The sequence below is a fragment of the Strongylocentrotus purpuratus genome, unplaced genomic scaffold, assembly GCF_000002235.5.
Source record: "Strongylocentrotus purpuratus isolate Spur 01 unplaced genomic scaffold, Spur_5.0 spur5_contig_821, whole genome shotgun sequence".
Taxonomy (NCBI): Eukaryota; Metazoa; Echinodermata; class Echinoidea; order Camarodonta; family Strongylocentrotidae; genus Strongylocentrotus; species Strongylocentrotus purpuratus.
This window is the reverse complement of record NW_022145526.1, coordinates 87,556-159,644: the sequence shown is the minus strand read 5'-3', so window position 1 is coordinate 159,644 and position 72,089 is coordinate 87,556. Positions and strand designations below refer to the sequence as shown.

The following is a 72,089-nucleotide window of genomic DNA, read 5'->3' as shown; positions in this document are numbered from 1 at the left end:
ATTGTCAATTATAAGTTGTTCCTATGTTCATATGTTGAAGCAAGATTGTTAATGTAAATATAAACAATTATCCTATATGGACACAATAAAGAAATGAAATGAAATTACCTCTGTCATTTTTGTGGGATGTGCGCATCTTCGGGTATACTTGTTGTGGTGCATGCATGGACCTACTACTCCATAGGTCCATGCTGTGGTCGATGCATCGTTGGGTAGTGCTTTCTGAGTGTATTTTGTGAATAGCTTTATATATTCCATATATTATTTGTTGTTGTATTCATGAATCAGTTATCTTTGTCACATCATCTGAGGGGCCTTAACTTAACAAGTTGTGCTTCAACCAAAGTCTCCTCATCTTTCTTTATTCTACATTGTACTGTTATGATTATACTCTATTATATTTTGTTACATGTTATTTCTGGAAGACAGAAATAAACGTTATACTTGACACCTGATACTTGATATTGTTTTTTTATTTTTGTCATATCATTTCTAGCACATGTCTTCCTACATCCTCAGAGAAAAATACTTTCATGAAAATGTCAAAATGTTTGATAGTAGCTTGACTAATGTAACTATCTTTGATAGATGTAGGTTCGAAACACTGGCGTGGGACCCCCCCCCCCCCCCCTTATGGCGAAAACACCTTATTTTGTGCATTTTAAATGTTCTAGATATAAGAGAAATTTTCTACCATTTTGCCTGACATAATTTGACACTGGCATAATTCTAGATATTCTCTCTCTCTCTCTCTCTATCTTTTCTTAATTTTGCCTTTTTTTTTCCTGTACCACGACTTCCATCCAGCAGCGTAAGCCTGCATGACCAGACCAGACCAGATTCAATATTTGCTTGCAACATAAGCAAAGAACTGATTCAAAACAGAGTATACAATTATATGATGGAAATAATTCTACTTAGTCACACTCTGTCCCATGCGCAAATGGATTCTATCATTGAAAAGGAATAACAGTTAAAGGGGAAGTCCGCCCTAGCTAGTTGTGATCAATCAAATACAAATTGGCAACTCGGCAAATATTACAGGAGCTCTCCTTCCATTTGCTTTGTGCATAATATTCCATAAATGACGGAATATATCTGTTCCTTGCAGGGGTAGTATATATAGAAACATATTTCCAATCATTATATTTAGGGTGCATGTATAATTATGATTGATAATTTTCTTGAGGGAAAATGAAAAAATCTTATTTTTTTTTGTACTTAAGGTGAGCTCGCATAGTATGTCGCAGAGTTGCAAATTTGTGTTTCATTGAACAAAATTTCAAAACTTAATAACTTCCTTATTTTTAATCGGAAATTACTCTAACTTCACTGACCTATTTCTCTCATTGTTCTGCTTCTATTAAAACCAACTTAATTTCAGGGTGGACTTTCCCTTTAACTGAGGCAGAGGATTTAAATATCTTGATATATATACGTGGAATATAATCAAGTCATTGCAGATTCTACCTATGAACAAGCTCTTAACACATGCATGAATAAAGCATAGAGACTATGGATCTATGACAATTTTGAATTTGTATAAACAATCCGCCAGTGACGGATCGGGGGGGGGGAGGGGGCACGGGCCCTCCTCCCCCCACCACCACCACTCCAGGAGAAGAAAATATCGGGTAATTTACTCATGAACTTGGGTTTCCTTTTGCGGATCCATATTTCAATCATTTTACTCTTTTTACGACAAAAAAAAAAACCCATCAAAATGTATTTCTATAGGCCTATAAGGTCTATACAAAAAATGTTCATGGATCGGTCGGTCGAATTTTTTTCTTTTTTTAGACTTGTTTTCCTCCCTCTTTGGGCCGATATTTCTCATTTTTGAATGCTTTAATACTTTCTCATTCATTACATTTTTTTTTCTTCTAAAAGGCGGTAAACAAAAAATATGATTCTGGGGGTCGGTCGCAACTTTTTAAACGCGTAATGTGGATATAATCATACAGAAAAGGGCGTAGTGGGGAATTCTAATAAGCCACCACATGGCCATGTTTTCCAAGAAATGTATGCATCAAATAGCATCCTAAATATTTATCCTTTAGAATAATGTCTAATATATAAGTAATAGAAGATTATGAAAAATTGCCGCTCTAAATTTCTTCAAACTATACCTTTACAAACAACTGTCAGGATAAACAACTTATTCGGACACACAACGTCTGGTTATAGTTTAAAAGAAAACATAAAAATAAGAGGTGCAAGTTTGGGCGAATTACAAGTAATCCCCCCCCCCCCCCCCCACCAAAAACAACAACCAATTAACCCCTTCCCCGCTCGAAACGGAGGAGGTTGCTGGGTGGTACTGGTAGAGGTCAGTGTTTGGGGGAATCCCCTTCTGCGTAATGCATAAATTACGAGCGCGCGCGCGTAATTTGTTTGTCAACGTATGACCAACGAAGGATCAACGCGTTTTTCCTACCGGCGTGAAGTTAGTTACTTTTTCCTTATTGGATATTCAAAATGTGAAGTTAGTATGTGAAGTTAGTTACTTATTCGATATTCGACATTCATTGTGAAGTTAGTTACTTTTTCCTTATTGGATATTCAAAACATGAATTTAGTTATTTATTCGATATTCAAAATAAGAATGCCGTTTATTACAGGAGTTATTGGCCTACTATAAGGTCAAGAGGGATGAGGGCAACCCAGAATCAGTCAGCTTGCCCCGGCCCTGGCCGTCAAAAGGTGCGCCATACGAACCAGAGTCCAAGAACGAGTATATTCAATTTTTGGTATATTTCATCAATCAAAGACTCGTGACAAGAGCCTGACGGCCTGGGCCGGGCAACCACTGGTCCCTCAAGGTCAAGGAGGATGTGGGCAACCCAGAAATAGTCAGCTTGCCCCGGCCCAGGCCGTCAAAAGGTGCGCCATGAACCAATATCCAAGGACAAGTAATATTCAATTTTTGGAATATTTTATTTCATCAATCAAAGTCTCATGACAAGAGCCTGACGGCCTGGGCCGGGCAGCCACTGGTCCATCAAGGTCATGGAGGCTAGGGGCAACCCAGAAACAGTCAGCTTGCCCCGGCCCAGGCCGTCAAAAGGTGCGCCATAAACCAATATCCAAGGACAAGTAATATTAAATTTTTGGAATATTTTATTTCATCAATTAAAGTCTCATGACAAGAGCCTGACGGCCTGGGCCGGGCAGCCACTGATCCCTCAAGGTCAAGGAGGATGTGGGCAACCCAGAAACAGTCAGCTTGCCCCGGCCCAGGCCGTCAAAAGGTGCGCCATGAACCAATATCCAAGGACAAGTAATATTCAATTTTTTTTGAATATTTTATTTCATCAATCAAAGTCTCATGACAAGAGCCTGACGGCCTGGGCCGGGCAGCCACTGGTCCCTCAAGGTCAAGGAGGATGTGGGCAACCCAGAAACAGTCAGCTTGCCCCGGCCCAGGCCGTCAAAAGGGGCGCCATGAACCAATATCCAAGGACAAGTAATATTCAATTTTTTTGGAATATTTTATTTCATCAATCAAAGTCTCATGACAAGAGCCTGACGGCCTGGGCCGGGCAGCCACCGGTCCCTCAAGGTCAAGGAGGATGTGGGCAACCCAGAAACAGTCAGCTTGCCCCGGCCCAGGCCGTCAAAAGGTGCGCCATGAACCAATATCCAAGGACAAGTAATATTCAATTTTTTTGGAATATTTTATTTCATCAATCAAAGTCTCATGACAAGAGCCTGACGGCCTGGGCCGGGCAGCCACCGGTCCCTCAAGGTCAAGGAGGATGTGGGCAACCCAGAAACAGTCAGCTTGCCCCGGCCCAGGCCGTCAAAAGGTGCGCCATGAACCAATATCCAAGGACAAGTAATATTCAATTTTTTTGGAATATTTTATTTCATCAATCAAAGTCTCATGACAAGAGCCTGACGGCCTGGGCCGGGCAGCCACCGGTCCCTCAAGGTCAAGGAGGATGTAAGCAACCCAGAAACAGTCAGCTTGCCCCGGCCCAGGCCGTCAAAAGGTGCGTCATGAACCAATATCCAAGGACAAGTAATATTCAATTTTTTTTGGAATATTTTACTTCATCAATCAAAGTCTCATGACAAGAGCCTGACGGCCTGGGCCGGGCAGCCACTGGTCCCTCAAGGTCAAAGAGGATGTGGGCAACCCAGAAACAGTCAGCTTGTCCCGGCCCAGGCCGTCAAAAGGTGCGCCATGAACCAATATCCAAGGACAAGTAATATTCAATTTTTGGAATATTTTATTTCATCAATCAAAGTCTCATGACAAGAGCCTGACGGCCTGGGCCGGGCAGCTACTGGTCCATCAAGGTCAAGTAGGATGTGGGCAACCCAGAAACAGTGAGCTTGCCCCGGCCCAGGCCGTCAAAAGGTGCGCCATGAACCAATATCCAAGGACAAGTAATATTCAATATTTCGAATATTTTATTTCATCAATCAAAGTCTCATGACAAGAGCCTGACGGCCTGGGCCGGGCAGCCACTGGTCCATCAAGGTCATGGAGGCTAGGGGCAACCCAGAAACAGTCAACTTGCCCCGGCCCAGGCCGTCAAAAGGTGCGCCATGAACCAATATCCAAGGACAAGTAATATTCAATTTTTGGAATATTTTATTTCATCAATTAAAGTCTCATGACAAGAGCCTGACGGCCTGGGCCGGGCAGCCACTGGTCCCTCAGGGTCAAGGAGGATGTGGACAACCCAGAAACAGTCAGCTTGCCCCGGCCCAGGCCGTCAAAAGGTGCGCCATGAACCAATATCCAAGGACAAGTAATATTCAATTTTTGAAATATTTTTTTTTATCAATTCAAGTCTCATGACAAGAGCCTGACGGCCTGGGCCGGGCAGCTACTCGTCCATCAAGGTCAAGTAGGATGTGGGCAACCCAGAAACAGTCAGCTTGCCCCGGCCCAGGCCGTCAAAAGGTGCGCCATGAACCAATATCCAAGGACAAGTAATATTCAATTTTTGGAATATTTTATTTCATCAATTAAAGTCTCATGACAAGAGCCTGACGGCCTGGGCCGGGCAGCTACTGGTCCATCAAGGTCAAGTAGGATGTGGGCAACCCAGAAACAGTGAGCTTGCCCCGGCCCAGGCCGTCAAAAGGTGCGCCATGAACCAATATCCAAGGACAAGTAATATTCAATATTTGGAATATTTTATTTCATCAATCAAAGTCTCATGACAAGAGCCTGACGGCCTGGGCCGGGCAGCCACTGGTCCATCAAGGTCATGGAGGCTAGGGGCAACCCAGAAACAGTCAACTTGCCCCGGCCTAGGCCGTCAAAAGGTGCGCCATAAACCAATATCCAAGGACAAGTAATATTCAATTTTTGGAATATTTTATTTCATCAATCAAAGTCTCATGACAAGAGCCTGACGGCCTGGGCCGGGCAGCTACTGGTCCATCAAGGTCAAGTAGGATGTGGGCAACCCAGAAACAGTCAGCTTGCCCCGGCCCAGGCCGTCAAAAGGTGCGCCATGAACCAATATCCAAGGACAAGTAATATTCAATATTTGGAATATTTTATTTCATCAATAAAGTCTCATGACAAGAGCCTGACGGCCTGGGCCGGGCAGCTACTGGTCCATCAAGGTCAAGTAGGATGTGGGCAACCCAGAAACAGTGAGCTTGCCCCGGCCCAGGCCGTCAAAAGGTGCGCCATGAACCAATATCCAAGGACAAGTAATATTCAATATTTGGAATATTTTATTTCATCAATCAAAGTCTCATGACAAGAGCCTGACGGCCTGGGCCGGGCAGCCACTGGTCCATCAAGGTCATGGAGGCTAGGGGCAACCCAGAAACAGTCAACTTGCCCCGGCCCAGGCCGTCAAAAGGTGCGCCATAAACCAATATCCAAGGACAAGTAATATTCAAGTTTTGGAATATTTTATTTCATCAATCAAAGTCTCATGACAAGAGCCTGACGGCCTGGGCCGGGCAGCCACTGGTCCCTCAGGGTCAAGGAGGATGTGGACAACCCAGAAACAGTCAGCTTGCCCCGGCCCAGGCCGTCAAAAGGTGCGCCATGAACCAATATCTAAGGACAAGTAATATTCAATTTTTTGAATATTTTATTTCATCAATCAAAGTCTCATGACAAGAGCCTTACGGCCTGGGCCGGGCAGCCACTGGTCCATCAAGGTCATGGAGGCTAGGGGCAACCCAGAAACAGTCAGCTTGCCCCGGCCCAGGCCGTCAAAAGGTGCGCCATGAACCAATATCCAAGGACAAGTAATATTCAATTTTTGGAATATTTTATTTCATCGATCAAAGTCTCATGACAAGAGCCTTACGGCCTGGGCCGGGCAGCCACTGGTCCATCAAGGTCATGGAGGCTAGGGGCAACCCAGAAACAGTCAGCTTGCCCCGGCCCAGGCCGTCAAAAGGTGCGCCATGAACCAATATCCAAGGACAAGTAATATTCAATTTTTGGAATATTTTATTTCATCAATTAAAGTCTCATGACAAGAGCCTGACGGCCTGGGCCGGGCAGCCACTGGTCCATCAAGGTCATAGAGGCTAGGGGCAACCCAGAAACAGTGAGCTTGCCCCGGCCCAGGCCGTCAAAAGGTGCGCCATGAATTAATATCCAAGGACAAGTAATATTCAATTTTTGGAATATTTTATTTCATCAATCAAAGTCTCATGACAAGAGCCTGACGGCCTGGGCCGGGCAGCCACTGGTCCCTCAAGGTCAAGGAGGATGTGGACAACCCAGAAACAGTCAGCTTGCCCCGGCCCAGGCCGTCAAAAGGTGCACTATGAACCAATATCCAAGGACAAGTAATATTCAATTTTTTGAATATTTTATTTCATCAATCAAAGTCTCATGACAAGAGCCTGACGGCCTGGGCCGGGCAGCCACTGGTCCCTCAAGGTCAAGGAGGATGTGGACAACCCAGAAACAGTCAGCTTGCCCCGGCCCAGGCCGTTAAAAGGTGCGCCATGAACCATTATCCAAGGACAAGTAATATTCAATTTTTTTTGAATATTTTTTTTCATCAATCAAAGTCTCATGACCAGAGCCTGACGGCCTGGGCCGGGCAACCACTGGTCCCTAAAGGTCAAGGAGGATGAGGGCAGCCCAGAAACAGGCAGCCTGCCCCGGCCCAGGCCGTCAAAAGGTGCGCCATGAACCAATATCCAAGGACAAGTAGAATTCGAATGTTGAAATATTACATTTCATCAATCAAAGTCTTATGACAAGAGCCTAACGGTCTGTCAAGGTTTCTCGCTCTTAATAAAAGATCAATCTTGCGCCCCTTTTTTTGTGTGTGCACCCATCCCTTCAGTTCTAAATTACTTTTGTGCCCCGGCCCCTCAGTTTAATATCAATTTTGCAGCCCCTTAGTTTCAGATTAATATTGCAGCCACCAAGTTTCAGATAAATATTGTGCCCCCTAAGTTTCAGATCTTTTATGCGCCCCATAATTTTCAGATCAAATTTGCGCCCCTTGATTGATCTGAAACCTAGGGGCTGCAAAATTGATGTTTAATTAAGGAGGCACCAAATCGATTTCGAACTCGGGGGGGGGGGGGGCCTAATTTTGAACTTTTATTTTATCCGCGAAATTGATTTGGAATTGAGGGCGCAAAATACTACTTTCATTGAAAGGCGCAAAATTAATCTTAAACAGAAGATCGCCAAATTGATCTTAAACTTAGGGGGCGAAATTTATATCTTTCATTGGGGATTCAAAATTGATCTCGAACTGAGAGAGGCGCAAACAAAAAAAGATTATTTGAGGGGCGCAAATTGGATCTTAAGATTATGGGGCGCATTATAGATCTGAAACTTAGGGTGCGCAAAATTGATCTGAAACTTAAGGGCTGCAAAATTGTTGTTAAACTGTGGGGCACAAAATTGATTTAGAACATACTGGGTGGGGTGCAAAAAATTGTTTATAAAGGGGCGCAAATTTGATCTTAAACTTAGAGGGCGCAAAGTAGATTTGAAACTTAGATGTTCAACTGATTGGAGGGGGGCACCAAATTTATTTGGAACTGAGGACAGTGTAAATTGTTTTGTTTATTTGTTGTTGTTTTTTATTGATGGGCGCAAAATTGATCTCAAAACTGAGGGAACGTGAAACCAAGCTTAAACTGACCGGGCGCAAAATTGATTGGAAACTTAGGTTGGTTGCTTGCATGGTTGGTTGGTTGGTTACCCGTTTAGGTGGCGCTCTTCAATCTGAAAGATTATTTGCGCCAGTCAATTTCAAATTATCAATAGCTTTGGCGTGGGCTTCGGAAATTAAGCCCACAAAACTGAGGGGCGTAAAATTGATGTTAAACTGAAGGGGCGCAAAATTGATTTGGAACAGAGGGGCGGGGGTGGGGTGACAAATAATTTTTTTATAGAGGGGCGCGAAAGTGATGTCACTTGAGGGGACGTGAAACTAAGCTTAAACTGACGGGGCGCAAAATTAATCTTTTGTTTGGGTCTCAAAATTGATCTTTTATTTGGGCGCGAAATTGATTTGGAACGGAGGGCGCAAAATCCTTTTTTTTGTTATTGAGAGGCGCAAAATTGATCTTAAACAGAAGGGGGCACAAAATTGGGCATCAGATTGACCTTTTTGAGGGCGCAAAATTGATCTGGAATTCGGAAATGCAAGATATTTTTTTTACTGACTGGCGCAAAAAAAGATCTGAAACTTAAGTATGGGGGGGGGGGGGCAAATTGATCTGAAACTTAGGGCTGCAAAATTGATGTTTAACTAAGGGGCACAAAATCGACTGGAACTGAGGGGGGTTCGAAATATAATTTTTATTGAGGGGCGCAAATTTATTTCAAATTGAGGGGACGTGAAATTCACCTTAAACTGATGGGGCGCACAATTGATCGGAAATTTAGGGGGGCCCAAAATTTATCTGAATCTTATGGGGCGCAAAATTGATGTTAAACTGAGGGGGGCACAAAATTGATTTGGTACTGAGGGGGTGGATGCAAAATAGATTTTTTTTTTCATAAAAGGGCGTTAAATTGATCTCAAACGGAGGGGATGGGGTGAAAAAAACAATTTTTTATAAAGGGGCGCAAAATTGATCTTAAACTGAGGGGGCATTTGAAACAGAGGGGGTGGAGGTGCAATTTTCTTTTTTTTTAATTGAGGGACACAAATTAGATCTCAAACCTAGATATGTTCAACTGAGGGGGGGGCACCAAATAGATTTGGAACTGAGGAGGGTGCAAATTGTTTTTATTTTATTGAGGGGCGCAAAATTGATCTCAAACTGAGGGGACGTGAACAACCAAACTTAATAAATGACAGGGAGCAAAATTGATAGGAAACTTAGGTCGTTTGGTTGGTTGGTTCTCCGTTTAGGTGGCGCTCTTCGACATGTTCAATCTCAAAGAATATTTGCGCCAGTCAATTTTGTTTTCGGAAATTAAGCCCACAAAATTGAGGGGCGCAAAATTGATCTTAAACTGAAGGGGCGCAAAATTACTCTTTTGTTTGCGTCTCAAAATTGGTCTTTTATTTTGGCGCGAAATTGATTTGGAACTGAGGGCGCAAAATACTTTTTTTTTATTGAGAGGCGCAAATTTATGTCAAATTAAGGGGACGTGATGTTTAACTGACTTGAAACTAGGAAATGCAATTTTTTTTTAATACTGAATGGCGCCAAAAAGATATGAAACTTTAGTAGGGGGGGGGGGGCAAGTTGATCTGAAACTTAGGGCTGCAAAATTGATGTTTAACTAAGGGGCACAAAATTGATTGGAACTGAGGGGGTTCGAAATATATTTTTTATTGAGGGGCGCAAAATTTATCTCAAATTGAGGGGACGTGAAATTCGCAAAAAAGATCTGAAAGTAAAATATTATACTGGGGGGGGGGGGGGCAAGAAATTGATTTGGAACTGATGAGGGTGCAAAATAGATCTTAATCTGAGGGGGCCCAAAATTGATCTGAATCTTAAGGGGCGGAAAATTGATGTTAAACTGAAGGGGACACAAAATTAATTTGGAACTGAGGGGGTGGATGCAAAATAGATTTTTTTTAAAAATCTTATATATATATATATATATATATATATATAAAGGGGCGCAAAATTGATCTTAAACTGAAGGGACGGGGTGAAAAAAAATTATTCTATATAGGGGCGCAAAATTGATCTTAAACTGAGGGGGGGGGTATAAAATTGATTTGAAAATGAGGGGTTTGGGTGCCAATTTTTTTTTTCTTTTTGAGGGGGCGTAAATTTGATTTTAATCTTAGGGGATGCAAAATAGATCTGTAACTTGGATGTTAAACTGGGGAGGGTGCAAATTATAATTTTTTTTATTGAGGGGCGCAAAGTTGAACTCAGACTGAGGTGCCGTTAAACTAAGCTTTAAATTAGGGGCGCAAAATTGATCTTAAACTGAGGGGCCCAAAATTGATCTTTGTTTGGGTGGCAAAATTTTTTTTTGAGGGGAAGTGAAACTAAGCTTAAACTAACGGGGCGCAAAATTGATCTTAAACTGAGGGGGCCCAAAATTGATTTGGAACTGAGTAGGTGGGGTGCAAAATTTTAAAAAAATTATAAAGGGGCGCAAAATTGATCTTAATCTGAGGGGGCGCAATATAGATCGGAAAGTTAGGGGCGCAAAATTGATCTTAATCTGAGGGGGCCCAAAATTGATTTGAAACTGAGTGGGTGGGGTGCAAAATTTTAAAAAATTCATAAAGGGGTGCAAAAATTTATCTCAAACTGAGGGGATGGGGTGCAAAAAAAAAAAAAAAAATTCATAAAGGGGCGCAAAATTGATCTTAAACTGAGGAAGGGCATAAAATTGATTTGGAAGAAGGAGGGTGGGGTGCAAAATATTTTTTTTATAAAGGGGCGCAAAATTGATCTGAAAGTGAAAAATCATAAAGGGGGCGCACAATTGATCTCAAGCAGAGGGGATGGGGTGCCAAAATAAAGGATTTCATAAAGTGGCGCAAAATTGATCTTAAACTGAGGGGGGGGGGGCACAAAATTGATTTTGAACTAAGGGGTGGGGTGCAAACAAAATTTTTTTTTACAAAGGGGCGCAAAATTGATCTTTAACTGAGTGGGGGCACAAAATTGATTTGAAACTGAAGGGGGTGGGGTTCAAAAATTATTTTATTGAGGGGTGCAAAAATTCTTTTTTTGAGGGGCGCAAAATTGATCTTAAACTTAGGGGGCCAAAAATAGGTCTGAAACATGGATGTTAAACTGAGGGGGAGGGCACCAAATTGATTTGGAACTGAGGAAGGTGCAAAATATGTTTTTTTTTTATAGAGGGACGCAAAATTGATCTCAAAGTAAGGGGACGAGAATCTAAGCTTTAACTTAGGGGCGCAAAATTGATCTTAAACTGAGGGGGCACAAAATTAATCTTTAATTTGTGCGCGAAATTGATTTGAAATTGAAGGCGCAAAATACTTATTTTTATTGAGAGGCGCAAAATTGATCAGAAAAAGTTAATGTTAAACTAAGTTGGCACAAAATTGATTTGGAACTGACGGGATGCAAAATAGATTTTTTATTGAGGGGCGCAAAATTGATCTCAAACTGAGGGGACGTGAAACTAAACTGAAATTGACTGGGTGCGAAATTGATCGGAAACTTTGGGGCGCAAAATTGATCTTTTTTGTTTGGGTCAATAAATTGATCTTTTATTTGGGCGCTAAATTGATTTAGAACTGAGGGCGGAAAATACTTTCTTTTTTAGAGGCGCAAAATTGAACCAACTGAACATAGAGCGCTCGGTGTGCTCTTTACATTCGCATGACTGAATTTCTGGTTCATCCAATTTTGTTTTCTTCAGAAGATTCACACAAACTGAGGATTTTTTACCCCCAAGGTGCATAAAACGTCTTTGTTTTAGGTCAATATCATAAAGTAATTTTTCCTCTCGCGCTTCGCGTTCGCATTGATTTATTCAAAGGGGTTATATATCATATTCATGAGGATTTCCCCAGAAACGCGCTTAAAAGAAGGAATTCAAACAAAAGAGGGCATCACATAATTTGTTTTCGGGTCACTATCGAACAAAAATCGGCTATGGCTTTAGGCCAGGAGTGGATTTTACGCGCTTTCTTCGTTCAAAACCCCAATAGATAGCCCTTTTAACAAATTAAATTTCGAGCGCGAAGCACGAGCGGAAATTTTTGAAAAAAGTGGTCTGAAAACAGAGCATTTTATCTCCATTTAGTGACCTGAAAACAATAAACTTTCAGCCCTTCTTAGTTTAAAAACCTTCTTTTTAATCCCCCTGAATAATAATTGACCCTCTCCCATCAATCATGCGACGGCGAAGCTCGAGTGATTTTGTTTTTTGTCCATATTAAATTAAATTGACCTAAAAAGAACATTTTAAGCGCTTTCTTCGTAAAAAAAACCCCATTATCATAGCCCTTTTAACAAACTTGATGCGAGCATATAGTATAGGCCTAATGTGAGCGCGAAGCGCGAGTTTTTTTTTTTCTTCTCTGTATAGTAATTCTTGTATATATTTTTTTTGTTGGTTTTTCTTATATAATTGCACAAAGCGCCCCCATGTTATGACCTTGACAAATTTCAATTGATGAATAAACAATGAATAAATCATAAGACAGTTTTGTAATATTCTCCATCATCAAAGTGTAATAATTATAGAAATAAACTAATTTAACTCATTTTTGTCCATTTTCTATGTATTTATTTCTTAATTTTTACTGCAAATAGCGCCCCATGTGGTGACCTTGATAAATTTTAGCAATACAAAATTGTAGAGCTTTATCGTCATGCCAAATAAGAAGATGAATGGTCAATTAATAACGTAATTATTGAGGAGTGCACAATGTGAATGATCAAAATACCTTGGTCTTGATAGGGTTAATATATTGAGAGGAGAGGGGGGGGGGGGGTGGGGGCTAAATGATATCCAATCCCCACTAGAATTTGGGGGCTCAATGATATCTGAGCCCCCCTCTCTCTCTGTTAGCTCAACAAATATCTGAACCACACCAAAAAATAAGGGGTTAAATGATATCTAAGCCCCCAAACCAAGATAATGTGCGTGCTTAATATTTGAGTTTCTGCCCTGTATAAAAACGCGAAATCTGACTCGTTTTAACTGGGTTGCCCACATCCTCCTTGACCTTGAGGGACCAGTGGCTGCCCGGCCCAGGCCGTCAGGCTCTTGTCATGAGACTTTGATTGATGAAATAAAATATTCCAAAAATTGAATATTACTTGTCCTTGGATATTGATTCATGGTGCACCTTTTGACGGCCTGGGCCGGGGCAAGCTGACTGTTTCTGGGTTGTCCACATCCTCCTTGACCTTGAGGGACCAGTGGCTGCCCGGCCCAGGCCGTCAGGCTCTTGTCATGAGACTTTGATTGATGAAATAAAATATTACAAAAAAAATGAATATTAACTGTCCTTGGATATTGGTTCATGGCGCACCTTTTGACGGCCTGGGCCGGGGCAAGCTGACTGTTTCTGGGTTGCCCACATCCTCCTTGACCTTGAGGGACCAGTGGCTGCCCGGCCCAGGCCGTCAGGCTCTTGTCATGAGACTTTGATTGATGAAATAAAATATTCAAAAAAAATTGAATATTACTTGTCCTTGGATATTGGTTCATGGCGCACCTTTTGACGGCCTGGGCCGGGGCAAGCTGACTGTTTCTGGGTTGCCCACATCCTCTTCGACCTTAAGGGACCAGTGGCTGCCCGGCCCAGGCCGTCAGGCTCTTGACATGAGACTTTGATTGATGAAATAAAATATTCCAAAAAAAAAGGAATATTACTTGTCCTTCGATATTGGTTCATGGCGCACCTTTTGACGGCCTGGGCCAGGGCAAGCTGACTGTTTCTGGTTTGCTTACATCCTCCTTGACCTTGAGGGACCGATGGCTGCCCGGCCCAGGCCGTCAGGCTCTTGTCATGAGACTTTGATTGATGAAATAAAATATTCCAATAAAATTGAATATTACTTGTCCTTGGATATTGGTTCATGGCGCACCTTTTGACGGCCTGGGCCGGGGCAAGCTGACTGTTTCTGGGTTGCCCACATCCTACTTGACCTTGATGGACCAGTGGCTGCCCGGCCCAGGCCGTCAGGCTCTTGTCATGAGACTTTAATTGATGAAATAAAATATTCAAAAAAAATTGAATATTACTTGTCCTTGGATATTGGTTCATGGCGCACCTTTTGACGGCCTGGGCCGGGGCAAGCTGACTGTTTCTGGGTTGCCCCTAGCCTCCATGACCTTGATGGACCAGTGGCTGCCCGGCCCAGGCCGTCAGGCTCTTGTCATGAGACTTTGATTGATGAAATAAAATATTCCAAAAAAATTGAATATTACTTGTCCTTGGATATTGGTTCATGGCGCACCTTTTGACGGCCTGGGCCGGGGCAAGCTGACTGTTTCTGGGTTGCCCACATCCTCCTTGACCTTGAGGGACCAGTGGCTGCCCGGCCCAGGCCGTCAGGCTCTTGTCATGAGACTTTGATTGATGAAATAAAATATTCAAAAAAAATTGAATATTACTTGTCCTTGGATATTGGTTCATGGCGCACCTTTTGACGGCCTGGGCCGGGGCAAGCTGACTGTTTCTGGGTTGCCCACATCCTCTTCGACCTTAAGGGACCAGTGGCTGCCCGGCCCAGGCCGTCAGGCTCTTGACATGAGACTTTGATTGATGAAATAAAATATTCCAAAAAAAAAGGAATATTACTTGTCCTTCGATATTGGTTCATGGCGCACCTTTTGACGGCCTGGGCCGGGGCAAGCTGACTGTTTCTGGGTTGCCCACATCCTCCTTGACCTTGAGGGACCAGTGGCTGCCCGGCCCAGGCCGTCAGGCTCTTGTCATGAGACTTTGATTGATGAAATAAAATATTCAAAAAAAATTGAATATTACTTGTCCTTGGATATTGGTTCATGGCGCACCTTTTGACGGCCTGGGCCGGGGCAAGCTGACTGTTTCTGGGTTGCCCACATCCTCCTTGACCTTGAGGGATCAGTGGCTGCCCGGCCCAGGCCGTCAGGCTCTTGTCATGAGACTTTAATTGATGAAATAAAATATTCCAAAAATTTAATATTACTTGTCCTTGGATATTGGTTTATGGCGCACCTTTTGACGGCCTGGGCCGGGGCAAGCTGACTGTTTCTGGGTTGCCCCTAGCCTCCATGACCTTGATGGACCAGTGGCTGCCCGGCCCAGGCCGTCAGGCTCTTGTCATGAGACTTTGATTGATGAAATAAAATATTCCAAAAATTGAATATTACTTGTCCTTGGATATTGGTTCATGGCGCACCTTTTGACGGCCTGGGCCGGGGCAAGCTGACTATTTCTGGGTTGCCCACATCCTCCTTGACCTTGAGGGACCAGTGGTTGCCCGGCGCAGGCCGTCAGGCTCTTGTCACGAGTCTTTGATTGATGAAATATACCAAAAATTGAATATACTCGTTCTTGGACTCTGGTTCGTATGGCGCACCTTTTGACGGCCAGGGCCGGGGCAAGCTGACTGATTCTGGGTTGCCCTCATCCCTCTTGACCTTATAGTAGGCCAATAACTCCTGTAATAAACGGCATTCTTATTTTGAATATCGAATAAATAACTAAATTCATGTTTTGAATATCCAATAAGGAAAAAGTAACTAACTTCACAATGAATGTCGAATATCGAATAAGTAACTAACTTCACATTGAATATCCAATATCGAATAAGTAACTAACTTCACATTTTGAATATCCAATAAGGAAAAAGTAACTAACTTCACGCCGGTGTTTTTCCTCTCGGGATTAGCATTTTTTTTTTACCCGTTGTTGAATCCAGGCTGAGGATTCCTGTCAAAATTAATGAAAAAAAAATCGGCTAATGATTTTCCAAAGTTAGCAGCACTGCAGAAAACAAGGCTTGGACTCAATATCAAATAACTAGCCTGTGTTGTGTGAGGTAGCTTTCCAAGCCTGGCCTGGCAGGCGTATGCTACATGGGACCCGACCCCGACTCTCGGGGTAAGATCATCGTCAGCTGCCCGCTGTTCCATTCGCCGCCGCTCCGTACGTACGTACGTTCCTCGGTCACTGACCTCTAGCGCTCCAGTATGGATTGACCGGGTGCGGATGCTGCAGAGCCTGAACTTGAATTTTGAGCCCGAGACGACGCTTGAAGTTTACAATCTTAAGTCTTCACTTTTATTGACTTGAGACAATGCAATTGGTATTGAGAGCTACAGGTGAGATTTGAGTTATCATGTGCATCGATTACATGCAGTAAAGTTGCAATTAATGGAAGGTCTTGGACTTTACTTTTGATTTGTGTGCTCGTTTCTTTTCTTCTTTTTTGTCTTCTTTTTTTATAGTTTTAATTGTTCTTTCTTTTCGTTTTTTGTTGTTTTTCTTTAATTTTCATTGGCGTGTATCATTTAATTATGAATATGTATGCCGCTATTTCCAATGACCTCGTAGTCTAGACTAGTTGTACTTGTAGTACTGTAGTTGTAGTTGTACATATTACATGTACAAATTATGTGTACATTTGTATCAGTGCAAAAATATCTCTCAATCCCATGCTACCAAGTGATGCATGAATCTCATTTTAAAAAATACTAAAAAATAGACTGAAGCCTAGTATTATGACACAACAATAATTCATACATGCGATGCACTGTGCACTATTATCTACACTGTATACAGTACTGGCCAATGAGTAGTGAATGTGATTGTGATCCCACAGCTACATGTTTGGGAGGCTGCAAGGTTTGGGCAGAGTTAGGTTGATTTCTTTGCCTCTCTCAGCGGTAACCAGACACATGCTCCGGCGACGATTACTCCGGTGAGAGATGCTCCGCAAAGAGCGACAATTGCTCCGCAACATTCGCTCCGACGTCAAATGCTCCGCGTACAGTTGCTAAGCCGACAACTGCTCCGCCGATATTTACTCCGACGATATTTGCTCTGCCGACAATTGCTCCGACGATATTTGCTCCGCCGACAATTGCTCCGCCGACTTTGCTCCACCGACAATTGCTCCGCTGACAAGTTTCATGGGTTATTTTTTGTTTTTGTTTTGTTGCTGTTATTCAGGGGCGTAGCCAGCATTCTGAGAAGGGGGAGGTGTTTTAATTCCCCGATCAGAAGACACTGATGGAAAAAAAAGTGATAAACCTTTGCGAAAGATGCAATCATTTTTTGGAGGGGGGAGGGAGGGGCTGGTGCAGAAACTTTTTTCAACCTTCTTTCAACAAAATTAGTGATTATTTTTTTCTCGGGCACAATATCATTCAAGGTAATATTAATTCCCTATTGGTAAGCGATGGTATATAGCGAGAGATAGAGCTAAAAATGTAGATTTATCATTAATATTGAATAGCATCTTCTTGCTTAATTTCATTCCTTGATTAAATGAGCATGTTTATACCATAAACTGGACAGCAAGCGTCAACCAAAAAATTATTTTCAACAATAATGAGTATCAAACAGAGTTTTCTTGCTGTGGGACGGGTCGGACACATTCATAGTTAAGGCGGTGTCAATTTCTTTTTTAGCGAGCGGGTGGTTTTAAGCTTTTTAAGTAATTGTGTCTTCTTGTCCCGTGAAAGGGAGGGCACAAACATATTTAAAGGGACGTTATTTGTTTGTTTCTAATTTTTTAATTTGGCGAACAAGGAAGGTAAAAATCATAGGTTATAATCTTGAATATAATTTTTCTACATTACGCTTCTTAATTTGAATCAAATGGGCAAGTATTATTTCAGAATTTATTGTTTATTCCTTGTTGGCGAGCGAGTTTAGCGAATGGTCAAAATTCTTTGGATTGCCATTTCATATTGAAAAGCATCTGCGTGCCCAGCATCGCTTTTTAATCACTGATGTACAAAATGCATTACGAACATAAGCTCTAGCATAGCGAGCAAGCAAATTTTCATCCTTTTCATATTATAACTGAAAACCATCTGCCTACCTACAGTACCACCCCTTTTCTCAATCAATGATTATTTCACGAGCATGTAGTATATTTCATACTCCATTTTATTTCTCATTTTCCCCTACGTGTCCCGACGCCGCGTCGGCAGGATTTACCGTCATTAATTATAGCAACATCGTCCCGACACAAAGTTATAGGCCAATGCAAAAATATGGAAATCAAATCTTCCTATATTCTATTTTGTGTCCCTTTTACCTTGTCTTAATTTTTAGCCTTTTCTTTTCTCTTTTCTTGACCTTTTCTTGTCCTATTCTTTTCTTTTCTTTTTGTCTTCAACGTCTTCAACAGGGTACTTTGGGGGCGGAGAAATTGTCGGCGGAGCAAATTTCGGCAGAGCAATTGTCGGCGGAGCAAATGTCGGCGGAGCAAATGTCGGCGGAGCAAATGTCGGCAAAGCAATTGTTGGCGGAGCAACTGTCGCGTAGCAAATGTCGCGGAGCAATTGTCGGCGGAGCAAATGTCGGCGGAGCATTTGACGTCGGTGCAATTGTCGCGGAGCAAATGTCAGCGGAGCATTTGATGTCGGAGCAAATGTCGTTGGAGCATTTGACGTCGGTGCAATTGTCGCGGAGCAAATGTCAGCGGAGCATTTGATGTCGGAGCAAATGTCGTTGGAGCATTTGACGTCGGAGCAAATGTCGGGGAGCATTTGACGTCGGAGCAAATGTCGGGGAGCAATTGTCGCCTTTTGCTTCCTCTCAGCCTCTGCATATTGCATGGTCACTCATTGCCACTTGCAATTTTGCACAAAACCATACAAGTCATGTAGAAGGATAACTGTGGTGGAGGCACAATCGCTTTGCAAACTACCCATTTCTGGTCTCGATTAGCTCCATGACAACCCTTTAAACAGTAAACACCAGTATAGATCAATCTTGCTCTGGAAATAGACAATTGAACTTGAAGCCATTGGTATCTATACCATTGAAAGACAATACGTATTTAGAACTTCCCTCAAAAAAAAAAGGGCTTGGAAATGACTTTTAGTGGAAACATAATGACCATAAGTTGTTGCAATTGCAATCGCAATCACCTAAGTAATAGTGATTTTCAGACCCTTTTACCGAATGGTTGTATGTTTTGTGCTGCACAAAGATCCAATCAGTTTAATGTTGGCAATTGCAAGTAGTGTCAGTGGGTCATTGATATGTAGACGTATGCTAATGTACCTGTTACAGCTCATTTATGTACATGTATGTTATTACAACAACAAAAAAGATGTCAGTCGGTCACTCAATAGTGTCTGACAGTGAAGTCTAGAAGGTAAACGGCTTTCCTTGCATAATTTGAATACTAGGACACTGATAATGTTTAACAGATATGACATATTCATAATTCCTGCAAAGTTCTACAGAATTTGATGTTGGCTGCAAAAGGGACATAGTACCTTTAAGATACTTTCATTTACTGAAAACTTGCTTAGGTCATACCAATTATAAGAGAATGAGAGCTCAATGAGTAAGTCAATGTCCCTCCAAATGTAACGTGAGTAATCGTGGAATTGCCCATAACAACAATTCTTTTTTTTCTTCAAATACAGTCAATGTAAAGCTGTTGATAAGAGAAATCCAGTAGTGAAAGATGATTTAAATTGGATATTGCTTTATGGCTCAAAGAAACCCATCTTCTGTAATGCTTTTTCCATGCTTCTTGGAAAATAATTAACTATGATCTGCTCAGTGACCTAAGTAGAAATGTATACTACTTAGTTTAGCCAGGAGGGATTAGACATCGCAGCATGGTCACTAACATGTGGTTATCTCATCAAATCAGCTCTCAATAAACATAAGAAAAAGAGGATTACGGGGGACCAACAGGCACCGATTAGGCATTGTTTGCTATATAGAGGGCGTGAGTAGCTATACGTTGTGCAGTGGGGCTTTAAAAAAAATACAGCTCCTGATGACATGAGGACTTTCACTCGAAAGTGAAAGAAACCCATGCACCCTGATTGACAACTACAAACAAAAATCACAAAATCATTGTTATCTGCCCAAATACAGCATTCATCGATATATATGACCACAAAGATACTGAAGGCAGGTCCCAGCCATTCCCCCAAGGATGGGTTTCAGAAAGCCCCCAAAATGTCACACTATTATGAAATGGACATAGTGAATTGAAACCCTCATTCCATCTGTTTTATGAACTTAATGTAGATATTTCTGATTATTGTTTTCAGGTATTGTTGTCCATGTCTTCACCATTTTCCAGAGATCTACATTTCTGTCAAGTGAGAAAGAGATCTTACACCATGGATGGATTCTGCCTTCTCTACCTACTCCTGATCTGCTTGATGAGATCTGGTGACGTTGAAACCAATCCAGGTCCTAACACTGCAGAAAGGTATGCATAACTATACTGGCTTATTTCAGGTCATCGCGTCCAGTCGGGTGGTTGTCTTACACAACATTTCATGAAACAGAAGATCATGTGAAGATACACTTTCAGGATGTGATCTTTAGTAGATTTGCCACAGGGTTTTCACAAAGTGTCAGGTAAATTGGACCAGGTCATTTGAAGATGAGAGAGGTTTATTACCCCCCCCCCCTCCCCCCTGTTTTCACAAAAGGCCGGGTAACGAGAGCACCCGCCCCGAAGTGATGACGCGTTGGTTTGAAGTAAGCCCATATACATATAGGAACCTTTGGGTGTGAACAATAAATTTTAGTTCTGGTTCACGCGATTGCATTGCAAAAGAAACATTATTGAAGTGATTCAAAAGGTTGATCATGCATGGAGCGCAAAAGTATTGGTGTTTTCTTTTTGGTTTTGGAGTTGTCACAATTATTGTTTTGCCCAGTCTTGCTATTAAAGTCACATGCACTGGACACAGAAATGTGTATATAGGACTACAAAAACATGGAGCATGAAATTAGTGTGGTCCACAACAAATTATTTTTCGTATTTTTAATATGAGGACATTTGAAGAGCCATCTTTTTCAAGTAACATTTTTTCTATGATACTCTTCCACATTATTAAAAACGGAATGAAAAGGCTCATTAATTTTACCTTTTCTAGAACTCAACCTTCTCTTTATATGCCACACTTAAGATATCATGTGAATACGAAATACCGGTATATAGTATATACATATACATGATCAATACAGATCAGGATGATGAAAGTAATAATAATAGTAGTAGTAGTAGTAGTAATAATAATAATAATAATAATAATAGGTTCTTGTATAGCGTTCATGTCAGTCAGATTTGACCCTCCTGGTGCTCCCGATTATTACCCTGGCTTTAGCAGGGCTGCCATACGGCGCTCTAGCATTTCAAGGAATAAATAGCAGGTACCCATTTACTTCACCTGGGTGGAGTGTGGTAAATGTAGATCAATGTCTTGCCAAAGGACATTAGTGCGGCGGGGGGACTCGAACCGCTAACTGTGAATCGACAGTCTGGCGACGTATCCACTAGACCACAACACCTCTACAGTATTAGAGTAGTAGTAGTAGTAGTAGTAGTCGTAGTAGTCATAGTAGTTTATTAGTAGTAGTAATAATAGTAATAGTAATGATAATAATGATTATAATAATAATGATAATGATAATAATAATCATCATCAATTCTAGTTTTAATAATGTAAACTTCATTATTATTATTCAGGCCTTAAATTTAAATATTTTTAGGGCAAGGCCACTTTTCTGTAGGGCCCATTCCTATATTACAGCACAAATAGGAAGAATTGAGAAGGGCACAACAAATCTCCAAGGCCAATGAGAGGGGCATTGAGGCCAATCAAAAGGGCACTCTTCCACAGCCTTGGCCTTGGTGGCCTTGGATTAATTTAAGCCCTGATTATTAGAAGTAGTAATAATATTTTTCTTATCCGTGTTATTATTACTATCATCATCATTATTGTATTTACTGCAATCTCTCTGCTTTTGGGGGAGTGATTACCTTTGCCAGAAGAATACCGCCCTCACATGCAATTTGGGGCAATATTTTTAAAATGTTAATATCACAGGAAATATATATTCTTTTATCCCCAGGCTGTTTATATATGCTCGAGCACATAAAACAAATAGTTGAGTGTCACATGATAGCTTATAAGCCAATAGGATGATCTCTAACTAATATCTTATCACACCCAATTGATTTATTATTCATTTTACAGTACCGTCAGTGAAATGGAGTTCCTGAAGCTGGCCCAGGATATCGATCCATCTTACTACTACAACGTAGGGATATCTCTAGGGTTCTCCCATGCTGAGCTAAAGGCAAACCTGATAGAGAATTCAAAGAACTTCAAAAATGCCTTCATGGATGTCTTTATGAAATGGAATGTCAAGCAGCAACCTCCACACTCAGACAAAAGACAGCTTTTGGCAGACAAACTACGAGAGGTTGACTTGGGTGGCCTATCAGACGGATTAGTCAATGGACCTCCAATTCCAAACAGCACAGGTGGGCAGATACTAATTTCTGCTATACCAGGGCCATGTATTATAAAGCCTTTTGATTGTTCGAAAGGTTAATATCCATCGTGTATTGATCAAACTTAAGATCAATCATAACTCTTTATAAAACGCAGCCCTGCAGAAAACATAGAAAACCATTCATCAAAGTGAAGGCGGTTTTTACCATTGAGATAGTGAGTGCTCTGTGTTCTATACATTTGCCACAGTTTTACAGTAGTGTCAAATTTGATCAGGGTCCATGCATGTTTTTATAATTTACTAATTTATCTTTGTTAATTCTAGATATTTTCTGGACACCAATATAAAGTACAAGTAATTTGAGTGACCGCAGAATTCAATTTACATGTATTAATGTATATTCTAATTTTGATATTTAAAGATTGATTCAAGCCCTGATCTTAACTGAATTTAGGCAGAGGCATACTGGCGATACAGTCGTACATGTATATTTGTCTTGTTTTTTCCCAAATAAACTGTGTGATTGTCAGGGAAACTCTGTATTGCTGAAATGTCTTAGGAAAAATTATTCCAGTGACGTGTACAAGTATTTGTACTGGTATACACAAATTTTAAATGCCCTTAAAATAGTGTCATAAATTCAGACACACTTGTAGGACTTTGTATTTTTAAGTACAGTGTACATGCACCTAGTCGAAGGTCACACTATCAGTCTCGGGCCTTTACAAGCCTTTCAGATGTATCGAAATATGTTTATGTGTAATCTTATGTAAATATGGATTATCTATGTATTTTTAGGAGGGCCACCAAGACTGCTCGAATCACAGACCAAACCTCCTTCAGCTGAATCTCAGACCAATCCACTTTCTCCTGAACTGGTTGAGCGGTGTGCAAATGATTTCAAGTTCAAGTACAGGTCAACTGTCTGTAAGATCAGAGCTGATCCTCTCAATCCTGTTTCCATTATGCAGTTTAAAGACATGTATACTAATCTCGTCTTAAAAGAAGAACATGGGACAGAGAAGCGATTGCTAGATTACAATGATATCCTTAAACTTGAAGTCAATGGAGAGTTCCCCAAGCGGATCATGGTTCAGGGAGAGGCAGGGGCTGGAAAAACTACATTCTGTGCTAAGATTGCCTGGGACTGGACTGAAGGGAGGCATTTCAGTCACTTTGTGTGGGTCTTGATTGTTCCTCTACGTGAATTTAAGCAACACACTATTGGCCAGATTGCAAAGTCTTATCTGGCCAAGAACAATCCAACAACGGTTTCCCAGATTAATGAGTATATCCGGTCAAATCCTGACAAGGTATTCATCGCATTTGATGGGCTAGATGAAGTCAGTGGCAAAATCATGAAGACGGAATCTTGCGAATCACAGCCTACTGATCAAATGCAACTTCAGCCATCACAGCCAAGTGTCTCCTCCTCAGAGACATGTGGAAGCTCATCTGAGACTGGTGATATTGGACTTGTAGATATTCTTCGTTCACATCAACTTGCCTCTTGCCCAGTCTTGGTGACCACTCGCCCATGGAGAGCAGTAGAGATTAGATCTGATGGTGATCTAACAAAGCTCTACACATTCATTCATGTTGAGGGTTTCAACAGAGAGTATTTATCAGTTTACATTCACAAATACTTTCCAAAGAATGCAGATAAAGCAAATCAGCTTATCCAGTTCATCAGTGAGAATGATGTCATATCTGAAGACATGGCCCGCTATCCTATATATGTTGCCATGTTGTGTCTTATGTGGAAAGAACTTGACGAGAAAAAACTAAAGGAAATTAAATCCATGAAAACTTTTTCTCAAATATTCAGAATGATGATTGCCTTTCTAAAAGAACATTATGCTCAGAAAAAGGTGAAGAATGTAGGCAGCCCCTCACTTCTTGCCTATTTGAAAAAAATTGATGTGCTCCTTGGACCGATTGCCATACAGGCTCTCATTGGTCTGCTAGAGAATAAATTGGTTTTCAGTGAAGATGATTTCAAAATATGCCCAGAATCCAAGGACACTGCCTGTCGGGTTGGGATTTTGTCTCAGGAGGACAGAATTACTGCTGACATGGATACACATGAGAGGCATTCTCATGTGCAATTGCCAGTCTTCTTCCCTCACAAACTGTTTCAGGAGTACATGGCTGGAGTCCATCTTGCTTCCCTCTATGGATCAGATCTTAATCAATTCTACAGGCTGATTGAGCAAGTAGTGCTGCCAAGGAAGGAGGAGTTTAGGTATCTCCTGTACTTCACTGTGTCACAGAACAAAAATATTGCAACCCATGTAGTGAAGTCTATGCTTCGGGGAGTATACAAGCATCCTTTCATTGTTGATGTAGCCTTTGAGAGTCTGGACCCAGATGTAGCAGCCTTGGTGAAGGACAGTCACAGGGTTTCATCAGGGGACATGGTGCTGAGCATACATGTATATGAAGAAATGACAGCACACACTTTAGCTGGGTATGCATTCATCGGTTCACATGTGGTAAGTTTGATCCTAGTTTAATAAATAAAATCCATTTTTGTACTAGTTTATACTTGTCTTTTGCAATTTTCTTACCGACGGTACAACGGGGGACGGGGGGGTTGAATCCCCTCCTTCAATTGTTTTTTTATTAAAAAAAATAATGTAAAAAATAATTAAACCTCACCACCCCCCCCCCCCCCCCCTCATGAAACAAATATCGAACAGACAAATTTGCAATTTTTGGGACAAAAAAAAAATAAAATATGTCCTCATTTAAAAATGTTAAGCACCCCCCCCCCCCCTTGAATAAATCCTGCATACGCCACTGATCCCATCAGTAATCACTTTGTCATTTTATCCAGATTGAACTTCATATTGACAGAGATTGTGGACCTACTATGTCACTTGTTCTGGCAGAGATGATATGCTCCATTCCATCCTTGGAGAAAGTTTGTCTTGAAGGTGCATTACATCATTGTTTTTTTGCAACACTTGCAAGGAAAGGAAAAGAATCAAAGGTGAGCATTTCATCCACAATTGTGATGTATGTACGAGTGTTTTATTTAATTTCACCCCATTATTACCATCTCTTCCCTTTTACATAGAGGTGTCGTGGTCGAGTGGATATGTCAGCGGACTGTGGATCACAAGGTCCGCGGTTCAAGTCCCACCGCGGCACTAATGTCCTTTGGCAAGACATTGATCTACATTTGCCACTCTCCAACCAGGTGTTAAATGGGTACCCGGTAGGATGCGAAAGCTAATGTGGTTTGATTAGCAATGGCGCTTGTAAAATGGCGACTGGCTGGAATGCTCCCCAGGGAGTGGAGAATGTGCATACCTTGTGTGCGGGTAAGCATGAATCCGATGACCGGGGTAATAATATATATCTGTAAAGCGCATTGAGAGGGCCTGCGGTCCTGAAATGCGCTATATAAGGACGAACTATTATTATTATTATTAGGTGGTCTGTTATCAACAGACCACCTATTGTTTTCGTCAGAATTTTCTTTATTATTATTATTTATTTATTTATTTATTTTTATTTATTTCCTACACTTTTTTGTGCCTAGGATAACTCAAGTTCGGTTTCGTCAATTTCATTCAATTTTGGCACAGTCATAGGTCATTGTCATGAGACGTGACAGGAACATTTTCAAGGTCATCAGGTTATCGTGACGTCATCCAGGCGCCATTTTGTGAAATCACGTTATCCATCATATCTTCATGATGCATAAGCAAAGGTCATTCATATTCATATCACATATACTTTGGGTCAAGGGTCAACAAGTCATGTCATCAAAGGTCACATAAAGGTCATGACGCGCGCGTACGTGTGCGTCAAAATTTTAAAAAGCTCAAAATCACTTATCTATTAAACGAGAGTACGAATCAGGTCATTTTAAGCATTTCAAAATTTTCCGTCCGTAAGTGTCCCCGCGCGCGTTGCGCGCGCTCACATCGCGCGGAAAAGGTCAAATTCAATTTTTTTTACATGATTTGGATTCCTCTTACCATAAATGACAATTTACATTAATTTCAGTCACCCTTGACCTTTCATAAGGCCGTGAGCGCGCGTCAAATTTCAAAATCCACGCGTGCTGCTATGGGCAATATAATGCAAATTTGATCAAAAACATGCCATTTTAAAAATCATAATAGCTCTTCAGGTAGTCCATTGACCCCAACTTTTATATCATGGTTAGAAAAAGCATGAGTTGGAGATATGATTCCATGTCTCATTTGACCCTCAATTAACTCATGACGTCATCATAATGGCCTCCGAACTCAAAATTTCAATTTGCATATTATGACGTCAGCATATTTTTGTAAAATTGATTGTATCTCTGTAAATATTGATTAATTTTCTTCCAAATTTTGATATGTTCTACCTGAGAATATTGTCTACAAATGCAGTCACCACGATATTTCATTTTGACAAGGGCATCATGGCGTATTTTTGCGATTAAAGCAGGCATGTCAATTTTTCACATTTTGTGTGTATTCTCTATGAGACATGACTTTTTCTCAAAACTGGATTCTACATTCTCGTCTTTCGCGAGCAATATCTCCATCGTTTTATCTTTGTTTATGCTGAGCTTTGAGTATGATGTAGCTGAGAGAATAAGCTATCACAAATGTGCCCTTTATTTTTCGATCAGATGCCGGGATCATGCTCATATTTCACTTATAAAGTAGGATTTGTGAATTCTATTTTCCGTTTACGTGTAATCTCTATGGGAAATGTTTTGGCATATCGGTAACGCACTTGACTTCCGACCTCGAGGTCCCTGGTTCGAGTCCGGGAGTCTCCAACAATTTTTTATTTATTTTTTTTTTATTTTTTGACTTTTCAATGATCATAAAATTGAAAACAGACCACCTAATTCGTCCCCATGACGAATTAAATTTCTAGTCACATTTTGATTTCCTTTAATTTTTGTTAATGTCTCAATGCTGGTTCTTTTGACTAAGGATATCAATGGTTGTTTCACTAAGGCGGCAGCAGTGTTAACAAAAGCCTTTAAGTTTGAATACTCACCGTGGAAACCTAGAGAGTGGGCGGGGAGTAACTTGAATGCCCTTAAAGAAACTCACATGTACTTAAAGGGAAAGTCCACCCTGACATTAAGTTGGTTTTAGAAAAACAAATTAATGACAGTTTGAGCAGTATCCGATTAAAGATACGAAATTCATTTTCTTAGTTATTGATGACAAAATAGATTTGTATAATACAGGGGTTGCAATAAAAAGTTATTTGTAATAATTATATTGAAGGTGAATGTATGATGGGAAATTAAACTTGTTTTTTAATGATCTTTTTACAGGGTCAAAGTCAGGGGACCTTGCAAGATACAATGTACGTCACAGAGTTGCCAATTTGTATTTTATTGAACACATCTTCGAATATTAATAACTTTCTTATTTTAAATCGTTTTTTTGCTCAAACTTTAACTAACCCAGCGTTTCTCTTATTAAACCAACTTACTATCAGGATGGACTTCCCTTTAATGTGATAGATATATGGATTTATGGATGAAAAAAATTGAAAGCACATGTATAACACTGGTAGAGTAATAATTTTTTAGATGAATACAAGAAGAAGGAGTGATTCTTGCCTTTGTTTTGGACTCTGATGCCTTTTAGTGTCGGTCACATTCGCATTTGCATAATCCTTACGACTTGGGACCACCCCCCCCCCCCCTTCCCCCTCCAATTTTTTCAACCTTAATATGCTACTGGCTGTTGTTTGGAAGAGGCATCATAATGATACCAGGCCTTAAATTAATCCAAGGCCACCAAGGCCATGGCCTTGGATGCCCCCTTGTTTGGCCTCAATGCCCCTCTCATTGGCCTTGGAGATTTATTGTGCCCTTTCCAATTCTTCCTATTTGTGCTGTAATATAGGAATGTGCCCTATAGAAAAGTGGCCTTGCCCTAAAAATATTGAAATTTAAGGCCTGTGATACGTGTGTGAATGTTGCTTCTTTTCAAAAAACGTCAACTATGCGCTGTAGGGCGTCATATGACATGTAACACAAAATCACTCCAACGATTGATTTTGTCACAAAATCAATCTCGATCACATAGTGATTGTGTCCATGGAATCAACCCGTGAGAGATTTTGTCCATGCAATCAAACCAGCCAGTGATTCTGTCGAATCTGTCCACCGTATCTATAATGCCCGCGAATGATTGTGTCTACAGAATCAAGTCTGTGAATGATTGTGTCTACAAAATCAAGTCTGTGAATGATTGTGTCCACGGGCGTATTACTGACATGGATTTCCTCAAGCACTGAAGTGATTTTGTGAATTCTCGTATCCAAATTAAACAAGGCACTTCCAGATGAAGGATGCTTATGATCAGTTAGACGTAAATATTTGAAATGCTTGAATTAATCGAGAAGATAGGTTGAAGATCTCCTGAGGCCATATTGGTTTCTTTGATAGTAACAAAAACTTTAAACTATATATAATATTAAAAATTATATCCTGCATTACAATTTTTTTTGTTTTTGATTGGTTAAGAGCTCTTCACGTGACCATAAATATTTTAACCATTTTAAGGTTGCTCTGAGTACTATTTGGGAGTTGAAAATTCCCACCTCTTCCCTTTCTCCTCCTCCTGATTCCCACCTCTTCCCTTTTCTGTATTGCTCTCATATGGTTGTGTGTGTGACTCTGGGTGTGTGGTCAATAACATGGTCAATAACAAAGCGCTTACCGCCAAAGTCTCTAAGCGCTAGTAAGGGTTAATCCTAATAAGGCCGGGGGGGGGGGGGCCATTATGGCCCCCCCCCCCCCTCCACGATTTTTCTGATTGTTCGAGAACGCATATGGATGGCGCCTCGCCGCTCCCTGACTTTTTTCTTTAGAGTCTTGCGCATCTTTAAAAAAAAATTTTTTTTTAAATCGGACCTATAGTTACAAGGTCACGTGACCTTTTGTCTTTGCATGTCAGCCCGAAAATCGCTCATTTTTGTGATTTGTGTACAAAACATATGGAAATGTCATTTTTTCCTAAAAATGGATCAAACATTGGTTATTTGGTCTTGTTTAAAGTTTAGGTGGTTGTTTTGGGAGTCAAAATAGTTGAATTGTAGGAAGAAATGAAGAAAAAAAAAAACAATAACATAAATAAGTTAAAAAAAACAATGAAATACATAAGAAATTATCAAAACAAGAGAAAACATAAGGAATAAGCTGGCTCTTCCAATTTTTTTGTCCTATTATTGTTCCAAATGGTCTAATGAATATATGTAGTGAAAAGAATGCTTAAATATGAATAATATAGGATTTATGGGTAAAAAATTTTATGACGTTATTTGCATAAATTACCATAAATATGCAAATGAGGGATTTTTTTCAAAAAATTGAAATTATATTGTCCTATACACTTCACTTGACATGCGTGCAATTTTTTGCGGAGATCGGCCGTTTCACGGCCGAGATCTTAGGGGGCCCATAATGGCCCCCCCCCCCCCCCCCCCCCCCCCCCCCCCGGCCATAGTAAGACTTCAAATAGCCCAGCCTTATTAGGGTTAAGGGGTCTTGTGCACATGAAATCCAGAGTTATGAATACCTTAAACACATTAATAGCAAACATATATGTCTGGGTAATATTAATGTCAGTGTTATTAGGAGTAGGACTTATCATGCAAACAAGTTGGAAGCCCTATAAAAAATATATATAGAATTTATAAAGCAATCATTCTTACTATGTCGTTATTTCCGGAGAAACTTTAGTATATTCTCTAACTTCAAGAGACAAGAATTGAATTTGAAAATAAAATCTATTCAATCATTTTTTTGTAAAAATGACATATCATGATATGCAATTAATGGAATTTGTATGATATATATAAGGATACAGTCAGAAAATAGTAAATAAAATGTATGCATGCATAGATGAGTTACTAAAATATATTCATAATTAACGCAGGTCCAGACTCTCAAGCTTTATGATGTCCTGTGTCCCAAACCAGCCTCGTATCATCACTTAGCAGAAGCACTGTGTTATATGCCAAACCTGACTGACCTGTCACTTGGGAAGAATCTCAATGAGGAGTTCTTCTTTACATTGAAAGCAAATGCATCATCCATGCAGGTATGTGTGTCCCAATGGTAGTGTCATGGAGATCGAGGTTTATTGAAAGAAAGAAAGAGCCGTAATGGTGCACATGTAAACATGTTTTTCTCCAAACACCCTTTTTTAAAGGCCATTCAATTCGTCTATCGGTACAGTCATGAATCAAAGCAAACTACACATGTACATGTACTGATTCAGTTGAAATCCAAGTGTGTATAAGATTTACATTGTTTTGATCGATAATCAATATCCAAGTTTGATTGATATGAAAAACAGTATATAGTTCTTAATAAGCCAATTTTTAATAAAGGCTTAGGGTGGTATTCTCGAAAGCGGCCTAAGTTAAACCTGGCCTAACTTAGTCCGTGGTTTAGTTAGGCCAGGCTTAACTTAGGCCGCTGACCTAAGTCATTTTCATTTCTTGAAAGGTGGCCTAACTGATCCATGGTTTAAACCTGGCCTAACTTAGTCCATGGATTATTCACCATGGTTACAGTTTCTGCACATGCTCAGTACCGAAGCTGCGACGTCACAATGCACTAAGACAATGGGCTAAGACAATGGAGGCACGCAGTGTGGAGAGGATGCAATCACCTCAACAACTTGAGCAATATGACGTCCAGGGGCGGCAGAGCGACTTCCGAAGCGGGGGGGGGGGGGGGGGGGGGGGGGGGGCATCAACAAAAAGGGCACTTGCTGGAATTGTATCATTGTTAAAAGCACCTGAAGAGGGGCATTGAACCTATTTTAAAAGGGGCACTTATGAGAATGAAAAAGAGGCACTTAAAATAAAGGAAATGTGCATTGTTGAAAGAAAAGTGGCACCGATAATTTTGTTAATAGGGGCACCTCTCAAATTTAAATAGGGCAATTATCAGAGGTGTATGGGACTGGTCTGGGAACACCATGAAAATTTACCAAGTTTCCCCAAAATTTATTCAGTTAAAAGCATTTTAGATTATCACCAGTACACCAACATGAAAGTAACAAAAATACTTTATTAGCTGATGTAACTTTCACGAGCGCTTATCGATACAAAAGAGTGTAAATTGTTATCAAATATAGAAATTCAATGCAAAACTTACCGTTCACTCTCCGCGGACAGTCGATTTAACTAAAAAGTGACGTCACGCGAAGTTAGGCCGAACTATGACGTATTTAAACCTGCCCTCTGAGCGGCCTAAAAGTTGGGCCGAACTATGACGTATTTAAGCCTGGCTTATCTTTAGGCCACCTTCGAGAATAGCAAAAAAGATAGTCCATGGTTTAAACCAGGTTTAGGCCACTGATTTAACTTAGGCCACTTTCGAGAATACCACCCTTACATTTTACAAACTGCACTATTATACTATCACCGCTTTCACACAGTGGAAACATTCTTTAAAGCTGATTAGTTTAAAGGGTGGTTAAGGAAAAGTTTTGTTTGTGTGTGCTCACTATCACCTCTTTAAGGGGCAATCTACTTTAAAGCTGTTTAGTTAAACAGCTTTAAACTAATCAGCTCTAGATACGATGAATTTTACCCCTGTGTGAAGAGGCTGTATAGCAACAAATCTCTAGTCATGACTTAGGATTCTCAAGCACATCAAATCCAGAGTTATGAATACCTTTAAAATATTAATAGCAAATGTATAATTCAGGGTATTATTAATGTTAATATTATTAGGAGTAGGACGTATCAATGCAAAGAAGTTGGAAGCCCTATAAAGAATACAAACAAACAAATTACAAAATCACTCTTACTATATCGTTCTCTCTTTAGAAACCTTTTTGTGTTCTCTTCAAGAGGCAACAATTGAATTTGAAAATAAAATCTTTCCAATCGTTTTTGTTGAGAATGTTGTCATGAATACAACTATGTAGTTAATGGAATTTGTGTGAAATGTAAGAATAAAGTGAGACATTTGTGAATAAAATGTGTATATATTCATCATGAACGCAGGTCAAGACTATCACGCTTGATGAAGTGCTGTGTCCCACACCAGCCTCAGCCCACCACCTAGCAGAAGCACTTTGTTCTATGCCAAACCTGACTGACCTTACACTTCAAATGTACATGTATCTCAATGAGGAGTTCTTCTCTTCATTGAAAGCAAATGAACCATCCATACAGGTATGTGTGTCCCAATAGCAATGTCATGGTGAGGTTCATTGAAAGAAAGAAAGAGTAGTAGCAGTTATATGGTGCACATGTAAACATTTTTTTTTTCAAACTATCTTTTTGAAATGCCATTCACTAGGTATATTGGTACAGTCATGAAAGATAGAATAAAAGCATACTATACATGTACTGATTCAGTTGAAATCAAAGTGTGTATACGATTGACATTGTTTTGATCAATATCCCATTTCCAAGTTTGATTGATATGAAAAATATGTCATATAGTTTATTACAGCCAATTTTAATAAAGGCTTGATTTACCAAACTGAACCATAGCAAGAAACCTCCTGACAAGGGTCTTCTCTTGGCCAAATGAAATCCAGAGTTATGAATACCTTTAATACATTAATAACATATGTATAGTTATGTATATTATTAATGTCAGTATTAGTAGAAGTAGGGGTCTTCAATGCAAGCAGGTTGGAAGCCCTATAAAGAATAGATATCAAATTAAACAAACATCACTCTTACTAAATCATCCTCTCCTTGGAATCTTTAGTATGTTCTTTTCATCAATAGACAATAATTGAATATGAAAAGAAAATCTATTTAATAATTTTTGCCGAGAATATTATGATGAATACAACTGTAATAAATGGATTATGTATCTAATGTAAGAATACAGTGAGAAATTTGTAAATAAAATGTATACATGTATAGATGAGTAACTTAACTATATTCTTCATGAACGCAGATCAAGACTCTCGTGCTTTATGGTGTCAGGTTTCCCACACCAGCCTCGTATCATCACCTAGCAGAAGCACTGTCTTCTATGCCAAACCTGACTGAACTGAGACTCACTGGAGGGGATCTCAATGAGGAGTTCTTCTCTACATTGAAAGCAAATGCATCATCCATACAGGTATGTGTGTCCAAATGGCAATGCCATTGAGAGGTTCATTGAAAGAAAGAAGAGCAGTAATGATTATATTGTGCACATGTAAAAAAAAAAAAAAAAAAATCTTCCAAATACCTTTTTTTAAAAAGTCATTCACTTAATATTGGTACATTCATAAAACATTGAATAAAAGCAAACTAGACATGTACTGGTTCAGTTTAAATCAAAGAGTGAATAAAATTGACATTTTTTAAAAATCAATATTCAATATCCAACCTTTTCCAAATCTGATTGATATGAAAATATGTCATATAGCTTTGTTAGAGCCAATTGGAATAAAGGCTTGCATTTACTAAACTGAACTAAAGCATCAAACCTCCTGACTTAGGGGTTGGTGCACATGAAATCCAGAGTTATGAATACCTTAAAGGTACTATGTCCCTTTTGCATCTCAAATGCTGTAGAACTTTGCAGGAATTATGAATATGTCGTGCATGTCCTATCTGTGAAATTTAAACGTTAGCAGTGTTCTCATATTCAAATTATGCAAGGAAACCCGTTTACTTGCTAGACTTCACTGTCAGACACTTGAGTGACTGACTGGCTTTTTTTTCTTCTTTGGTAATAACATTCATGAAAAGAGTTGTAAAGGGTACATGAGCATTTGTCTACATCAATAACCCACTTCTTGTGATGGCCAAGATTAAACTGATTGAATCTTTGCGCAGCATAAAACGTATGATCATTTGGTACAATTGTCTGAAAATCAAGACTATTACTTTTGGGCTCTATAGCCCTAAAGTCGATTTGACAACTAATAGTCATTATTTTCCCACTTAAAGACATTTTCAAGCCCCACCTTTTTTAGGGAAGTTCTAAATTAGTATTATCTTTCAAATGCAGTTGGAATTTAACTTTTTCATTTTGTTTGGCCTGCAAATGGGACATGGTACCTTTAAATACATAAATAGCAAATTCATATTTTTGGGTGCTATTAGTTTCCTTGTTTGATTAGGACTCTTCAATGCAAACAGTTTGGAAGCCCTATAAAGAATAGATATAGAATTTTCTCTTGTTTTTAATATGATCTCACAGTGATCTTGTTATGTAATATTTGTCTTTTGTACTCCCATGTCTACTTCTGTACATATTCCTGTGCCCCTTTACAGAGATACAAGTATTTATTGTTACTCCAACCTTTTTTTTTTTTCTTTTCCCCTCTTACATTGCTGTTAGTTATTTCCCATAGTCAAATAATTTTACATTACTTGTGTGCATATAATTTTTGTTTACAAATCACATTGCCACTGTGTAACATGAGCAATAACCTCGATTGGAATTGGGTCAGTTTACGCATGTTTCCTTATTGCATATTCAGGAATGCGTTGTATGTTTATCACTTCAGTTGATTTCCTCATGCTCTGTCTGCGCAATTCGCCGACTGGGTGTCTGGAGTGGGCGGGGTCGGGGTGTGAGGCGATCTGTCTTACCCGCATGTTGCGTGTAGATTGTGTGTGTTCGGGGTGGGGGGAGGGGCGGTTGTGTGTTTGAGTGTTAGTATGAGAGTGTTGAGGGTGTGTGTGTGAGGGGGGGGGGGGGGGTAGAGCGGATTGTCTCATTCCTCGACTTTGCTCCTCCAACCTGTTGGTGGTCTGGAATTTCCATTGTACCTGTGGATGGCTTATTTTACTCCTTTTTACTCCTTTTTCTTCATTTTGGGCCCAACGAAATTTTCAGTTTCTGATGCAATGCTATCTCGAGGTTCTTGCTTTTGTACTTGTAATTGTTATAATTCTGATTATTTCTATTACGTGTACTCTGCCTTTTTTTTTTTCTTCCCCAGATCATCTCAATCGTTTGTAAATATCTTAATTTGTCATTAATTTCTTTTGTAACCCAGCATTTGTATTTTTGGGAAAGTTTGTATATGTTTTGATTTGATTTCTTAATAAACACATAAATAAAATTAAAAAAAGAATAGATATAGAATTTTGAAAAAATCACTAATACTAAACTATCCTCTCCATGGAAATTGTTGTATGAATACAACTATGTAATCAATGTAATTTGTATCTAATGTAAGAATACAGTGAGAAATTTGTAAATAAAATGTATGCATGTATAGATTACTTACTTAACTTTATTCATCATAAACGCAGGTCAAGACTATCAAGCTTTCTTGTGTCAGGTTTCCCACACCAGCATCATCACATTATCTAGTAGAAGCACTGTGTTCTATGCCAAACCTGACTGACCTGACACTACACAAGGGTCTCAATGATGAGTTCTACTCTCATTGAAAGCAAATGCATCATCCATACAGGTATGTGTGTTCTAATTTAAATGTCATGGAGAGGGTCATAGAAATGAAGAAAGGGTTGAGAAGAAGATAAGTAAAGAGAAATGCACTTTAGAAAGGAAATAAGCATGAGAAGGAACAATATAATATATCAAATTACATTTTGAGTCAGCGAGCGGAGAATTGATACAGTCATGAAACATATGATTGACATTGTTTTGATCAATAATCCATATCCATCCTTTTCCAAGTTTAATTGATATGAAAAATGTGTCATGAAGTTTTGTTAGAGCCAGTTTTAATAAAAGCTTGAATTTACCAAACTGAACCAAAGCAAGAGACCTCCTGACTTAGGGGTCTTGTGCACATGAAATCCAGATTTTTTTGTTGTATGTTCTTTTTCTCAATAGACAAGAATTGAATTATGAAAATAAAAAGCTATTTATAAATGTTTGCTGAGAACTTATTATGAATACAACTATGTAATTAATTGAATGTGTAGTTAATGTAAGAATACAGTGATGAATTTGTGAATGAGTTACTTCACTATATTCATCATGAACGCAGGTCAAGACTCTCAAGCTTGATTATGTTGAGTGCCTCACACCAGCCTCATCACATCATCTAGTAGAAGCACTGTGTTCTATGCCAAACCTGTCTGACCTGACAATGTTTGAAATGGATGTCGATGAGGAGCTCTGCTCTGCTTTGAAAGCAAAGGCATCATCCATACAGGTATTTATGTCCTAATGTCAATGTCATAGAGAGGTTCATTGCAGACAACAGAGAGCAGTAATGATTATAGGGGGCACATGTATATAATTATATTTTTCTTCTTCCAAATACCTTTTGTTAACGGCCATTCACTTGGTATATTGTTTGTCATAAAACATGGAATAAAGCAAACTATAATGCACGTACTGATTCAGTTGAAATCCAAATGTGTATAAGATTGGTGCATGGCTCAGATCAAGGGTACACTTAGATTGAACACTGGGAATTGTTCAATTATCCAAAACCATGAGACCCAGACACAAATTAGCATTTTAATATTAGAAAGTACCATTGGGGGAAGCTCCAAACAAGTTTTCAGCTTCATTCAGTTCAAATTAAAGATTTTAGAGCAATTTAATGATGAAAAAAAGCCTATTTTCAGCACTTTTAATGTTACATTCAAAACATGCACTAATTGGTTACCATATTTTTACTAATGGGATGCAAAAGTTGTGATTTTTAAAATCTTGATGTAGAATCTATGTATCTATTAACATTTCTGTTGAGTTAATTCCTATTATTTTACTTTCTTATTCCATTTACATGTGATACATTTTTTGTGATATGTACATAACTTTGGTGTCCTGCAAATTTCAAACCTTACTACATGTAACTGAAAGATTGTGTATAAATAATTGATTTATTTACAAGCTTGCAATGTTATTATGTTTAGTTTCACTTTATCTTTGATTTCCAATCAGATCATTTAATTCAGGGTCATGGTTTTAAAAATATTCAGATTTCTGTAAATGGAAATGTTTGGTGTCCTGCAGTTATGTACATACCATGCAACAGAATCAATACAAAAACATATTGTATTCTTTCAAAATGATAATGCAATGGTGTATATAGGTGAGTGAAGAGCACTGATAACATTGGATTCCCCATTTTAACTTGTATGTGTGATTTAATCAATAATGAATGGACACCGAGTTATGTACGGGACAGTTATATACGTACACCATGTTTGTTTTTCTTCAAGAAGACCACCTATATTTAGTTATTTGTCATGGTACGTTAGTAAACAATGTATAAGACATACACACGTCTGATTCGGTGAGAAGAATATTACAAAATATTGCAGTTTGAACTTTTTCATTTTATGTTCATAACTAAGACACCATTATGAAAAGACACCGAGTTATGTACGTTACTACCAATCAAAATTTGAAATAAATTATCATAAATTAATCAATTTATTTCTTTCAGCATGAATTGCACCCTTCTGCATTTTCATTTAAACAAACATTTATTGAATTTAAGGAACAAGAATTTATAATTTGAATGTAAAACTACTTACTTTTGGTGTCCACAGTTATGTACGATTAAGTACAGAAATCTTACATTTCAGTCCTGAAATAGTAGTTTGCAAACTATTTACACATTGCAAATTATGTTTCATTTAGGAAACACATCATTCCTTCAATTGAAGTCGTTTTTAGACTAATGCAAAACCATATCTGACAATAAGGCAAAGAGAAAGCATGTAGAGAATAAGATGTACCATACTGTACATAACTCTGTGTCCACATTTGTTTTGGCCATATTCTAATAACTGAATTGAAAAAAAGTTGATATGGCAATGGTTTTAAGTTTTGTTTAGGGTATGTTTTAACATCTAATGTAGTTTGTCAGAAAAAAGTTAAATTATAAGAGAAATATCAGCATGAAGTGGACACCGAGTTATGTACGTAACATTTTGATGATGTGATATTTGGCTACTGATTGCCGCTTAACGGCAATTTGTTAAGGTCTGATTTTTTAGCTATGCGTTGCATAATGTTTGCAGATTACAAAAATAATGTTGCCACAGTCTATAATTGACTTTTAAAATTCACCTCATATGTAACACTTTTGTGCCCTTGATCAGAGCCATGCACACTGACATTGTTTTGATCAATAATTAATATCCAACCTTTTCCAAGTTTGATAGATATGAAAACTATGTCTAAGTATAAGATTTGTCCTAACAGATAGTTTTTTTAATACTTGATTTCAGTATCATAATTGAATTACTACTGCTATAGTGAATAAAACTACCACTATGACTAATATTACAGGTTTTCATTGTATTGGATCCATTTATTTTGGAAATTTTGGTAAATCTCTTGTGGAAAATTTGTCTTACTCTAGCTTTTTAAAATTCTCCAAACTTCTTTTGTTTATGAAATGTAGCTGTTGGGTGTATAGTCCCCATAAAAATAGATTATATTCCAGAATGAAATAGATCCACATACATGTAACTGATAAAAGGTTTACAAGCAATGTTGTTGTTATATGTTACAGGGTTGTTTTCCACAGATAAGAAAGGGAAACTTCACGTTCAATGGAATTGCTCAAGGTGACTTGAACTCATTTCTTCACACCCTCTCAAGGTTAGTTCAGTAGGCCTATATGTGATTTTAAAAGAAATTCAGATATTAGCATGTAGACTTTTCATGAGTAGTGCGATACAGAAACATTATAAATAGCCTCTAATTGGAATACTAAGAACAGATACAATGCTGATATATACCCCATCAGGGAGCATGCAATAAAGTGATACTGTGTACCTTAAAACAATTGAAGATTTCTTGTCTGACAACACAAAATATTCAGTAGCGGCTTTATTTCCTCACTGTTAAGTGCTTTTAACCTTAAATGTGTAGATTTGTTGTGTGTATATGTTCTTGATATTTTTTGTTACACTGTAGTCTCTTTTTTTTCTTCTTCATTCACTGATCAAAAATTTCTTGAGTCTGGTACTTTCAATAATACCAATAGTATTTGAATTGTTATTTCTCATCTTTCAAACGGATAATAAGACAAATCTGTTTCCTTTGCAGCTTTCATGACTTAGACGGCTCATATGACTCAGATGGCTTGGACAACTTGGGCAACTGGAATGACTCAGAAACCTCAACAAACTGGGGCAACTCAAGTAACTCAGATTGCTCGGCTGACTTGCCCAACATCAGTGTTACCACTAATGTACACTCTCCAAGAAGGACATTACCACCATCAGACCACCCTCAACACCAACCCATGGGTGATGTGCACTCTTCAAGAAGGACATTACCTTCATCAGACCACCCTCAACACCAACCCATGGGTGATGTGCACTCTCCAAGAAGGACATTACCACCATCAGACCACCCTCAACACCAACCCATGGGTGATGTACACTCTCCGAGAAGGGCATACCACCATCAGACCACCCTCAACACCAACCCATGGGTGATGTACACTCTCCAAGAAGGACAATACCTCCATCAGACCACCCTCAACAGCATGTTGGCAATACATCAGATGCTGTATGTCAATTCTCTCAGACACACAGAGAAGGTAGCAGCAGTCAGAGCAGGCCTTACAAGAGGCAAGCTCCTTCTACTCAGTCTAGAGTTCCACCCGATGATCCTGAAATTCCAGAGAAGCAATCAAAGTGTCAAGTCTAATTGCTATGGTATCGATAGTAGATTAAAACAGTGTCCCAGTGGTAACACTTCATCTTGACTTTGTGTATGTATGATACAGGGCTCCACACTAACTTTAGTTCGGAAAAGAGGTTCAGAATTAACTTTTTACACTCTGTATGCATGAGTCCTAAGAAAAAAACTTCAAAATTTGGGGGTCGCGACCTATAGTTTTGGCAGTCCATGTGTCCCGGCTAGCCTGTTGGTTTTGAGTCCTGGTCTAGTAGCAATATTTGCAAAAATTTGAATATTATTGAAAGGCTGTGTTCTTCTTTTTCACCTTGATGAGTACAGTCCACTATCTGGTGTTACTGTATTAATTTTACGAGAAAGAGAACATAATATTGTCACAATGTTTGAATCCATTACATGTGAAAGGCATATGTAGAAAGTGATGCAAAAATTGGATGTGTTTTGTGAATGTGTACGCAATAAGTCCGAAACAGAGTTGCATCAAGGGCCCATTGTGTACCTGTTTTATGCAGAAAGGGGTCATGTTACGTGGTAAATGTTTTTGAAAAATACTCTAAATAGGGGGTCATTTTTTACTCCGCTACGATCATGCATTATGCATGTGTATAGAAGGTGACAACACCAGGGACTAGTAGTTAAAAAGATAATAATAGTGGCTTCTGATATACTGCACACGCCCGTTGCGCCATGACCCTCCTTGCACTCAAACATTATTACTCTGGTCCTAGGCAGCGGCCAAATATGTAGCGCTTTGGCATGTCGGGTGCACAGTAATACCTGGGTGGAGAGTGGCAAATGTGGATTAATGCCTTGCCAAGGATGTTAGAGCTGGGCTAGCTGGGATTTGAACCCTCAACTCTTGGATTGAGTCTAATGAGTGAACTACTATACCAACTCTTAATGCTATCATGTCAACCATCATTGGGGATGTAGTTACTTGTACGGTATTTGTTTGATAATAAATTATGATTAAATAAAATCTGAAATGATTTGTTTGATTTATCACCAGAAATGACCCCAGCTAAAGAACTATTGCTTTATCTATCTATATTGTCAACTAACCGCCTACAAGTGCTGTACGTTAATTAATGTCTGTCAGACCCTCAACACACAATATCGTCATGATATAGAATTAATGTAAACTATTTCTGTGTATGCAATTTTTTCTTCTCTAAGTGATCCTGCATTAATATGATCATAGTGCTCTTCCTGAAAGCATTTGTTAAATTGAAGCCCGTGTTAAATAAAGCTGAAATGAATAACAAATGAGTCAATCATACATTAGACAGCTTTAATATAATGCATGTTGAGAGTATATGTGTATTGTAGACTTTAATCACTTTGCTTTAGGTAATTTGCATGCAATATATGAAATACCACCCAACTTTCACGAAGTGAGTACCGTAATGAGTTGAAGAATGTAACATTTCAAATAACTTATCAAAATGTCCTTCGATCAAAAATATAGTTGAGTAGAAATTGTTACCAGGAATGACCCAGATGTTATGATCCATATTTTTTATAGTTATCTTGTATAAAACTTGGTAGAACTCAATATCATACTAGTTGAGAACTAGCTTTGTCTGGTAAAGGGTATATGAATTTCTTCCTGAATTATATCAGTGTAACAGTTAGTTGGAGATGTTTGTAAATTTAGAACTACATCCAGTTCTAGATTTTAAAATCCATCTGAGGAAATATTTTCCTGGATTTTCTTTACAACACTCCAGTGTAAATGTAAATATGTGCTATAATGTTAAGATACATGTCTCTTTTGTCAATGTAACATGCCTGAGTTATCAGTGTAATATTTAATTTGAAAACGATTATTGTTTGTACATGTTTAACTACAATCACCAGTGACCAGTACTACATAATAAATCCATCCATTTCTTACATCACTCCAGTGTACATATAAATATGCTGCTATAATTGTACGATACATGTTTATTCTAATTGTATTCAGTACTGTATTTCAATAATTTGTATGATACATATTCCAGGCTTTTCTTCACCTCATGATTATGCAATGGTATCATACATCATAACATGTATATTTTGAATTTGTTTGCCATACATACAGTGTAAATAAGAGTAATATTTTAGTAAGTTTGCATTCCTGATTGGCTTATAAGATACAAACATAGACACTTCTCTTATGAGCATTCCATTACCTTGCCTTTTGATCACCATCCTCTTCTGATTAAGTGATGTCATTTTTATAATCCGCTCTGATTTTCATAATAGACACTGCAAGTTGCTCAGATCTGTGAGTTTATTCTGAATTATGTTATGCAAAAGGATGCACTTAACAGGTCTTTTTCTGTATATTAGATGATCATGAATTACTGAAATAAAGTTTGCTGTGCCTTTTATATTTCAACATTTTGACGTACAAGGGAGACACAAGAATGTGTTAGTTGTTGTTTGATGATGTTGTATTTGTATTCTATAGCTGAAATGCTGTCACACGACACTCTACATTGTTTCTCAATAAACATTTTATTGAAAGACAGAATACACTGAAAGTGGATCAGCTTTTTTAAACTCTAATAATGGACAAACACGTTTACCGGTAAACTTCAGTAAATTCTTTATCAAAATAAAGCTTTGATTCCATTACTAATTTAAGTATGTGTACATTAAATGTTATGAATTCAATATTATTTTCATGCTTCTCTTTCTTTCTCTTATATCAAATTGTTTAATCAATATTCAAATAACAATTTACTGGTGCCAGTCATTTTTTTTTAAATTGCTTCCAATAATCTTGTCATTAATTATTATTATGATAATTATTATAAGTAATTTTCTGTATTATTGTTTTCATTGTTATTGTTAATATTATTATCACAATTTTAATTGTTATCACTATCGTCGTTATAGTGATATTTTCATTGATTACAATTAATTCAATTGAAATTGTATACTGTATAGTGTTCAATTGACAAATTCAAACTGATTGTAAACTTCTTTAATACCCCAATGTGGGTGACATGAGAATAAATTATCATTGTCATTCTAGTTCTCTACGTACCCATTGTTTGCATTGTCTCAACTGCACGCATCTGGCGCTAAGGCAACCTGCAACTAATCAAGAGGGCATGACTCCAAAGGTTCGCAAATACAAACAATTTTATATAATATTGCATACATATCATTATTCAGTCTCCAAAATCAGAATCCCCCTAGTGCCATTATATTCCAACCTCAGCCTATGGACTCAGTGAATTATAACATCATTCAGGAAATTCTGATTTTTTTTTCCCGGTTCATATACATACATGTTTACAAATATATACATATGTATTGGTAGTCTATGCAAATATGATTACTTACCGTAATGAAGATGACATCATATATCAAAGAATAATTTTAAAAACAAAATACCTACTTCAGTTTAGAACATATAAGAATAAAAGAAAAGGGAAGGTATATAAGAAGAGAGAGAGAAGAAGAAGAAGAAAGAGTATTATAGTCACACTCTGTCCCATGCGCGGGAGGATTATATAATTGAAAATGAATAACAGTAAGTCCACCAGTGGCGGATCCAGGGGGGGGGGGATCCCTTGAGAAAAAAATCATGCAAAATCACGCGATTTTTACCTTCTTTTGGGGTTGAGCCCACCCCTTGGCGCTCAAGGGGGGGGGGGGGGTGCAAATTTTAAAATTTTCGAGGACCAAAAAAAAATTGTGCTCAAGCTCTTAACACATGCATAATTAAAGCGTTTAGGCATTGAGAATATGCATCTATGATAATTCTGAATTGATTAGCCCCCCAAATAATAAAAAAAACACCTTTAAAATCTTTTTCAGGGGGGTGGGGTGTGTGTGTGTTGAGCAAAGTGAAATAGTGCTCACAACCCCTCCCCACCCCCCTCCCGGCTTAATCGCCGAGCGGCTTTTTCGCCGCCAAATATTTTCTCACGAATTGAGGGGGGGGGGGGGGAATTAGTGCTGGGGGTACTTTGCGCGTGACAAAGTCCTGCCCGAGATTTGTTTTTAAGGAGGTTTTTTTTCTTCTCTCTCTCTCTCTTTGGATTCATCAAAAAATTTAAAAGAGTGTTATAAAATATTAAAAAGGAGGTTGTTTCTCTCTCTCTCTCTCTTTGGACTCCTGGGAAATTTAAAAAGAGGATTATAAAATATCTGGAATACCATACATAGGGGGGGGGGGGGTACATTGACCAGTTTTCCAGATGTAGGGTGGGGGGGGGGGTCAGAAATGTTGGCAGTCCTGAGATAGGGGGTTGCTTCCAAATTCGGAGGGAACAAGCATAATACCTCAATAACACTGAGTGTGTGGGGGGGGGGGGACCGGGCTTCCACTTTTTTGTGCTGGCCGCAACTGTTTTTTAACCTATCTAGACCAGCCATTACCTATAGGTGCGCGTGTTATGATAATGATGAAAATAAATACGGTTTACTTAGTCTTCATATCTGATGAATATTTTTTGTAGCGTACTTAAGATTAGAGGTACGACATATCCCCTAGAATGTGTAAGTATGTATTTCCAAAACTATTCCATACCAGACATTGTTACTAGCTTCAGACTGTCATTCATTCGGTATAATAACACATGACTTAATTGATTTGATCAAGTGGTTTTTAACCCCACCCCCCTCCCCCCCCCCCCCCCCCCCCCCCCCCACCACCACCACCACTCCAGAAGAAAATATCAGGTAATTTACTCATGAACTTGGGTTTCCTTTTGCGGATCCATATTTAAATTATTTTACTCTCTTTATACAACAAAACACCCATCAAAATATTTGTGTGTATGAGGCCTACAAATTAAAAAAAAATGTTTTTTACCCTTTATAGCTGCCAAATCATGGGTCGGAAATTAATTTTTGTAAACATTTTTTCTCCCTCTTTGGGCTGATGTTTCTCAGTTTTGAATGCTTTAATATTTTTTCATTCATTAATTTTTTTTCTCTATAAAACGGTAAAAATAAACTTAAAAATTAATGATGTTTGGTGTCGGTCGCAAATTAGGGTAATACAACTTTTTTTTTTAACCCCTAATTTGTGGATGTTATCATACAACAAAGGGCGTAGTGGGGAATTCTAATAAACAACCAGAAGGCCATAAATTCCACGAAATGTATGCATCAAATAGCATCTTAAATATTTATCCTTTAGAATAACGTCTTATATAAAAGTAATAGAAGATTATGAAAATGTATATGTAAACTCATTTATCTCATATCCCTGGTAAACTTCTAACGACTGTCAGGATAAACAACTAGTTCGGACACACAACGTCTGGTTTATAGTTTAAAAGAAAACAACAAAAAGAGGGACAATTTTTGGCGAATGACAAGTAATTTTGTTTCTCTCCCCCCGCCCCTCCTCCTCCTCAAAACAAAGAAACAACAACAACAACAAACCCCTTCCGCTCGAAACGGAGGAGCTCGGTTGCTGCAATGACCTCTACAAGTCAGTGGGTTGCTGGTTGGGGGGGATTCCCTTCTGCGGATCATGCATGAGTTACGAGCGCGCGCCCGTATTGACCTTTTACAAGTTTGAAAGATCAACGCGTTTTTCTTCTCGGGATTAGCAGTTTTTGTTACCCGTTGTTGAATCCAGGCTATCTACAGCTCAAGGTTCCTGTCAAAATGAATGAAAACCGATGATTTTCAAAAGTTAGCAGCACTGCAGAAAACAAGACTTGGACTCAATATCAAATAACTAGCTTGTGTTGTGTTAGGTAGCGTACCAAGCCTGGCATGCGTATGCTACATGAGACCCGGCCCCGACTCTCGGGGGAAGAACATCGTCAGCTACCCGCTATTCCATTCGCCGCCGCTTCGTACGTACCTGTACGTACGTACGTACGTTCCTCTGTCACTGACCTCTAGCTCTAGTATGGATTGACTGTGTGCGGATGCTGGAGAGTCTGAACTTGAATTTTGTGCCCGAGCTGACGCTTGAAGTTTACAGTCTTAAGCCTTCACTTGTATTGACTTGAGACAATGCAATTTGAGTATCGAGAGGTGAGATTTGAGTTGTCAATCATGTGCATCGATACGTTACATGCAGTAAAGTTGCAATTATGAAGGTCTTGACTTAAGTTAAGTTAGATCTCTAGACTTTACTTTAGTAGGGAGGCCAATGCCCAAATCTAACTTTTTAATTACGAATTTGTTTAAAATAAAACAAAGATTAAAAGAAAGCATTTACTTTCACTAAGAAAACTCGCCCATCTGCCGACTCCAGAAGTTCCATAAAATAGGAGATATCCAGCTTTTAAGCACTCCCTTCCTTCTACGCTTGGCCGTACGCAAGAGCCTTGAAACGATCAAATTCATGGTCCCAAAAATTACGTCGAGAATTAGACAGGCCCGAGGGAATAGGCGTGTCATTGACCGAACAACAAGTTCAAAACTTCGCGCGAAAGTACATTCATCTTTCGGCTAGCCTTGAATCGGTCGCACACACCATGGAGTTAACTCCATGCACACACCGAACCACTTCAATCAGGCAAGCCGCAATACAGGCTGAAGTTGAAATAGAAGAATTCGAACCATCAATGCAATGTACGTACGACTACTAGATCTACATCTACGAGTAAAAAAAGAAGGAAAGAACTAGATCTAATTCATTTATATTTACCTTAGAATGGTATTCCAATAACTTGATTTCCTCATGAGTATTCCTTATGATTTCAGTCGGAGATCTACTGTACAATCAACAAGAATTAGAACGACCTCCATAATTATCCATGCAGCTGTGTAGCTCACACTCGGAGCGCTACACATGATGATATCACTACAATACATGTATATCGCACGTACCATGTGTAGTACAGCTGGGTCTCTCTTTCTCTTTCTCTCTCTCTCTCTCTAAGCTGTACGCGACAACTAACCATGTATCATAATCACATCATCCAATCATATCTTTCCGTCCTAACTTCTCAATTGGAGTATAGACTGCTCACGTAGACATTTTTTTACTGAAATATCTTTTTTAAACATTTTTCATATATGACTTACTGTACGAGCTCGACACTCGAGTCTCGTGCTGTGAGAATAAGGTACTGTGTGTGAGACTAGCAAAATTTGTTCGGTGGGCGTTCCGACCGGAGCTCATACATTATTCATATTATGATGTCGTAAGATCTCTATTTGGGGCTCGAACAATCATGTCTTTGTTCACAGTTTTCCTCCCCAATTTGAGATGGCTCTAGCTATGGGGCTCAAACCAACGCAAGATTGACAAAAACATTGTACTCTATCTACCTTCGTATGTGCAATTTGTAAAAATCTGCAATTAAAAAGATATAATACTTTTTCGTTATATTTTCTAGTTGTTAAAAGTGACATTTGTGCACATCTGGGCCCCGTCTTACAAAGAGTTACGATCTATCCAAATCAATCGTAAGTCCTCCAATCAATCGCAAGTTTGCAGTCTCCCATCTCTTATGTACATAGTTACGATTGATATCAATCGCAAATAAGTTACGATTGATATCAACTCTTAGTAAGACGGGGCCCTGATATGTTAATCTCTATCAAAAGTTCTTTGATGTTAAATTGATTCCATATTTTTAGGCTCTACCTTCAGTCATTGAGAAGGATTTTAGTGAGCTAACCTCATCGCCCTCTAGGACCCTTCTAGTTTCTCATATGTGCGCGCTAAGTTCGTCTGCTAACAGAATTATTAGTTCTAAATAGGTCAAAATCTGCAAGATCGTCAACAAATGGTGAAAGACCATTACAGATCCGTGATTATAGGTATGTTGTGGAGTGTACAATTGTGTATTTGTTATATGTTTTATTCCATAGATATTTGTTTTCTTTTTTTTTCTCTTTTTTTTTCTTCTGGTAATTTTCTGACTTGGACGACGAGCGCACAAATCGTAGGCGTAGAAGCCTTACGCCCGGGCATTGGCCTCCCTAACTTTAGATTTGTGTGCTTTTTTTTTTTTCTTCTTTTTTTTTTTTTTTTAAAATATTTTGAATTAGTTTTGTTCTTTCTTTTGTTTTGTTTGTTGTTGTTTTACTTCAATTTTCATTGGCGTGTATCATTATATTAGGGAGGCCAATGCCCAAACCTAACTTTTTAATTACTAGATCTAGATCTAATTTGTTTATAATAAAACAAACATTAAAAGAAAGCATTTTCTTTCACTAAGAAAACTCACCCATCTACCGACTCCAGAAGTTCCATAAAATAGGAGATATCCAGCTAGTTCCTATGAGCTTCCTTCTACGCCTGGCCGTACGTAAGAGCCTTGAAACAATCAATTTCAATTATGTTGAGAATTAGACAGGCCCGAGGGAATGGGCGTGTCACCATGGTCATTGCCCGGACAACAAGTTCAAAACTTCGCGCGAAAGTACATTCATCATCACCGGCTAGCCTTGAATTAGTCGCACACACCGACACAGTACTGCAGGCCAGGTAGGGTAATTGCATGCAAGCCGCGATCGAGCCACGCTAGCCATGGCATGGAGGGTCAAAACATAATAGATCTAGAGAGAAAGCTCGAAAGCCACTCATTGTAAATTAAGAAAGTAATTGAAATAAATAAATAGGCCTACCTTAGTTTTGCGATGTATTCCAATTACTATTTCCTCATGAGTAAAGATCTGACACTGCATTATCATCGATCGATAAATCCAACATGCACTTGCAGCGATCACAATACGGAATCAAACATGACTAATGTTGGCAATTGCAAGTAGTGTCAGTGGGTTATTGATATGTACTTCTACTTCTACGACGATACTCAGCAGGATCCATAAGTCAGGATGTATAGTGCTGAGGAATAAACTATCTAGTTCTTGGTCTAGATGCTGGGTGGAAGCGCTCCCTTGAAGCCCTCCAGTGAACTAGCGTCAAGGGTGATCTTTGAAAGTGCATTCCACGCAGTTACTGTCCGAGGGAAAAATGAGTTCTGGTAGAGCTGGGTGCGGGATGGGATAGCCAGCAACCTCTTTGAGTGATACTGTCGTGTGTTGCTGGCAATCATGGGTGCTGTGTAATGGTGTGCATTGATGGCTAATGTGTCGTTTTGGATCTTGTACATGAGGTGGACGCTTGCTGCATTTCTTCTCCTCTCCAGGCTCTCCCATTTCAGATATTGAATCATGGCCGAGACACTGGCCATACGACGATATCTCTGGAGGGTGAATCTTGCTGCTCGCCTTTGTACTGCCTCGATTTTGGATATATGCTTGTTTGTGTGAGGGTTCCAGACCGAGCAACAGTATTCCAGATGAGGTCTAACAAGAGAGAAGTAGGCTTGTTGGCGGATCTTTTGTGAGGTTTTGCGGAGATTCTGCTGACTAGTCCCAGTAGACAAATGCTAATGTACCTGTTACAGCTCATTTATGTACATGTATATGTTATTACCACCAAAAAAAAAGATGTCAGTCAGTCACTTAATAGTGTCTGACAGTGAAGTCTAGAAGGTGAACAGGTTTCCTTGCATAATTTGAATACTACATGTAGGACACTGGTAATGTTTAAATTTCACAGATATGAAATTCATGACATATTAATAATTCCTGCAAATTTCTACAGAATTTGATGTTGGCTGCAAAAGAGACATAGTACCTTTAAGATGTATACTTTCATTTATTGAAAACTTGCTTACATGTAGGTCATACCAATTATAAGAGAATGAGAGCTCAATGAGTAAGTCAATGTCCCTCCAAATGTAACCTGAGTAATCATGGAATTGCCCATAACATCAATTCTTTTTTTCTTCAAATGAAGTCAATGTAAAGCTCTTGATAAGAGAAATCCAGTGGTGAAAGATGATTTAAATTGGATATTGCTTTATTAAGTTATGGCTCAAAGAAACTCATCTCCTGTCTGCTTCTTGGAAAATAATTAATTATGATCTGCTCGTTGACCTTATTAGAAATGTATACTACCTACAGGTGGTTACTGGTATCTCATCAAATCAGCTCTCAATAAACATAAGAAAAAGAGGATTACGGGGGACCAACAGGCACATTGTTTGCTATATATAGGGCGTAAGTACATATGTAGTGCAGTGGGGCTTTAAAACAAAATACTGTACAGCTCCTGATGACATGATGACTTTCACTTCGCGCTGTGAAAGAAACTCATGCACCCTGATTGACAACTACAAACAAAAATTTAAAAATCATTGTTATCTGCCCAAATACAGCATTCATTGATATATATGACCACAAATATACTGAAGGCAGGTCCCAGCCATTCCCCCCAAGGATGGGTTTTAGAAAGCCCCCAAAATGTTACACTATTATGAAATGGACATACCGAGTGAGTCAAAAAAAAGTTTACACCTAGAAAATTGCTAATTATTTTAAAAATTATCTATGAACAGTAAATTATTATACATCTTGTGAAAGAGTGTTTTATCCCAAATCATTTGGTACCATTTTTGTGTTGTATGTGTTCACGTTTGGATGAACAGGTGGCATTGTTTGCGAGAGTGCAAAAATCGACTTGCGCCAAAGTGATGACTACAGTATGTATTATGTTGGGATTAGCGGAGTGAGAGAATGGATTGAACGTATCAAATGAAATGCATTGCATATGGGTCATTCCATGTCAAATCACCCGAAAAATCTGAAAATCTTAACCCGACCATTTTTGATTTTGATGAAACTTAGTGTACTTGTTGAGTGTGATCTCACAGCACCAAATCCAAAATTTTAGGTCAATCGGGTGAGGGGTTTGGGAGATACGGCCCACCAAATTTTGAGATTTTTTCAAAAATGGGGGTGGCGGGCCTACCTTTGAACCCTTGTATCTCGGGACCTAATGGGTCAATCTTCACAAAATCTGTATTGTTTTAAAGGGTATTCATTACGGATTCCAATTCTGCCGCCATTTTGAAGATTCGTAAATGTTGGGGTACTTTGACCTCTTGACCTCAGATTTGACCTTGAAATTGACCTTGTGGATCACGTAACTTTGACAACATTTTTCATGAAATGTAATCTCTGACATGTTCACTAAAACATATTAAAGTTTCAGAGATATAATATTTTTTGTTTTGGAGTAATAAGGATTGAAAGTATCCATGCTCACAGATATTCCCAATAAACCCTATTATACTGTATACAATACATGCAATATGCACAGTACAACATACATCTTCCACATGTTTTTTTGTTTTAGTCACATCCATCCTAAATGTCAGCAGTACTTGAATAGAAATAAAATGACAAGTTCATATAGGCCTAAAGGGTTAACAGGATGTATGGCTTTAGACCTCTGAGTCGGTTCTAGGATAATTACCCCCTGGAAAATTCACCCCCGGAAAACTACCCTCTAAGGACAATTACCCCAGAGGTCAATTACCCCCCCCCCCCCCCCCCCCCCCTATTCGTTAAAGTGGAAGTCCAACCTGATATTAAGGTGGTTTTAATCAAAGCAGATTTATTTTTTATGGGTATATTATTCTTGAGGGGTGACTTTCCCGGGGGGGGGGGGGGGGGGGGGGTAATTGTCCTAGGGGGAAATTGTCCGGGTGTTGATTGTCCTCGGGGGGGGGGGGGGGGACAGATTTCCCTAGGAGGTAATTTTCTGGGGGGTAATAATCCTCTGGGTGTGATAGTCCTTGGGGGGGTAATTGTCCTCGGGGGGGGGGGAATTTCCTTAGGGTTAATTTTCCAGGGGGGTAATTATCCTAGAACCGACTCAGAGGCCTAAAGCCATACATCCTGTAAAACCTTTAGGCCTATATGAACTTGTCATTTTATTTCTATTCAAGTACTACTGACATTTAGGATGGATATGCCTAAAACAAAAAAGCATGTGGAAGATGTATGTTGTACTGTGCACATTGCATGTATTGTATACATTATAATAGGGTTTATTGTGAATATCTGTGAGCATGGATACTTTCAATCCTTATTGCTCCTAAACAAAAAATATTATATCTCTGAAACTTTTACATGTTTTAGTGAACATGTCAGAGATTACATTTCATGAAAAATGTTGTCAAAGTTACGTGATCCACAAGGTCAATTTCAAGGTCAAATCTGAGGTCAAGAGGTCAAAGTAACCCAACATGTACGAATCTTCAAAATGGCGGCAGAATTGGAATCCGTAATGAATACCCTTTAAAACAATACAGATTTTGTGAAGATTGACCCATTAGGTCCCGAGATACAAGGGTTCAAAGGTAGGCCCGCCACCCCCATTTTTGAAAAAATCTCAAAATTTGGTGGGCCGTATCTCCCAAACCCCTCACCCGATTGACCTAAAATTTTGGATTTGGTGCTGTGAGATCACACTCAACAAGTACACTAAGTTTCATCAAAATCAAAAATGGTCGGGTTAAAACCATTGGGTGATTTGACATGGAATGACCAATATGTTTTTTGCAAAGGGCAAAGTCACACACACACCACACACGCGCGCACACATATTCGTTGATATTTGATATTTGATATGTGTGGCATGATAAATTTTGTTAGGGATGTTATTTGGATCTGCAAAGACTGAATTAATACCCAAATCCCAATTGTTTTATTCACACATCACATATGCAACTTTGGCGCAAGTCGATGTTTGCACTTTCGCAAACAATGTCTCCTGTTCATCCAAGCGTGAACACATAGCACACAAAAATGGTACCAAATGATTTGGGATAAAACACTCTTTCATAAGACGTATAACAATTTAATGTTCATCAATGATTTTTTTTAAATAATTAGCAATTTTCTAGGTGTAAACTTTTTTTTGACTCACACACTGTAGTGAATTGAAACCCTCATTCCATCTGTTTTATGAACTTAATGTAGATATTTCTGATTATTGTTTTCAGGTATTGTTGCCCATGTCATCACCATTTTCTAGAGAACTACATTTCTGTCAAGTGAGAAGGACATCTTACACCATGGATGGATTCTGCCTTCTCTATCTACTCCTGATCTGCTTGATGAGATCTGGTGACGTTGAAACCAATCCAGGTCCCAACACTAAGGAAAGGTATGCATAACTATACTGGCTTATTTCGAATCATCAGGTCATCGCGTCCAGTCGGGTGGTTGCCTTACAGGCTTACACAACATTTTGTGGAACAAAAGATTGTGTGAAGATACACGTTCAGGATGCGAACTTTAGTAGCTTTGCCACAGGGTTTTCAAAAAGCAGTGGCGGATCCGGGGGGGGGGCAGGCCCCCTCCCCTGGCAAAAAAAAATTACTAAGCAGGCATTAGATATAAATAATTCGATGAAATATGATCTTTATATGATAAAACAACCTTTTTTGTAAAAAAGAAGAAGACAGGCCCCTTCCCCTGGCGCTCAAGGAGGGGGGAGGGGGGATGGATGTTGAGTAAAAAAAAAAATTGCACTATCCCTCCCCCCCGCTGAGCTGGGCCTTAAAAAAAAAAGCTCAATACCCCCTTTACATCATAAATCTACATGACATTGGTCTTTCAGCGGTATCTCACATATTTTTGCTCTATTTTCTTCCAAATTTGAGTATGTTATAGCTGATATTATGAACTACTGTAAGTTTGTCTTTTATTTTTTGATCAGATGTTGGGATCATGTCAAAGTTTCCAATTGAAAGTTGAAATTGCGACTATGCCAAGGCCGTTTGTTAGCTTTGCATGTACGGTAATGTCTATGGGACATATTTTGGTCCATTGGTTAAAGCACTCAACTCCCATTCCGGCGACCCAGGTTCGATTCCGGCTGGGTCAATTTTTTTTTTTTGTCATTTGATTTGATTTGATTTGATTTTATCACCTTCTTTGACAATCATAACATATATCATATCTAATCACAAACAATGTAATGTAATGCCTTATTTTGCGTGTTATATCTACATGTATATAGGAGAGGAATGTCAATAGTCTGGTACAACCCTATGGGAAATCTGATTCCTTGTCGTGTATTATATCTGTAGGGTTAATGTCCAAAGTCTGCTACAATATGAAATCGTTCTTCTTCTTCCATTTCTATGATGCTAGTCTCCTTCCCAGACGTTTATATTTTTACAGTTATTCAGCCCAATATTCAGGTACATGCAAATAATGCAATGTTTATGTTTCTCCCACAGACAAAGAATTGTTTACATGTCTATAACTTCTCTCTTTCTCTATTTATGCAGGAAATTTGAATGCACCATTTTCCATTGCATCTCTTTCTCTCTCTCTTAGCTCTCTCTCTCTCTCTCTCTCTCCTAGCTCTCTCTTGCTCTGTTTCTCTTCCCCTCTCTTGGTCTGCCCTCTGAGGGGGGCAGTTGCTCTGTCTCTCTATTTATATTCTAGTACATCTCTCTCTCTACTCTTCCACCCTCTCCTTCTCTCGATCTGTCTTCCTCTCCCTCTCTTTCTCTATTGCCTTCCTTTTTTTCTATTGTCTCCAGAGCTCTGTCTCTGCCTATGCTCTCTTTCTCTACCCTCTTACCCTCTCACTTTCCCGCCTCTGGCTCATATTCTCCCTCTTTTATGTCTGCGGATATTCCTTAATTTTCTCTAGCTCTTTCCTTTGCCCTTTGTATTCTTATTTCACCCCTACCATATTTCCTTATACTATCCTCTCTCCTTCCAAGTACATGCATTCTGATTCTTCTTGTATCCCTCTGTCCAGCTCATTTTTTTTTTACACGACTATACCCCGTCTCCCTCTCTCCTTAATATCTATCTACTGCCATACATCTCTCTCTCTCTCTTCATCTCTCCATATGAGATCCTTAAAAAAACGTCAAAACCACCTCATTAGTCTTCATTGACAAATTCTTATCTCGTTCTTATTGGTATTATTATTACTATCATCATCATTATTGTATTTACTGCCAGACTTTGCTTTTGGGGGAGTGATTACTTTTGCCAGAACAATACCGCTGGCCCTCGCATGCAATTTCAATATTTGGGGCAATATATTTCAAACGTTAATTTCACAGGCAATATATATTCTGATAGCCCCAGGTTGTTATATAGCATGCTCACGCACATAATACAAACCAATAGGATGCACTCTGCCTAATATCCTATCATACCCAATTGATTTATTATTCATGTTACAGTACTGTTAGTGAAATGGAGTTCCTGAAGCTGGCCCAGGACATCGCACCATCTTACTACAACGCTGTTGGGATATCTCTAGGGTTCTCCTATGCTCAACTACAGGCAATCCTGGCTGAGAATGTGAAGAACTACACCAATGCGTTACTGGATGTGTTTATGAAATGGAATGTCAAGCAGCAACCTCCACACTCAGACAAACGACAGCTTTTGGCAGACAAACTACGAGAGGTTGACTTGGGTGGCCTATCAGACAGATTACTCAATGGACCTCCAACTCCAAACAGCACAGGTAAACAGATACATGTCACTAATATTTGCTACACCAGCGCCATATTTTATAAAGCCTTTTGATTGATCATAAGGTTAATATTGAGCGTAAGTCTATGGCTCATCGTGGGGCAATATGTTTCAAATGTTCATATCACAGGCAATATTATACAAATATACACTGCCTTGAGAGGTTCTGGTTAAAACTATGCGCAAGAGGTGACTCCAATAGGACTATTTGCTGAGGGGCGCAGCCCCAAAGCAAATGGTACTTTTGGAGTCACCGATAGTTTAACCAGTACCTCGAATAGAAGGCATGTCATATTTGTTTTATATCATGCATCAAAAATTTATTTAAAAAAAAAAAAAAATTTAAATTTTGGGGGAAAAAAATTTAGAACCAAAAAAATGTCAATTTGTATCTAAAAAGATTTGAAATATTTTGTTTTCATTAAATTAAGATTTGAAGGAAAAAAAATTGATTCAATTCAAAAAAAAAATTCACATTTTTTTTCCAACTCCCAAATAGTAAACCCAAATAGTACTCTCATATAGTACTTTCTAAAAATAGGTCAAATATTTCTAGTCATGTGACAAGCTCTCAACCAATCAAAAGCCAACAAATTGTTGATGCAGGATATAAATTCTTATATTCCCAGGTTGTTATACACTGTAGCATGCCCGAGCACATAATACAATTGTTGAGTGTCACATGATAGCTTCTCAGCCAATCGGATGCTCTGTATAAACTAATATCCTATCAAACCCAATTGATTTATTATTCATTTTACAGTACTGTTTAGTGAAATGGAGTTCCTCAAACTAAGATCAATCATAATGGAAAACCATTCATAAAAGTGAAGTCAGTTTTTAATGTCAGTGTTCATGTGTATTCTTATTGTGATATTAACAAATTGATTCAATAGCCCTGATCTGAAATGAATTTAGGCAGAGGCATAGTGGAGATGCAGTCATATATTTGTAATAGATGCAGATACACTGTATACAGTAGGCTTGCGGTTGCATCATGCGAGAGAGAGGGGGAGACGATGGATATTCAACCTGTTTGAAACGTCGAGCCACTACCATCCTCTCCAATCGGTGCTATACTCCTCCTTAGAACTATAAGCTCAAGAAAGATTACCAACAGTCTTTTTTAGGACTCCCTAATCCTCCCCCTCTCTCTCACTTGGTGCAACCATATTAAGCCTACTGTATATATTTGTCTTGTTTTTCATAATAAAATGTGTGATTGTCAGCGAAACTCTGCATTGCTGAAATGTACTAGGAAAAATTATTCCAGTGATATCTATCTACAATTACATGTACATGTATACACAAATTACTCAGATTTTAAATGCCCTTAAAATTGAATGAAGTCATATAAATTCAGACAATCTTGTAGGACTTTTGTCTTTAAGTACATGCATCTAGTCATACGTCACACTATCAGTCTCAGGCCTTAACAATCCTTTCAGATGTATCAAGATATGTTTATGTGTAATCTTGTGAATATGGATTATCCATGTATTTTTAGGAGGGCCACCAAGACTGCTCGAATCACAGACCAAACCTCCTTCAGCTGAATCTCAGACCAAACCACTTTCTCCTGAACTGGTTGAGCGGTGTGCAAAGGATTTCAAATTCAAGTACAGGTCAACTGTCTGTAAGATCAGAGCTGATCCTCTCAGTCCTACTTCCAGTGTGCAGTTTGAAGACTTGCATACTAACCTTGTCTTACTAGAAAAACATGGGACAGAGAAGCGATTGCTAGATGATATCCTTAATCTCAAAGTCAATGGAGAGTTCCCCAAGCGGATCATGGTCCAGGGAGAGGCAGGGGCTGGAAAAACTACACTCTGTGCTAAGATTGCGTGGGACTGGATTGAAGGGAGGCATTCCAGTGACTTTGTGTGGGTCTTGATTGTTCCTTTACGTGAATTTAAGCAACACACTATTGGCCAGATTGCAAAGTCTTATCTGGCCAAAGACAATCCAGCGACGGTTTCTCAGATTACTGAGTATATCCGGTCAAATCCTGACAAGGTATTCATCGCATTCGATGGGCTAGACGAAGTCAGTGTCAAAATCATGAAGACAGAATCTTGCGAATCACAGCCTACTGATCAAATGCTACTTCAGCCATCACAGCGATGCGTCACCTCCTCAGAGGCATGTGGAAGCTCATCTGAGACTGGTGATATTGGACTTGCAGATATTCTTTGTTCAGATCAACTCGCCTCTTGCTCAGTCTTGGTGACCACTCGCCCATGGAGAGCAGTACAAATTAGATCAGATGGTGATCTAACGAAGCTCTACACATTCATTCATGTTGAGGGTTTCAACAGAAAGAATTTGTCAGTATACATTCACAAATACTTTCCAAAGAATAAAGGAAAAGCAAATCAGCTTATCCAGTTCATCAGTGAGAATGATGTCATATCCGAAGACATGGCCCGCTATCCTATATATGTAGCTATGTTGTGTCTTATGTGGAAAGAGCTTGACGAGCAAAAATTAAAGAAAATGAAATCACTGAAAACTTTTTCTCAAATATTCAAAACAATGATTGTCTTTCTAAAAGAACATTATGCTCAGAAAAAGGTGAAGAATGTAGGCAGCCCCTCACTTATTTCCTATTTGGAAAAAATTGATGAGCTCCTTGGACCGATTGCCAAACAGGCTCTCACTGGTCTGCTAGAAAATACATTGGTTTTCAGTGAAGATGATTTCAAAATATGCCCAGAATCCAAGGACACTGCCTGTCGGGTCGGGATTTTGTCTCAGGAGGACAGAATTACCGCCGTTATGGATACACATGAGAGGCATGCTCATGTGCAATTGCCAGTCTTCTTCCCTCACAAACTGTTTCAGGAGTACATGGCTGGAGTCCATCTGGCTTCCCTATATGAATCAGATCGTATTGAAGATCGTAATGAATGCAACAGGCTGATTGAGCAAGTGGTGCTGCCAAGGGGAGAGGAGTTTAGGTATCTCCTGTACTTCACTGTGGCACAGAACAAAAGTATTGCAACCCATGTAATGCATTCTATGCTACAGGGGGTATCATACCTGAACAGAGATTTCATTGTTGATGTAGCCTTTGAGAGTCTGGACCCAGATGTAGCAGCCTTGGTGAAGGACAGTATGTCGTCAAAGGAGGCTGTGCTGGTCGTGGACCCATCCATGACAGCACACACTGTAGCTGGGTATGCATTCATTGGTCCATATCTGGTTAGTTTGATCATAGTTTAATAAACAAAGTTAGTGCATCCATTTTTGTACAAGTTTTTACTTGTATGTCTTTTGCAATTTTCTTACCATACAACAGTATAACCATGGAAGGGTTCATCAAGGAGATTTAACCCTAAAAAGACTGGGTGGGTTGATGTAGCCCCCCCCCCCTCTCTATTTTCATGATTACTTCGTAATGCTTAAATATTTATGATGCCACTTCATGATTTTTTCCTTAGAGTCTTTGGCATCTTTTGAAACAAAATTTGCGGAAATCAGTTCTACCGTTACAAAGTCACCTGACCTTTTGTCTTTTCATGCCAGCCCGAAAGTATCTAAATGAAAAAGGGTACTGCTTAATTCAGCCAGGCATGATGGAGCAACATTGTTTGGCCACAAATAGACATCCATTTCAGAACTTTAGAGGATGCTATTTATAGCATACGTGACTATTGATGTGTGAAATTCAGCAGAAAAGTGTGCAATTCAAAGATAAAGATGCTGTAAAATTTAAAACAGAAAAAAATTGATATGAAAAAGTTTGTTTGTTTTTCCTTTTCATTTGTCAATATTTAAAGAATTTTAGGGTTCTTGAAAGAGTTGATTTTGGACTTAATTTAGAGTACGGTATGCTAAGATGGCATTTCTTGATGAGATGAGCAACTCTTGCACTATCTAGAGTAATTTGTTAGAAGTCTGTAGCATCTAGGATCTATATAGTGGAGATAGGTAAGCTGAAAGAAACTAAGGCAGGAAAACGGACCACAAACGGTCAAAACGAGGCCTGGAAGTCAGTTTTTAGTGCACACGATGGGATGGTAAAGAATATACAGACAAAATCCGAAAGGACTTGGGATAGAGAAAGGGACCTAATTTGGAATAACAAGCACTGTGTGCAAAACGAATGTGATTTGGGTGGAAGAGGAATAAGAAACAGAATTCAGACGAGGACATCAATGTACATGTAATTATATTGAAGCTATGTACTGGCATGTGCATATGGTGCATCTATACCTTTTAGATGAGATAAATTTGGGAAAAGGAAACTTCATCAATAGTTAGCACATTTTCATCCCATCCGGAAAAATATATACTTTGCTTTAATAATAGATATCCAAATTCTTGGTTTATAAATGTTTAACAGAGCACAAAGGAATCTGTTTGATATTCTTGGCCCTACAAAGTATGTAACATTGTTGTTATTGATATGAATCATATTGAAGCACACTTTGAATTTGATAGCATTTGCAGCTAGGGCATTTAGAACTCTCAACATACATGACTATTGTATTCTGTAGATCAATTCATCCTACATGTATCTTCTGCATTACTCTCCCATGGTAAGACTGAATACATGTACATTGTGTGCTCATGCAGGGGTATCCATATTTGCAATGACGACCTTCGTCATTGCCTTGTTTTCGTTCACATTCTGCCCCATTAATATTCTCCTCCTTGGTGTTTTCCTTATCGTTATCGTCAGGAAATCGCATTCGTTTTGCACGTAGTGCTTGTGATTCCTAGTTAGGTGCCTTCATCATATCCATTTCCTTTCAAATTTCGTAGGCATCATCTCTAGCGTCTCATCAAGGTCACCTACTTTTTCGATTTTCGAAATCACTCATGCATGACCGTCCAGGCGCCATTTTGTCCGTTTCTGGTCCATTTTAAGGCCTTTCATTCTTCCTTCCTGTCTCCACTATCACAGATCCCACAAACTTCTAACAAATTCCTCTAGATAGTCTAAGAGATGTTCTTTAATCTGCGATGTATAACTTGAGTTTCAAAATGCCATCTTCATACTCAAAATTCAAATCTGAAACCGTCTCCGTCAACAATCTCTCAAATTCTTGAAAAATGGACCCCTAAATAATCTAAAACTGCCATAACTTTCTCATATAAATTTTGTTTTGTAATTAAATCGCACAGTATCTTTATCTCATAATTGCGCATAGCCATGCCAAATTTCACGCTCAAATAGCTTTGCAAAACATAAATAGCGCCCTCTAAAGTTCTGGGAACTGGCTTTCTTTCTGTGGCCGTATCTCCATTATGGCTTGGCAAACCCGTACCCTTTTTTGGATTTAGATACTTGAAGATATGCCCTTTCCAGCCATATACAAAATTATATACCCTAACACTGACCGACTTTGCGAAAAATGCCCTCCAAATTCGCCATTTTCAAAAAAATTGAGAAATAACTTCAAATTGCTCTAAATTAGCGATCTTTATACCTAGATCAATGAAACTTGGCAGACATATGTATCCATATACGTGACAACTGTCCGCCAAGTTTGGTAAAATTCAAATATGTTAGCGCAAAGTTATCGCCAAAAATGATGAATTTACTATGCATTACGTAATAGCGCGTTTAATGCGTGCAATACATTGCGCGAAGATAACAATGGTGTCAAACTGACCGCAATGAAGTGCCCTTTCGAATGATACCAAGTATAGTATATGTTCACACAGAAAATTGTGAATAAATCGCATTTGAACAAAGGTCACTACACGAATTCAGCCGAGTTTCCGCCCGTATCTAACACGTATCGGCTATGACGTAATTTTTCAGACTACTTTTTGCCCCTTAAACGTCCTTTTTTTTCCTTGAAAATTTGCAGTGACATGCCGAGTTCCAATACGCAGGGCACCTCTTGGCCGGATTTTTGAAATTGGTCAAGGGGGCCATTCAAGACGCCATTTTGTTCTATAAATCTATTTTACATCACGTGTTTCGATAGAATTATCATAGAAAAAAAGTAAGTGGTTTACAATAACAACCATGAAATTCTCTTTCTAATGATACCAAATACGGCCCATGAAGAGACGTAAAGAGAGAGAGAAAAAACAATTTAACTCCGGTCATAATACAGATCCTGTACGTTTTCCGCCCATACATTACACGCATTGTCTATGGGGCATATCGGGTTCACGCTTTTGGCCCCAAGAACGATCTTTATTGCAATGACGAACATGCACCAAATCCCATTGGTTTTTGCACGCAGTGCTTGCGAGCCCTTTCTAGGTTCTTTCCCCTATCCCAATTTCTTTCAAACTTCGTAGGCATAGTCACTACCATCCCATCAAGGTCACTGTTGAGGCCTTTAAATTCTTTCGCCCTACCTATCTCCAATATCACAGAAGCTACAGACTTCGTACAAATTGCTCTGGATAGTCCGAGAGAAGCTCTTTCGTTTGACACGTAGAAACATGGCGTCATTGCACGCACATCGTTGTGACACGATTGCATTTCTAGTATTCTTACTTCTTCCTAGCGTCCGAAATCCCATTCGTTTTGCACGTAGTGCTTGTGGACCCTATCTAGATCCTTTACTCTTGCTCGATTCCTTTCAAACTTCGTAGGCGTAATCTCTGATATCCAATCTAGGTCACCTACTTTTTCGTTTTCTGAAATCACTCATGCGTAAACGTCCAGGCGCCATTATGTCCGTTTCCGGTCCATTATAAGGCCTTTCTATCTTCCTGCCTATCTCCACTATCCTGGATCCTACAAACTTCTTACAAATCTCTCTAGATAGTCTAAGAGATGTTCTTTAATCTGCGACGTATCACTTGACCTTCAAAATGCCATCTTCGTACTCAAAATTCACATCAGAAACCGACTCCGTCAAAAATCTCTAAAATTCTTGAAAAATGGACCCCTAAATAATCTAAAACTGCCATAACTTTCTCATATAAATTCCGTTTTGTATTTAAATCTCACAGTATTTTTATCTCATGATTGCACATAGCCATGCTAAATTTCACGCTCCAATGTCTATGCAAAACATAAATAGCGCCCTCTAAACTTCTGGGAATGGGATTTCTTTCTGTGGCCCTATCTCCATTTTGGCTTGGCAGACCCGTACCCTTTTTTTGGATTTAGATACCTGAACATATGCCCTTTCCAGCCATATACAAAATTATATACCCTAACACTGACCGACTTTGCGAAAAATGCCCTCCAAATTCGCCATTTTCAAGAAAATTGAAAAATAACTTCAAATTGCTCTAAATTAGCGATCTTTATACCTACATCAATGAAACTTGGCAGACACATGTATCCATATACGTGACAACTGTCTGCCAAGTTGAATAAATTTTAATGCCCTCTTCGCAAAGTTATCGCCAAAAATGATGAATTTGCTATGCATTACGTAATAGCGCGTTGAATACGTGCAGTACATTGCGCGCAGATGACGATGGTGTCAAACTGACCGCAATGAAGTGCCCTTTCGAATGATACCAAGTATGGTATATGTTCACACAGACAATTTTGAGTAAATCACATTTGAACAAGGGTACCTATACGAATTCCCCCGAGTTTCCACCCAATTATAACACATATCGGCTATAATGTCATTTTTTCAGACTACTTTTCGCCCCCTAAACGTCCTTTTCTTTCCTTGAAAATTTGCAGTGACATTCCGAGTTGCAATACGCAGGGCACCTCGTGGCCGGATTTTTGAAATTGGTCAAGGGGGCCATTTAAGACGCCATTTTGTTCTATAAATCTCTTTTACATCACGTGTTTCGATAGGATCATCATAGACAAAAAAAAGAGTGGTTCACAATAACAACCATGAAATTCTCTTTCCAATGATACCAAATACGGCCCATAAAGAGACATAAAGAGAGAGAGAAAAAACAATTTAACTCCCGTCATAATACAGATCCTGTACGTTTTCCGCCCATGCATTACACGCATTGTCTATGGGGCAAATCGGGTTCACGCTTAGTGACCCCCAGAACGATCTTTGTTGCAATGACGAACATGCACTAAATCCCATTGGTTTTTGCACGCAGTGCTTGTGAGCCCTTTCTATGTTCTTTCCCCTATCCCAATTTCTTTCAAACTTCGTAGGTGTAGTCAATACCATCCCATCAAGGTCACTGTTGAGGCCTTTCTTTCGCCCCACCTATCTCAAGTAACACAGAAGCTACAGACTTCGTACAAATTGCTCTGGATAGTCCAAGAAAAGCTCTTTCGTTTGACACGTAGAAACATGGCGTCATTGCACGCACATCGTTGAGATACGATTGCATTTCTAGTATTCTCCTTATATTCCTCGTCAGAAAATCGCATTCGTTTTACACATGGTGCTTGTGATTCCTAGTTAGGTGCTTTCCTCATGTCCTTTTCCATTCAAATTTCATAGGCATAGTCTCTAACATCTCTTCAAGGTCACCTACTTTTTCGATTTTCGAAATCACTCATGCATAACCATCCAGGCGCCATTTTGTCCGTTCCTGGTCCATTTTAAGGCCTTTCTTTCTTCCTTCCTATCTCCACTATCCTAGATCCTACACACTTCTAACAATTTTCTCTAGATAGTCTAAGAGATGTTCTTTAATCTGCGACGTATAACCTGCCCTTCAAAATGCCATCTTCATACTCAAAATTCAAATCTGAAACCGTCTCCGTCAACAATCTCTCAAATTCTTGAAAAAATGACCCCTAAATAATCTAAAACTGCCATAACTTTCTCATATAAATTCTGTTTGGTATTTAAATCTCACAGTATCTTCATCTCATAATTGCACATAGCCATGCCAAATTTCACGCTCTAATGGCTTTGCAAAACGTAAATAGCGCCCTCTAAAGTTCTGGGAATTGGCTTTCTTTCTATGGCCGTATCTCCATTATGGCTTGGCAAATCCGTACCCTTTTTTGGATTTAGATACTTGAAGATATGCCCTTTCCAGCCATATACAAAATTATATACCCTTACACTGACTGACTTTGAGAAAAATGCCCTCCAAATTCGCCATTTTCAAGAAAATTCAAAAATAACTTAAACTTGCTCTAAAATGGCGATCTTTATACCTACACCAATGAAACTTGGCACACATATGTATCCATATACGTGACAACTGTCTGCCAAGTTTAATAAATTGTAATGCCCTCGTTGCAAAGTTATCGCCAAAAATGATGAATTTGCTATGCATTACGTAATAGCGCCTTTAATGCGTGCAGTACATTGCGTGCAGATGACAATGGTGTCAAACTGACCGCAATGAAGTGCCCTTTCGAATGATACCAAGTATGGTATATGTTTACACAGAAAATTGTGAGTAAATCGCATTTGAACAAGGGTCACTATACAAATTCCGCCCGATTATAACACTTATCGGCCATGACGTCATTTTTTCAGACTACTTTTCGCCCCCTAAACATCCTTTTTTTTCCTTGAAAATTTGCAATGACATTCCGAGATGCAATACGCAGGGCACCTCATGGCCGGATTTTTGAAATTGGTCAAGGTGGCCATTTAAGACGCCATTTTGTCCTTTAAATCTATTTTACATCACATGTTTCGATAGGATTATCATATAAAAAAAAAGAGTAGTTTACAATAACGACCATGAAATTCTCTTTCCAATGATACCATATACGGCCCATAAAGAGACATAAAGAGAGAGAGAAAAAACAATTTAACTCCGGTCATAATACAGATCCTGTACGTTTTCCGTCCATGCATTACACGCATTGTCTATGGGGCAAATCGGGTTCACGCTTTTGACCCCTAGAACGATCTTGATTGCAATGACGAACATGCAACTAATCCCATTTGTTTTTGCACGTAGTGCTTGCGAGCCCTTTCTAGGTTCTTTCCCCTATCCCAATTTCTTTCAAACATCGTAGGCATAGTCACTACCATCCCATCAAGGTCACTATTGAGGCCTTTCTTTCGCCCTACCTGTCTCCAATATTACAGAAGCTAAAGACTTCGTACAAATTGCTCTGGATAGTCCGAGAGAAGCTCTTTCGTTCGACTCGTAGAAACACGGCGTCATTGCACGCACATCGTTGTGACACGATTGCATTTCTAGTTTACTTCTTTTCTCCTTTGGGAGCCTATGTTTTTGCTTTGTATCCACAATTTTAATTAAGTGATTGTGTTCCTAGTAACATTTATAAATGAATACCGTATAGTATGAGGCACCAGATGGTGTAAAGTTAATGATCTCCTTTGAATCCTGTTCTTAGACTTATACTCTCCTTTTACTTAGGGTTCTCGATTTAGTACATTAAAACTAAAATAAGATATTTCTACAGTCGCAAAAATAGCCTTATTTATTTCCCTTTCCCTCTTAAAACTCTCTGTAGTTCTAGTAGCACATCTAGGGCAACCGCTCATGTAGACTACACATGTATGTCTAACATCCAAGTAAAAGCCTATATTCTGCATCCCATCAGTAATCACTTTGTCATTTTATCCAGGTTGAACTCTGGAGTCAGAGAGATTGTGGACCTTCTATGTCACTTGATGTGGCAGAGATGATATGCTCCATTCCATCCTTGAAGGTAGTTTCTCTTCTACGTGCATTCCATCATTGTTTTTTTGCAACACTTGCAACGAAAGGAAAAGAATCAAAGGTGAGCATTTCATCCACAATTGTAATGCATGTACAAGTGTTTAATTTTATTTCACCCCATTATTACCATCTCTTCCCTTTTACATTTTGATTTCCTTTAATTTTTGTTAATGTCACATGCTGGTTCTTTTGACCGAAGGATATCAATGGTTGTTTCACTAAGGCGGCAGCAGTGTTAACAAAAGCCTTTAAGTTTGAATACTCACCGTGGAAACCTAGAGAGTGGGCGGGGAGTAATATGCAATCAGTCGTATGCATATAACTTGAATGCCCTAAAAGAAACTCACATGTAGGAAGATCACAAAATAATTATGTACTTAAAGGGAAAGTCCGCCCTGATATTAAGTGGGTTTTAATTAAATCAGAAAAATAAGGGAAACAAATTAGTGAAAGTTTGATCAATATCCGACTAAAGATACCAAATTTATTAATTTGTTATGTTGTCCTCAGTGGAACACATATTTACGACACACTGAGATTTAAGAACCTGTATCTTTTGATACAGGTTTTCTCAGTACAAGACATTTTATAAACTGTCATTTTCTTAGTTATTAATAACGGAATAGATTTGTTTCATGTAGGGGTTGCATAAAAACTTACTGGTATTTGTGATAATTGTATCCCCCGGCAGTATGCTGGTGGGGTACTTTGGATTCAGCAGCGTTATACGCCGCCGTGTCCGCAGCCGTGTCATATTCTTGTGTGCGCTCTAACTGCCACATTCCTTGACAGATTTCTTCCAAGTTTTGTATGAAGGTGTATCTTGGTATAATCTACGCACATATAACTTTTGGTGATGCTGTCACCAGTGTTTGTCTATGTTAGGGTCAAAGGTCATATTTTGGTGGGTGTCTATAGTGTGTGCTCTGCAGGTCATATTTCGTGATAGATTTCTTTCAAATTTTGTATGGAGATGGTTCTTGGTACAATCTATGCATCTTCACTTTTGGGCGATGCTGCCCTCATTTTTCCGTCTCTTACATGTATATGGTCAAAGGTCAAGCGTCTTTTATACGCTCTAACTGCCACATAGTTTCTTGACAGATTTCTGTCAAATGTGAGGTGTGTCAATCTACACATCTTTAGTGTTTGGTGATGCTGCCACCTGTATTCTGTCTGTTATAGGGTCAAATGTCATATTTTGGTGGCTGTCTTTTATGCACTCTTATACTGCCACAGATTTCTTTCACATTTTCTACAGAGATGCATTATACTCTAATCTACACACAATGTTTTGGTGATGCTGCTCCTAGTCTTGACAATAGTCCGAGCTGTTGTATCTCTGATACACTATAACCAGGCGCGGTTCCAGGATTTTCCAATAGGGGGGGCCGGAAATTTGAAGACCGTTTTTCAACTCAACATACCAATACTGACAAGGTCATATTGGAAGCACCATACCGGTAATTTTTTTGACATTTACATCGAGGGGGGGGGGGGGCTGAAGCCTCTTGCCCGAAAAAGTTATTTTCTAATTTCACAATTCGGCTAGTGAGCGAAGCGAGCGAGCAAAAATTTGAGGATAATAATTATGTATTTTGTGAAAGTGTAATTTATCACCAAAATATACGAGAAAAGATATAACAAATTCATATTCGGGCAGCTCGCTGTCCCCCCCCCCCCCCCATTACGCGCGAAGCACAGAAGCTTTAATGTTTCATGAAATTATTAGAGAAAGAAGAGGATTCGTTGTACCATTCTCGACTCCTAATCCTTGTCTGAATTTAGTTCCCCCCCCCACCCCCCTCCCGCGCGAAGCGTGGAAGTTTTGACCTTTCATTAATTGATATTAGAGAAAGAAGACGATTTGTTGTACCATTCTCGACTCTTATTCCTTGTCTGAATTCAGTTTTCCCCCTCCCGCACGAAGCGCTGAGGCATTGACCATTCATAGTTTAATGAAATTATTAGAGAAAGAAGATAATTTGTTGTTCCATTCTCGACCCTCAATCCTTCTCTAAATTCAGATTCCCCCCTCCAGCGCAAAGCGCAGAAGCTTAACGTTTTCATTAAATTATTAGAGAAAGAAGACGATTCGTTGTACCGTTCTCGATTCTTAATCATTTTCTGAATTCAGTTTCTATACCCCCGCGCGGAAGCTTTGACGTTTCATTTAATCATTAAAGAAAGAGTACCGTTCTCGACTCTTAATCCTTGTCTGAATTCAGTTTCCCCCCTCCGCGCGAAGCGCGGAAGCTTTGTTGTTTCATTGAATTATTAGAGAAAGAAGATGATTCGTTGTTCCATTCTTGACTCTAAATCCTTGGCTGAATTCAGTTTTCCTCCTCCCGCACGTAGCGCGTAAGCTTCTAACGTTTCATTAAATTATTTGAGAAAGAAGACGATTCGTTGTCCCATTCTCGATTCTTAATCCTTGTTTGAATTCAGTTTCCCCCCTCCGCGCAAAGCGCGGAAGCTTTGTTGTTTCATTAAATTATGAGAGAAAGAAGATGATTCGTTGTCCCATTCTCGATTCTTAATCCTTGTTTGAATTCATTTTCCCCCTTCCGCGCGAGGCGCGGAAGCTTTGACCTTTCATAGTTTAATGAAATTATTAGAGTAAGAAGATAATTTGTTGTTCCATTCCCGACTCTTAATCCTTCTCTGAATTCAGTTTCCCCCTCCATCGCAAAGCGCAGAAGCTCTGACGTTTCATTAAATTATTTGAGAAAGAAGACGATTCGTTGTATCGTTCTCGGTTGTTAATCATTGTCTGAATTCAGTTCCCCGCTCCGCGCGGAAGCTTTGACGTTTCATAGAATTATTAGAGAAAGAAGATGATTCGTTGTTCCATTCTCGATTCTAAATCCTTGTCTGAATTCAGTTTTTACTCCTCCCGCGCGTAGCGCGTAAGCTTCTGACGTTTCAGTTTCCCCCTCCAGCGCAAAGCGCAGAATTTAACGTTTCATTAAATTATTAGAGAAAGAAGATGATTTGTTGTACCGTTTTAGACATTTGTCAAAAATGTTTCTTTGTCTGCTCCTTTTTTCGTCCTATGTCCTCTTACTGCCCCTACCACCCCTAGCTACGCATGCTTTAAAGGGAAAATGAAACAATCATGATTGTGATAGCATACAATTAGGTCAGTAGAAATGAAAGGGGAAAAACAAAATCTATTTATACACCAACCATGAAATAATCGCGACCGGGAGCGTCATATCTTAGTTTTGTGTTATCGGGCGAGGGCCGGGGCATAGCGACCAAGCGAGATTTTGCAATGTAGAATGCTGAAATTATGCATTCTAGAAAATCCTTTAGTTCAATATGTACGTTCTTTCCGCTACATGTATATTTCTTTCTAGCTATATATCTAAATTTCCGGGGGGACGTGTCCCCCTATCGGGCCCAGGATTGCCGCCGCTGTCCATTATCACTACCAACATGAGTTCAAATATAAGCACAAGCGAGTTGGTATGAGCTGAATCCAAATGAAGGGCAAAATAAGAGTTGTGAAGCGGCCCTACCGTTAATTTAAAATTTGACTGTTTAGTATATAGCTTCTATTTGAAAGACATCCAAAATATTGTGCCCTTTTCAATTTTTTTTCAAAAAGCAGGGGCTGTTTGTAACGTTTAACTTTGAATCTGTGGCTCGAGATTTTATGCGGCCGACATGGCCCCCTCTATTCAATAACGTTTCCCAAGCCTTCTGGAATGACCCCAAATCTCCCGATTACAGTTTTTCCCTTATTCGTCGTTACTGTCACTTAGCGCCATTTCCTTGTCTTTCCCCCTTTCTCACCGACTTTTCTCTTCCCCTTCCCACCCCCCCCCCCACCCACTCAGTGTTATCTAGGGTACGCGCATGTATGTTCCCTCTCTTAGTTTGAAAGCACCCCTTTATCTTCGGTGTGTAAAGTCAGTGCGGGCCGGATATGTGTGTATTACGGGCCGGACTTTGTTGCGTGAAAAGTAACCCTTTATCCGAAATTTTGGGAACACAAAATCGGTCCCTCCGACCCCGGAGTGGGAGTGGGGGGGGGGGGGGGGGGTGGTATCTTCTCCTTTTTTTTCTTTCTCTCTCTTTCTCTTCTTTCTTTTCTCTTCTCTTTTCTTTTCTCTTCTCCTTTTTTTCTTCTCTTCTCCTTTTTTTTTTCTCTTCTCCTTTTTTTTCTTCTCTTCTCCTTTTTTTTCTTCTCTTCTCCTTTCTTTTTTTTCGTCTTTTTTTTTTGCGTCGCCAATAGGGGGGGCCGCGGCCGTTTCGGCCCCCCCCCCTGGATCCGCCACTGCTATATACATGTGTGCTTTACCTGAGAGCTAATTAGTCCTTTCTACTTGGCTGCTGGTAGTGAAGTGGCTTGCAAGTTCAAAGCAGTGACATTCTTCCTATAGTGGTAATGGTATGCTATTCAGGTATCCATCTATTGTCCTATTGTCACTGGCTGGTATGTACATTACATTGGCATATGTACATTACATTGGTATGCATTGCAGCTGGTATGTCTACTATGTTGTTCCATATATACATAACACTCCTTCCGCATCACATTGTTTGTTCATCATCAAAATAAAATATCATTTCCAAAATCATCGTCAAAATTAATTCTTCTTTCAAGGACTTCCAAAGTTTTCATCTTGGCCCAAAATATTGATACCTCCTGGTAGTGAGTCAAATAAGTCATATGCTGCTCCACATGGAGATCCAACAAATCAATGAATTAACGCATGCATTTTAAAAGATTCCTTCTTGGAGTTGAAACAAATATATGCATGCATTCTGCTCCTCTCTATAGTTACTTATAATCCAGCCTGTTCGGTGGACGTCGATCAGGATTTCTGTTTATTCTCCCTGTGGATGTAGTTTGTTCCCGAGGAGGTGATGTTCGTCCATCAGACTGGTCATGTGATGCTAGTGTAATAGGTATATCATCGTCATCCTCTAAGGTAGATGGAGGAAGGTCATTAATGGGTCCTCTTATGATTTGATCAAGATGAACCTGTTTTTGTTTATCACCAACTTGAACAAAATATCTTACTGGTCCCAAAGCTTGCACAATAACTCCATAGTCACATTTGTTTTTTCCTCTGTATGCACGTACCATGACACGCTGACCAGGTGAAAACTGATGAATGCTGGTACGACCTCTGTCGTGTGTTCTCTTGGCAGCAGCCTGCTTCTTTTCAGAGTCCTTTCAGGTCGCCACTTAGCAGCTGTTTGTAAGAATAAGTCAACCAAATTTGTTGTTTCTGAATTAAGTGAGGAAGGTGATTGTGAAATGCATACCCTTGGGTTGTTCACGGTGTCTGAGAAGTCAAAGGATGATGCACTCACAGTGACTGTTGAAATTAATGATAGACCAGTAATTATGGAAGTTGATACTGGTGTGTCAATGAGTGTCATTCCAGCAGACTTGTATCATGGGAAATTGCAGCACGTAAAACTGGATAAACCTACTTACAGATTCAAGTCCTACTCTGGGACATTGCCTCTATTGGGTCAAGCCCAAGTCAAAGTGCAATATGGTGACAAAATCATGTCTGACGTCTTGATTGTAGCAGATATCAAGGACCAGCCTGCAATTCTTGGTAGAAATTGGCTCGAAAGCATCCAGCCGAATTGGAGATCGGTGTTCAAAGTTGCACCAGTGAAGGATGATCCATTTCAAGGAAGTACCCAGCATGGACTGGTGAAATTCAACGAAAACATCAGGCAGTTTTCGAGCCAGGTCTTGGAACCATGACAAATCACAAAGCTAAGATTAAAGTCAAATCTGATGCACAGCCAGGGTTGTTGATTTTTTTGATTTAAATCGGATTTTTATGATTTAAATCAGATTTTTTTTATTTTTTTCCAACGAAAAATAATGGTCACACTTAACAAGTTTTAGACTATATTTAAACTGTTTTACACCAATAATAGTGGTCAAGTAGTCTTTTGAACATTGTGTATTGTACTATTTGACACAATAATCCACTTATATACAGGTAATTTTTTTTTTTTTTTTTTTTTATTTATTTGCATTATAGAGAGGGACATTTTATGGAAGCCCAAGTAATGTTATGTATTATGTATACATTTAAACTCTTGAAATTTTTATATCAGTCAGTTCAAAACATCCGAAGTGTTACTCCAATGCATGAAGTACTCAAAGAACTTGAGAATTTCCAACAAAATTGACATTATTAAAGGCCTGTTAGGGTTCCTATACTGCCCTTGGGAATTCTAGCTGGGAATATTTCCTAGAATTATCACATGGGGGATTTTAGCTAGGAATAATTCCTACAAAGTAGTCATGGGGTGATAAGTTTTTGTTGTTGTTTTTTTTACTTTTTTGGAGTGCTTCTCTAATTGATAACACTTTAAAG

At 39.1% G+C, this 72,089-nt stretch overlaps 2 protein-coding genes across 3 annotated transcripts in view; both read left to right on the top strand.

Moving 5' to 3' along the window:
• Positions 1 to 455, top strand: part of LOC105437865 (early nodulin-75-like) — a 6,421-nt gene extending 5,966 nt beyond the window's left edge. The window contains exon 3 of the mRNA XM_030980897.1: positions 1 to 455. This exon is cut by the window's left edge and continues 4,240 nt beyond it. The gene's annotated coding sequence lies outside the window, so the exon portion shown is untranslated.
• A 44,952-nt stretch (positions 456 to 45,407) lies between these two features.
• On the top strand, positions 45,408 to 66,433 carry LOC115922335 (NACHT, LRR and PYD domains-containing protein 6-like). Of its 2 annotated transcripts, XM_030981170.1 has the most exons (5): positions 45,408 to 45,903; positions 52,689 to 52,852; positions 54,903 to 55,192; positions 56,708 to 58,404; positions 65,630 to 66,433. In XM_030981170.1, the coding sequence occupies exons 1-5, from the start codon at positions 45,883 to 45,885 to the stop codon at positions 65,873 to 65,875; spliced, it is 2,418 nt and encodes an 805-aa protein (XP_030837030.1). In that variant the 5' UTR covers positions 45,408 to 45,882; the 3' UTR covers positions 65,876 to 66,433. The 2 variants fall into 2 exon arrangements, with proteins under 2 accessions (XP_030837030.1, XP_030837040.1); XM_030981180.1 differs by lacking the exon at positions 65,630 to 66,433 and having other exon boundaries at positions 56,708 to 58,925.
• The last annotated feature ends 5,656 nt before the right edge of the window (positions 66,434 to 72,089 follow it).

What these genes read in the sequence shown, in the direction of transcription:
- LOC115922335 (XM_030981170.1), top strand. Translation starts at nt 45,883, where the DNA reads ATGCAATTTGAGTATCGAGAG. An exon ending in TCCAACTCCAAACAGCACAG is followed by an intron (nt 55,193 to 56,707) that starts GTAAACAGATAC and finishes ATGTATTTTTAG; the next exon opens with GAGGGCCACCAAGACTGCTC. An exon ending in CATTCATTGGTCCATATCTG is followed by an intron (nt 58,405 to 65,629) that starts GTTAGTTTGATC and finishes CATTTTATCCAG; the next exon opens with GTTGAACTCTGGAGTCAGAG.